Below are 72089 nucleotides of genomic sequence, written 5' to 3' on the forward strand. Positions count from 1 at the left end.
GCGTTGCACTCTGAGGCTCTTCCTTGTCGTCGTGGATGAATCCTCCAAGGTGCAGTTGCGGAATTTAAAACTCCTCTCCTTCTAAAAGGAAGAAAACAAAGTAGGCCAGCCATAATAGAAAGTGATGGCCAATGGCATCTCTGTTGAGCTTGCGTACTTGCTTCTTGTCAAGCTCTAGGAAGTGTCCAGATTTCATTACCATTGCTTCAAATCTTCCGAGCCGCTTTTTGGAAGGGCCTTTCGTTGTGGTTGATGCACTCTAGGAGGTTGGAGGGCACCCACAATCTATCATCATTGGCCACAAAGACAGAGTGCGGCTTGATGTGGGTGTCCATGTATATGATAATGTGTCTACAAATAATTCTTCATGGAGGCGGAGTGTGGAGATCCAATCAATCTCGTGAGTGAACATTACATGCAAGTGTGTGGCCTCTGGAAACTCGCTCTCACCGAGGAAGTCCATGAAGTGATCGTAGGCAGCCATGTGTTCTAAAGCTCGAGTGTGGAGGTGCCTTGTGCTCTTGAGAATGAGTACAAAAATGAAACATCAAGCCTTCAAAGTACTATTTATACAAGATAGCGGCCATTTCACATTGGACCAAAAAACATGAAAAAATGTTGATTTTTTAAAAGATAAAACCACCTCTTCAAGAAACCCCTCTTCAAGAAACCAGACAACATATTTTAAACACTGAAGTATCTCAGAAAATATTGTTTTTTACAAAACTCCGATGGAGGGATATTACAAAATTGCTCCAATGGATACTCATAGCTTAGATTCTTTGAACCAAGGTGACATCATCCAACCGAGTACACATGTTGCACTAGGGCTACCAATCCATCACGCCTTGTTTCCTTGAATCCTAGTTGACGCCCCTTCCAATGGTGCTCAACCATATCTCGACGTCAAAATTGATGCGGTCCAGTGGCACTGTACTGCAAATACACCCAATCTCCCTTTTGAAATTGTTTTTCAACCCAAGCACCGTGTTCATCCCTCGTATTGTGCATGAGCAGAGCCCCAACCTCATCCGTTGGTCTTCTTCTTGACAAAGATGCACTACCCTCCATGGTGTGTTCTACTAGAAAGGTTTTAGGGGAGAGCTACATATACATATATATATACATATACATATACATACATATATATATATATATATATATATATATATATATATATATATATATATATATATATATATAGAGAGAGAGAGAGAGAGAGAGAGAGAGAGAGAGAGAGAAAGAGAAGGTTGCACAATAGAGAGAGAATGAGCTATGTAGATTTGAGGTTTGGGGTGAAGAGGATGATGTTGGAGGGAAGAATAATGTGTAGGGAGAGAAATCTGAGGTGAAAAAAGAAGTTTTTTTATATAATATGGTTTGGGTTAGGTTTTTGAGAGGGGAAAATGCACTTTTGAATTTTTTGAAAAAATCTATTTTTAAGGGTTTTTTGACCCACGAGATTGATGGGGCTGAAATTTGTGGATCCTATACTTTTTAGAAGCTACCCCCTTGCTTTATGGCACCCTCCTACTTTTTTCACTCCACCTCCCTAATTTATGAAGGCTAGTCCCTACTTTTTGAACCCCACAAATGTAGTCATGTGGGAGACAAGCCTAGTTGCCCCCTACTTTTGGAGGAGACCAAATGTGCACACTCCTCTCTTCCTATTGGTCCATTGCTAATGAAGGTCATTAGTAAATGGCCCAAAAGATGTCCAAACGTTTCCTAATGTACTACATTCTCTCACAGAGTCTTCACCCGTGAACTCCTCTTGGAACATCAGAACGTGGCTTCGTTGGGTTCTTGCATAGCTGCTTTGTAGGGTTTGGTGGTTCAACCTCCACAATAGTAGGCATCACCACCTATGTCGCATGGCTTGGCCACACCTCCTCAGTAGCCTCTAGTAGATGATTCTGGAACCAACAAGAAACCATCCAAGCATTGACGGCCCTCCTATTGGCTTCACCCTTGCATACCACCCTCGTAACATCTACTGCCTAGACTTCCGCTACGGTTACTTCATCCTTGGTGACCACTCTTTTTGTGACCATATCTGAAGACTCCTCTAGGCATTGGGTTGGTGGGAGGAGTACAAGAACTATCTCAACCTTGTCTTCATAGTAGTGACACATGCAGTTAAGTAGGTTCTTGCATCATACCATCCCCAGCTACCTGTTGCTCTTGGTGTCTTTTTATCTGCATTATCCTCTCGGTTCAACGATGGACCACCACAATCTAGAGCCCTCCCACCTATCCCTGCCAGCGCAGCATGGACCACTATAACACAAGGATGCACCTATCCCTGCCAGCGCAGCATGGACCACTATAACACAAGGACCCACCAGACCTTCCCTAGAGCTGATGTTTAGATAGGGACCCCTATGGAGGATTAGGCCATTGGCCAACTTCCAAGGCACAACCAGCACCTCAGGTCAGATGTTTAGCTACTTCGTTGTTCATTAGGTTGAGACCAATGTTCTAGTTTTTTCAGGTTGCTTACGGTCCGAGTTTCTTGTAGAGGACTAGATATCTCAGGCTAAAACAAAAAACATAATGTACTTTCTCAATGCTTCATATAGACTTCTATAGCTCTTCTTGAAGAGGACAACAAGTCGATTGTTTTGAGTACTAGAACACTGACAACAACAGACACCATATGTAATAGTTATGACCAAAAATGTATAAGGTTATCTTGGTGAAAATAGAAAAACTGTATCACACCAATGAGAGGTTTCAACCCACAAAGTGATATTGATTCAATTCCAAGATGCAACAAGATTACAGATTGGGATCACAAATGTGATGAAAGAGCTTATGGGTGTCCGAGGTATAGGATCCCTTGCCCACAAGCTGGCAAGTATCTAGACATAGGTAGGAGAGGTCGTGCTAGGCCTCAAGGTGCTCCCATATAGATGCAACATATTCAAGGAACCCAAGCTCACCTCAAGAGTACCATGTGAGGCCGGCTAGAAATCCCAAGCCTCATATACACCCCCCTTTTGGAGAGCTTGAAGCCTCTTTCAAGCAGTTAATCCTAAACCATATCATCCCCAATGGGCGGAATGTTATAGAACTGCAGAACAAGGTGGCATGCCAGCTAAAGCATGATCTCTTCTGGCACCCATTACAATCCATCATAGGGTGGTACTTCCATTTAAGATAGAATTCTGGCAGGCTGCATTTGAAATGCGATTTCAAAGTGAGTTCTGGCAGCTCAAAAGGTGTAGCCACAGGCGTAGCATCATCCCCCAAGCATAGGCACATGATGACCAAAACGTGCATGTGGATAAAACCTCTTAAGAAAATTTATATGGAAAGAATTGTGAATATGCACATTTGCTAGGAGTTCTATTTTGTAAGTCACTCCATTGAAAGATTTGAGGATCCGATATGGACCATAGAACCGGTGGTTGAACTTAGGCATAAGATTTGTGGGCAAGGCAATGTTTTGTGTACTTACAAGCACTAAATCACCCTCATGGAATTCATCATGATGCCGCTTAGTATTGGCATATTTTACATATCTAATTTTGCTCTGATACCAAGTGTCTCGGGCTAGTGATCTTAAGGCGCGTTCCGGGTTCGAGTTCCTCACATGGGACTAGCAATCTCAGGCTAAAACTGATATCATAATGTACTTTCTCAATGCTACATATGGACTTCTATATCTCTTCTTGAAGATGACGACAAGCCGGTTGTTTTGAGTACTAGAACACTAAAAATGGACACCGTATGCAATAGTTATGACCAAAAACGTATCAGGCTATCTTGCCGAAAACAAAAAAATTGTATCACACCAATGAGAGGTTTCAACCCACAAAATGATATTGATTCAATTCCAAGATATGACGACAAGATTACAAATTGGGATCACAAATGTGATGAGAGAAAACTTATGGGTACGTTTTGGGTCCAAGTTCCCTGCGCACGGGACTAGAAATCTCAGGCTAAAACTAAAAATAGAATGTACTTTTTCAATGCTACATATAGAGGTCTATAGATCTTCTTGAAGAGGACGTCGAGCCAATCGTTTTGAGTACTAGATCACTGAAAACGGACACCATATGCAATAGTTATGACCAAAAACATATCAGGCTGTCTTGCCGAAAACAAAAAAAACTATATCACACCAATGAGAGGTTTCACCCCACAAAATGATATTGATTCAATTCCAAGATGCGACAAGCTTATAAATTGGTATCACAAATGTGATGAGAGAAATCTTATGGGTGTCCCAGGCACGGGATCCCTTTCCCACAATCCGGCATGTATCGAGACCTAGGTAGGAGAGGTCAGGCTAGGCCACATTACTCCACCTCAAGGTGCTCCCATATAGATGCAATATATTCGGGGCACCCAAGCTCACCTCAAGAGCACCATGTGAGGCTAGATAGAAATCCCAAGCCTCACACTTAGAGGTTTCATTCATTTTGAACTCAATCAATTTTAGTCTTTCATTGTAATAATTGGATCGCTCCATTTTGTGCTTGGGAGTGACCTCACACATTTCACTTATCAGTGATTTTGTATTGCACAACCTTCTTCTCCATATTTCTTGCTTGTGTTGTTTACATATCTGGTGAGCTTCGCCATGTGTTTCTCCCTCTCATCTCTTCAGTTATGGACTTCCTCACTGGCCTTGGAGTTCTTGTGTTTCCTGTGCAAGTGGCCCTTGTTGGATTGGTTACATGTCTTCCTTGCAGTTCTAGAGTTCCTTGTTTGCAAGGTGGATACTTAGCCTTTTCATTCTTGTGCGGTTTTGAGTAGTATGGGTGTTGCCTTTTGGTTGGATTTTCTAGAGGTCTACTTGCAGTTCGAGAGTTTCCTACAAGGTGGGCCCTTTTCCTTGCAATTCTATTGTGATTTTGTGTAGTTCTGGTGTTGCACGCAACACCTCATTGGGATCTTCCATTGGTTTCTCGCAGTTTTGGAGTTGCCTACGAGATGGATTGTGTGTGGTAGATCTCATGGTCTCTTTCTCACTTCCATTCCAAATTGTTGGAGCTTGAACACTCTTTTCTTTATTTTATCAGGGTAGTGAAATCGGGAAGCTTAGGTTATGATTATAATAATGAGTACGAGGACCCGTCTGTTGGATGGGGCAGAAAGGGGTTGTGACAAAGAAGATGCTGCAAAAAGTTTCATTCTTTAAGATCCCTACCATGGTAAGAAGCCTGATTTAACAATGCCCTTTGATAAAAAAATATTATAACTTTACAATACTTTGCGTACATATAGAATGAAATAGTGCCAATCATGCACATAATCGTTTTCAAGGCCCTTAAGCAACTTCCATCCAAATTTAACATTCCAATGCATCACACTTAGCATATATGTATTTGGGAGTAGTGAGTTGTCTAGCAACCTTTGTTCAACAATCATATTCCGAATTTCTTCTATGTTGCTCTTATGCTACATAAATTTTCCCAAGAGCCATAGACCTTCTAGAGGGAAGCGTAGGCTAGTTGCATTTAGACAGAGGCCTTCACTTTGGTTATGGGTTCATATCAATTTAGAGTCTCCTCTTGCTACCTATGTTTGCATATCTTGCAATGAGAGTAGAGTCCTAGAGTACTTTCCAAACAGAATACTCAAGAAAACTTTTGTTTCCTTTATAAACACACCGCTTATGGCATGCACTTTGCAAATTCTACTAAATCCACATTCCATCAAAATGCACATAGTTGCATATGAAAAGAGGCCCTTGCTCCCCACATCAGTTCATACTAGTCAACAACTTCCTCTCATTGCATGTGTTTCAATGCGAGCATCCAAGAGTTTATTTCTTAAAAAGGAAGCTCGTTAAGCACTTGCTGTGCTTTTATTAGTAGAGAACATTTTTCATACATATTGACCAAAGCATTCCCAAGCACAACATCTTTTCCCATAAAAAGCATTGGACACAAATGTAGGTTGATTACATCTTGAGAGAGGCCTTCACTTTGCATTTCAAGAGGGGCCTTCTCCTTGCATCTCGAGAGAGGCCTCACTTCTCATATGGGGCCTTAACACCTAAGAAGTTCCTTACACTAGCCATGCTATAATGAGAGCTTTCCAAGAGACTATGTCTCAAATTGAAAGCTTGTGACTTGTTGTGCTTTTGTGAGAACATCGCATTTCACAAACATGTCAACAAGAGCGTTGCTAAGCACATCTTTTCTTGGCCACATGCCTTCAATATGCAACATAGGTGATTGCATCCAAAGGTAGGCCTTCCTTTGCATTCATTCCTTTGCCCCTCTTAAGCATGTTGAGGGCATATCTAGTTGAAATAAGAGCATTCCAATAGACTATGATGTGAGGAGGGTGTGCAGAAGGGGTTGCACGAGCTCCTCAAAAGGAGATAGACAAGAATGAGTTCACCCAACCGCCGATAATATCAGTCCTACGGCTCCAAATAGTTGGGCTTGCTATTATTAGCTTTTTCCAACGAGTGAGTTCATCACTAGAAAGAGAAGAACTTGGTGTGAAAATTACTATGTCACCTACTGGTCAGGTAGAGGGATCCTAACTAACAACAAAATATTAGTATAAGATGGATCATGCTCACAATGACCTTTAAGTGAATCTAATAAATCACTTGTCAGTTGAGTAAAACTATGGGTATTAACCATGGGCATGTGACGGGCTATTTGTTACCACCTTGAAGCAACCTTTTCAATACCTCAACTGAAAATCAAACTCTTGGTGTGCATCTCTGCCTATCTGCCCTTGTGACCCTTAAGGTTAGTTTGAGTGGTTAACCATTTGATACTCTCGTGATAGAAAACTATCTCAAACTATGACATAAAGTTCTTTCTCATATGTGGAATAGTTCTGCTTGGTCTTATCTAACTTCTTGCTGTGTCGAAATCCATAGGTCTACCACCTGGCAAGAGCACGGCACCAATTGCGTAGTCTCTGGCATCGATCTCAACCACAAAGGGTTGATTAGGATCAGCAATAGCTAAGAAATAAGTTGTAGTTATGGCAACTTCAAGCTTGTCGAAACTACATTGTTGGGCTTCCTCTCAAGCAAAATGTCGACCCTTTGTCTTTCACTAATAGGAAGAGCTATCTTGGCGTAATCACAAATGTACTTGCGATAAAAGTCTGCTATCCCAAGAAAATTTGTAATATTTTAGGATAGTAGGTGGAGGCCACTTGAGTACCCTCTTCAAAAATGATATGCTCCAAATAATAAAATTCTCTTTAGCATAGAGTGAGTGCTTACATAACAAATTAAACAATAATATCAAGTGTTTGATAGCAGTCTTGGAAATATCCTACTTGCGGATACGCACGTGGTGATACCCTGCAATTGATCAGAAAGTTCATCATTTCTTGTAAGCACATATTTAATCTTGATCGTGCTTGCATTCAATCCATAATAATCTACACACAACTGCATAGATCAATCCTTATTTTTCACAAATAATATTGGCGATGCCCAAGGTGAATTGCTTGGACTAATGAAACCCTTCTTGAGGTAGTCAGCTAATTGACTTTCAACCTCTTGGCCTTCCTTAGTGCTAAGCTAATATGGTGGTTTACAAACCGGTTTGCTATCATGCATGACATCTATATTGTGTGTGCAACCTCTCACTCAGGAGATAACCCATCAGGTAACTCTTGAGGAAACACATCTTCAAATTCAGTCAACAATTGTTGTAGCGAATTATGACCTTTTGTACTTAACTTATGGATTCCTCTTCAACTTGAAGAGAGTTAACAGAGAGAGAAGACTGAGAAGCATTAACACAACTCACATCATCACAAGAGACATCAACAGGACACATATAACAAAAAAAGATATGTTCTATTGATTAGTATTTATAGGATTATCTAATTTAGGAAAACAAATAAGGGGAGTAGGAGGAATATTATGTTGACCCTGCAAATGAACTTTCTTGCCATCAACAAAAAATTCTAAGGTATTTTCAAGATAATTGCGAGATGAAGAGAAGGACCGAGAGAGTGCAACCACTTTCTTCCCAAATGACATCTTCTCTTGTAATATGCATAACCTAGAAGTCGAGATGCATCATGCCCATAGATGGTGAGAGGCACGCCTTAAATATGGTGTCGCACATCTTTATCATGGCCGTTCACCAGAGAGACCATATACTAATGATCACTTGGAGTCTCAGGTCGCTTCAACCGCTTAACCAATTTGTAATTCAGAAAACCATTGTCAACCATAACATGGACCTTCCGTCCATTAGTTTAGCTGTGCATGCACACTATGGTCCAAAAGATGGAACCCACATGGTTAGCGTGACACAACACTCATGTGTGACATCAAAGTGGCATGCCTTTACCTCCTTAGCTTTGCTCAAGCTCTTGAGGTGTCAAGTGACCTCGAGAAGGCTTGGGCTTCTTGGCTTGATCGCCATGTAACTTAAAAGACTTTCTCTTATGGTTCTTATTACCATTTGTAAGGCTATGTGTTAGCTATGTCAGGCCAAGAGGACTTTTTACTGTGCTTCTTCTCATCCTCTTGGCCTTTTTCCTGTGCTTCTTCTCATCCGTGTCATCTAAGATCTGGACACTTTAGATAGCCCCTTCCAAGGTCTTAAGGTTTTGAGCATTTAAGGTAAAGCTTTTTAACAAAGCTCTCAACTAAGCTTCTAACAAACGTGCAACTGGACAGTCAAAGCAGCCCAGCAATGGGGTCATTCAGGTGTTCATTCATGGCGGCTCAGACAAAGGTAATTGAGAGACCATATACTAATGATCACTTGGAGTCTCAGGTCGCTTCAACCCCTTAACCAATTTGTAATTCAGAAAACCATTGTCAACCATAACATGGACCTTCCGTCCATAAGTTTAGCTGTGCATGTACACTAAGCCATATGGTCCAAAAGATGGAACCCACATGGTTAACGTGATACAACACTCATGAACACTCATGTGTGACATCAAAGTGGCATGCCTTTACCTCCTTAGCTTTGCTCAAGCTCTTGAGGTGTCAAGTGACCTCGAGAATCTAACTTAAAAGACTTTCTCTTATGGTTCTTATTACCATTTGTAAGGCTATGTGTTAGCTATGTCAGGCCAAGAGGACTTTTTACTGTGCTTCTTCTCATCCTCTTGGCCTTTTTCAAATGCTTCTTCTCATCCGTGTCATCTAAGATCTGGACACTTTAGATAGCCCCTTCCAAGGTCTTAAGGTTTTGAGCATTTAAGGTAAAGCTTTTTAACAAAGCTCTCAACTAAGCTTCTAACAAACGTGCAACTGGACAGTCAAAGCAGCCCAGCAATGGGGTCATTCAGGTGTTCGTTCATGGCCGCTCAGACAAAGGTAATTGGGGCTGCCTAGTGATGGGAATCACACTTGGGGTGCAGGCAACTGTATGCAGGAGAAACAGCCCCGTTTGCGCCAACCCTACTGCTGACTCACACACGTAAGGGGTTCGTCCTGCGTAGCTCTGTGGTTGCAAAAGATGGCACCCGGTGCTGATTTGTGAAGCTGCACCCGCTTTCCATGCACAATGAAGAAGAAGAAGGTCCTCGGCTCTGATACCGTTATGAGGAGAGCGTGTACAAGAGGTTACACAAGCTCCTTAGAAGGAGATAGAGGAGCAACTGCCAATAATATATAGGTCCTAGTGCTCCAAATAACAGGGCTTGCTATCACTATCCAAGTCCCAACATAAGAGGTGTTCACACGCCATCAGACTCCCCTAAATTCGCCCATGCCCGTAGTGTGAGTGTTTCTTGTCTCGTCCTTGTTCTACCCTTGTGACATATGCCTTGACCACAATCACTTGTACTTTTGTAGGTGGGCCTCATTTAGGATTTATGCCAACCAAAGCACTCTGAAGCACAAAATTTCCGAAGAGCCATAGGGCTTCAAGAAGCGAGCATAAATTGTGTCCAAGAGAGAGGCTCTCCCTTCTTGGAATTAGAGTACTCTATGAAACTATATTCCAAACAAAAAAGCTCATTGACCACCTATTTTGCCTGTGTTAGCACAACATGTTTTGTTTACATGTCGGTAAGTGCCAAGCATAGCACTTTTCCCAATGGAATTACAAATAGTCTCATCATGACTATGTTTGTCCCTAACAACTTGTTGTGCAATATTGCCACATGCCTTCAAGAAGAAGTAAGCGTAGGCCCTCACTTTGCATTAGTATATAAGAGACCAAATCTTCTCCATGCTAATTGTGCTAGGCCTATAAAGCATCCTCAGAAACTACATTTCAAACAGGAAGCTCACCTTGTGCTTTACTAAGCACATCAACTTAGGCTTGCTAACCTAAATGTTGCAAATCTCTTTCTCCTCTCTCTCTAAAACATACATGTGCTCAAATTTGCTCTCTCTCTCTCTCTCTCTCTCTCTCTCTCTCTCTCTCTCTCTCTCTCTCTCAAAAACATCTATCTCCACATAATATAGCATTGTGCGTGTAGGACTACTCTCTTCTCTGTAGTACTAATAAAGGCCACTATCTTTCTTTTTGTGTAGACTATCTCTTGAGGTTCACTTTCCTAATTCTCAAAATGTTGCCAAGATAAGATGAGAGAGAGAGAGAGAGAGAGAGAGAGAGACAGAGGAAGCTGATATGTACCATAATGAGAAAAAGAGAGACTTGAGAGAGAGAGAGAGAGAGAGAGAGAGAGAGAGAGAGAGAGGTGAGAGCAAGATTTTTTGTATGTGGGTAGTGAGAGAGAGCTATGAACGCAACAATTTTTCCTTCATGAACAAAGAAAGAGCCGCTAGAGGGCATGCAAGAAGATTCCTTATCTAATTGCATTTTGATTAGTGACACTGCATTCAACATAGGTACATGTCAACTAGATTTTTTTGCTCTTCCATGTTGGGCATGTTTTGCAATTATAGCAATCTAAATAGGATTAGTGACACTGCATTCAACATAGGTACATGTCAACTAGATTTTTTTGCTCTTCCATGTTGGGCATGTTTTGCAATTACCAGCCATCCAAGTGGTACCAGTGGGCATCCCTATATAATAGACCTCTTAATCTCAAAATGAGAGGTGTTCCTTTTTTGTGAATAATACCAATCATCTCGTTCCAAGTACCAAAAGAAAAAAACAAAGCTAGGTAAAAATTTCATACGTTTTGGCCCTTAAATTAGGCAAAAACCTATCTTTTACAAAATGATCCAATATGAGCCAACAAGGAAACTCTATCCACCAATCACCTCGCATGAAAATACTAACTCCACCAATGAGCTTTCATCATACTATTGGCACCTGTCATGCAATTGGGGGTTTTACCCTATCAGTCAAAAAAAATCTTTCTTTGACAAAAGTTTAATTGTCTACTATCATACATATTTTCATGCATTCTCATATTTAACACATTAGGATTAAGAGTTGTGCCTTATTAGGGTTTGTAGAGGAAAGAAAGTTAGCATTTATCGAGTAGTCCCAATTAGGTATTAGCACGATTAAAAAAAGCATGACCAGTTTCTTACTTTAGGTGTATATTATGATTATATTCCATGCATGGAATGATTTATGTTTATGCATGCTATGTGATACTTGAAATTGTTTTTAGTTACGTTGGTTATGTAGTGTCACTGTATATGATGATGTGGTTTTTGCTTATGTGATGCCTTCAAGATTTTTCTTTTTGTTAGTCATGCCTAGGGAGTTGGATGAACATTATATAGGTCAATCTAGAGTGAATGATTTGTTCAATCCAATGATTGGGGTTCTAGGGTGGGAATTTTTTGGGGGTTTATGACTTTTTTTGTTGTAATTTTTATCTCTGGTAGAAATAAGTCATGATGGGCCCATATTTGTCTCGATTATTTTGGAGTGGCCTCCAAAGTTGATTGTACAACTGTTTATTAATGCAACCGCCACCATTTGGCACTTAATTATAGACCTTGTTATTTTTGAGTGACCTCTAATGTTGATTGTATAGCTATCTGTTCACGCAACCACCACCACCATTTGGAACTTGATTATAGTGCAAAGTTTGCATCTAATGTAGGCATTTGTGCTTTATTCCAAAGGTAAGGATGGCCACTGGATAGATTTTTTATTGCTTGTACTTTAATACCCCTTTCATTAATCATAAAAGGGGCTATCATCTATGCCCTGCATGTAGAGAGAGAGAGAGAGAGAGAGAGAGAGAGAGAGAGAGAGAGAGAGAGAGAGAGACCAACAAAGCATCTAGAGCCTCTTAGGCCCGTGTCACACATGGACACCTGGAAAACAGAGAGAGAGAGAGAGAGAGAGAGAGAGAGAGAGAGAGAGAGAGAGAGAGAGAGAGAAGCAAAAAACCTTATTGGACAAGAGTGAAATTTGAGGTAGAGGGTGATCAATGTGTGTGTGTGTGTGTGTGAGAGAGAGAGAGAGAGAGAGAGAGAGAGAGAGAGAGTCAAAAAGAGACTAACTTGTATTGAAGCTTTAGTGTTAATGTATGGTCTCTCCCTTTATCCCATTCTTAACCTTTTCAATTCAGGGAAGGGATCATTTGTTTTTGGCTCCCACATGGATGGCTTGGCAGCTCTCTTAAAGATATCTTCTCTTAAAGAGGCACTTAAGGGTGTTGCTTCTTGAACTTGCAAGACCTTTCACAATTAGGGAGGATTAAGGGGCTCTACAGAGCCCCCCACTATGCCTGTGATGTGTGAACAGGTTAGCAATACAGATGTCAAGCCTGTGTGAACTTATCATGCATATAATCAGGGTACAAACGTACTAGTATGGCCATAGTTGAGGGGTGAAGGTGCAAGTATACCTGCAAACAAATGTGACACTTTGTTAGCTCTACAAGGACACATCAATGCAAAAACACATAGTGCTCTTGAATAACTAGTTTACTATGCACTCCTTGCAAGTTGCTGCACCTTCTTTCTGTTCCATCCTCGGTTTCAAACCTCATCTTAAAGTGCATCCCAACAGAATGTCCATGGGCAAATGCTTTCCCCAACTTTTGTTGCGAGATAACAAACTCTGATGGGCTTGTCCTGGCCAAATATTCATCCAACATTAAAACAACAAAACTTTGCATTGATGGGTTGACCTTACAACTAAAAAATCTCACATGAATATACATACCATGGATTATAATACACATTGAACATGCTTTTGGTCAAAACCGCATGTGCTGCAGCAAGGACACCCATGTGCATACTATGACTAGGAAGCACTGACATGGGTGCATTGCAGAGAGGTCAAAGCCCTTGCCAGATTCCTACCTATAACTCCCCATTCTCCCTCCTGCAAGATTAATGCCACATACTTCTTATTAGAATAATGTTCCATTTTGAAGGTCCCTGCACAGCACACCCTTTATAAACTGTGCATGCGATGTAAGTGTGACCTTAGAAAGAGGACGGAATCCCCAGTAACTAGCCTTTTTGTGTTGACAAACACACTCCATCCAGTTGTGAGCAAGTGTCTAGGAGGTTGCCCTGAGTAGATTCATCTATATGAAAGTCAAATTTTCACTAAAATGCAGAATGTTTACACACATCGACGTCAACAATTCAAACTGCCTTTGCACGGCAGCAAGACCAGGGGACCTGCATAAGCATGCCAGAGCTCTGAATATATCAGTTCATTCTTGTATGTATGCATAGATGATGATAACGCAAATGCCATTGTCCCAAGAAGGATGAAGGTGCTGATTAAAGCTGCACAATAGTAACAGTACAGAGGATGCCTGCATAATCAAAAGTACTTAATTGATCTCATGTTAACATAGAATGAACAAATAGATTAAGTTTGTACCTTGCTCTCAAGAACCAAGTAAGTAATATTATTGAGGTTATTGAGGTTCCCAATTAAGTAATATTATTCCAGTCCAAGAGCGGTATTGTTGTTCAAGAACCACTATATACAAGGATGATCCTATGTTGAGATGTATGGATGTTTTGAAGCATAATACCATTCTGGAGGTACATGCTAAAGTGTCTCTCCTCATCTTCTTGCAGCCCATATACACAAGCTGTAATCACACCCTTCTCAACAATGTGTCAGCACATAGCTTGACAACTTTGTTAGTAAGGTGGGCTTCATAACCAACTGGGGAATGCCTCCTCGACAAGGGGAGAAATGCATGACATGTATGGCAACTGTGTGTCTGTAGAGGGTCAATCATCAAAGTCTTGCTATAGCGATGTGGGCAAAAGATTCAAACCCTCTTCGGGAACCGCACCTGACTTCTATCATGCTGATGCCTACGTTTGAGCACTCCTGTGAACCGCTGTGATGGGGCTCCCTTTCCTCAATAGGAGTGGTAGTCATCTTTTTTCGTTTCCCATAACCAATTCGAGTGAGTGTCACATGAGCCTGAATCTGGCGGAACAGAGCCTTTTAAAGGTAGATCTATCTTCTTTGGAGCTAACAAGGCAACAACACTCTCCTTTGATATCTTCAGCTATTCCAAAATCAGCCCCTTTTGTGTGGAGTCGCAAGTAGGGAGACTCTCTTGGAGATCCTGCCAGAGCAGCCCTTTGAAGTCCTAAAGACACATATGTATTTGTTCATCATTACCATCTGGCCCTTTGAGCTACCCCTCCTCTGCTTAGCCCCATGCCCTCATCATTTCCACCAACATCAAGATCATGCCCTACAATGTTTAGTCTTGTATTATGATAAAATCCAACAACTTGAGTATTGTGTTGCATCTGCCTCATAGCACACACACTATCAATTGTGGGCAATACATCATTTAGATGTGGAAAGTGATGCTGCAATATCAGCCGAATCCCATACACATGCTTGCACTCGGGTGTCTAATCTGGACAATCGCAATAGCTGGACTGCATGCTTACACGATACCATGTTGCAAGTGAAGACATGCTTTGGATTTTGAAAAGCAACGTGGACTCCTCAATCACTTCGAGTGTTGACGGTTCATCTTGGTACCTTTTAAAGAGCCTCTCACTTGCATGTAATCGTGCGGTGTGACTCTTGCTTGAACCTTGGACACTAAATCTTCTAGAGGCGGCTGCAAAGAAAGAAGAGACAATTCAAAGAAGAAAATCACCATGCTTAAAATGGTGTGAGGAAAGAGGGTAGTTACCTATCTCTTGTTTTTGCATGAAGAACTCCAATAAGGTCCCTCCCATGTGTGTGCGAGAGTCGCCTACAAGAGCATGCAATAGGACCACTACTGATCTGTTTTGATTTTTGCATCCAAGAGAGTGTACTTAATGTACTGTCATAACCTCTCTACTACTAGATTTGTTGTATCAACATTTCCATGTGGAAAAAGACGTCCAAACCTAGGCCAATGCTTCCGCCACACACATGTTTTCCCACACCATCCATTAGAGACATAGCGGCATACATTCACATGTGATGAGTATTCCTGCATGAATGCATGAAATCTCTCCAAAGCTATGCTCTCTTAATTACTACCAACATCAGCCATGCACATCATCAACCAAATCAGAAGACCGACACCATTTTGATTGGGCAAAACAGCTGCATAGAGAGGTAGACCAAAAACATTTGTCTTAAATGTGTTGTCCATAGCCCAAGAATTATGCCGTGAAAAACGCATTGCCATCTCTAGCATCCAATTGTCTTGAATGATAAGGACAAAAGGCCTTTTTTCCTCGTCTCCCGCTAGTGGATTATATGGCTGAACATAAAGGACCTACAACAAGTCCAAGCCACATAAGAGCATACTTCTAACATAGATAGTGTTGGTCAAATTTGCAGCGCATATGCTACCTTGTTTTGCTCCATTAAATGGAGGGCCTCACTATACATTGTTGCCCAATCATCAAGTGAACTTTTCCCTGCAAACAACATGTATAACCAATAATAAGCACAATACCCCGAGGCCCTGCGACTCCCAAATGCGTCATAATTATCAAGCATGTTACCTTGAGCATGCATTTGGTAGGCGAGCGTCTGAACCTCCTTCGGGATCATGAAGAAGCGAAAGACCACACGATCTAGGGGGGAGGATCTTTATAGATGGAAGCTCTCTTTTGTTCTGGACATCTTGGCTACATGGCGATATATTCCAATGTCAAACAAGTCATTCATGCAACATGCTATGACAGAAGGGTGGACAGGCAAATAATAAATGTCACCCCGAGAGCTTGGAACATGTCCTTCATGGACACCGTGTATAAAGATGTTGACATTGTCTGTGTCATTAGCATACTCCAAGACAACCTTGAAAGGGCAACCACACCGCTTAGACTTTCTTAATCTTTGCTTATTATCATCACCACTTCGATGGGTCTTTTGCCCTCGTCGATGGCATATGTACTCCTTCACCCACTTGGAAGACCCAATGTGCCCAGTAGATCAAAGCAACACAAGCCTTACCTTGTCCTTGATCATGATGTCAGTCAAGTCTTCTTGAACACGAGACATTTTTGTGACTATAATTATGGGTGAGGTTTTTGTTTGTTTCCCACTTGCGCGTACCAAAACAACTTCTTGTTGATGTCTATCATGCAATTGGCATCCACAAGCAATGATCCAGTCTTTGATATAGCAGATTGGCATTCCATGGCTTTGAAAATATGTGCACCATTGGGTCTTGATTGAACTAATGGTGTCCTTCTCTCCTAGGTGTTTTCCATCATCCAGATGGAAATGGGTTGCCCTCACAATGTGCTTCCAATCTTCAATTGCTGCAATCTTTAAGTTGGGAGGTGATTTCAAGCAAATGCATTGACGGCTATCATTTTTAAGAGTAAGAGAGAAGGCCTCTTTCATCCGCTTCCACCTCTTCAAATTCAGCACACCTTGTACATCATGGGCCTTTAATGTACTAAGGGTCACCAGAATTTCCCCTCATGTGCTTCCATCAACTTGTAGCTCTCCTTGTCAAAAGAGAAAAAGGTGCTAGAGATGTAGCAATGTGGGTCAAGCACATCCCTTACACTATGATAATCACATGCCAAGGGATGTACTACTTTCTCATCTTGAATGAACTCATCGATGTCCATGTCATCGCTTGATGTGTCACCACTCGTCGATGTACTATCTGAAAAAACCTCCAAGTTGAATTCTTTTGCATGAGATGTGGCATTCCAATGAACCTACAAAGCAAAGCCACATTACTATCCCATCATGATAGTTGCATGGTCTCAAAGCTTTCTCAGTGCATACCTCATTGCTCTCTCTCTCTCTCTCTCTCTCTCTCTCTCTCTCTCTCTCTCTCTCACACACACACACACACACACACACACACACACACACGCGCGCGCGCGCGCGCACAACACAACACAATGCATTACTTTGCTTCGTGGGAATTCTTGAGTGTGAGTGTGTGTGTGTGTGTGTGTGTGTGTGTGTGTGAGAGAGAGAGAGAGAGAGAGAGAGAGAGAGAGAGAGAGAGAGGATGTGTGTGTGTGTGTGAGAGAGAGAGAGAGAGAGAGAGGATGTGTCACAAGAGTACAAGACCCGTGGAAGACAGGTTTGGCCAACTAGCTCACTTGAAATACTATATGTTGCAGACCTCTTTTAGCGTACTTTTACTTAATGCTTGGATTGACAAGTTTTTGTTTGTAGGAGATAAAGACGAGAGAGAGAGAGAGAGAGAGAGAGAGAGAGAGAGAGAGAGAGAGAGAGAGGACACCTTGTGCTAGAACTTTACAAGCATATGTGTCTTGTCTTAGATCCAAGCAATAGATTGTAGTAGAAATGAATGAATATCAAGTCATTGAAGGGCAAAAGTAAATGCTTTGAGGCGTAACTTGCAAGTCTGGAAGAAACTCAAGTTTTTGGAGAGTTCTATTCACATACATTGAGCTTAATGAGTCTTTTGATAGTATGTGTTACACTACACATACTACTTACAAGTTAATCAGAAGGGCCATCATTAAGAAATTCACACTCCTCCCAACACAATGGCCCCACTAGATTATTTTATTAACTATTTTCATGGGAGGGTCATCATTTGAAGTTTTGCACTCCAAACTCTGTTGGCTTGCCTTCTTAGTACCTCTTCTTTTTATGAGGTTGTTAGTCTCTCAATTGATTTTTATGTGGTTGATTAGGTTTGGTCTACACAAAATACAATCAAAGATGTAGTCTCTCTCTCTATTCCATTAATTTACACTCGAAACTATATGTATTTACTAAATGTGTTGACACAATCACAAAAAAACTTCATATATTGATTGAATTTGTTAGCATAAATACACACAAAATTATCTCTACTTCTCTTGCTCTCTCTCTCTCTCTCTCTCTCTCTCTCTCTCTCTCTCTCTCTCTCTCTCTCTCTCTCTCTCTCACACACACACACACACACACACACACACACACACACACACACACACGCGCGCGCGCGCGCGCGCGCGCGCGCACACACACACACATGCATGCACGCACACCTCTTTACATAATGTAAATATCACCCACATATGCACATTCTCGCACAAAAATTATATTGCTATTCGATTCTCTCTTTATTTTCCTTGAATTTTTTCAAATAAAACTATAAAGCATATAACTATAATTTTGTGATAGTTTTTTTAAATAGAATTCACTTAGTTCTTTTATTGATCTTTTTTATTTTTCAACGTAAAACTATCTCTTTTATTTGGCAGAGAACTATGAGATTTTACCTTGTTATATATATAGCTTGTGAAGGTCTTTTCAACTTTTGACTCATTTTTGGGTAGGCCCTTTTGAAAATGAAGTTTTGTTCAATAGCGTGTGAAGGTCTGCTCAACTTTTGACTAATGTTTTGGGTAGGCGTTTTTGAAAATGGAGTTTTCATGTTCAATAGACTAACCAAGCAAAGAGATATGATTCATGCTGTTTGGGAAAAATTATATTCTTAACCATCCACCATTCCTATTGATACATCTCCCAACTGAAAATTTGGAAATATCTACAAGACTATTATTCCATTTTTATGTAGTTTTATGCCGAGATTTTTCCTTTCCCCTCCAACCTCAACCGGTAGTTTTACATTTCTAACCGGCGTATTTCCCAAGCACTCGATGTGAAGCATCACCTTTGCTTTTCTTTATTGTAAGGGTGTGGGATTTGAACCATGTAGCCCCTCAACACTAAGTTACATGGGGGTGGCGATCAATGGTTGGGAGCTCACGACTATTGAATTTCCCGGTTGGCCAAGTTTGCAATTTGTAAGTTAGGGTGTGGGATTTGAACCATGTAGCCCCTCAACACTAAGTTACATGGGGGTGGCGACCAATGGTTGGAAGCTCACGACTATTGAATTTCCCGGTTGGCCAAGTTTGCAATTTGTAAGTTAGGGTCCTCGGTGATCCTATCGGGAAAATGAGGGGCAGAGGTCAAGCTGAGTTTACAAATTGTGAACTCGGGCTCCTTGGGATCAACGATAGGTGTGGGGGGCTATGTGATAGAGGTCGTCCAATTGGGCTAGCGAGCAGCTGCCCTCTTCTTCTACTCTTCTTTTCCTAGAGAAAACCATCGAGAGACTGAATTGTTGAGCGCCCTTTTTAGGGCGACCAATCCTTGATGATGAAGCCATATCTTTCTGAGAATACCTAACACACAAAATAAATTTGAGGACATAAGTACACCAAAGGAAACGTTGCAATCCATCTTAACTATGAACTAAATACGGATCTCAATAAAGAAGCTATTCGCAAAGGAAATTTGATATATCCCACTTAGTGGCGAGTTCTTATGGCCCTTTATTTTTGTTAATAGAAGATGCTTTTGTTCTTCAAGAAGGACCTACCTCATCAAGGCAAAAAGAAACCTATTACAAACAAGGAAAAAAGGAAAGTTGATATATCCCACTTAGTGGCGAGTTCTTATGGCCCTTTAACTTTTTGAGAAATTTATCAGGTCAAGCCTCTTTACAATGATTAGGTCTTCACTAGCTACTTTACAATAACTGCTGGGAATAGCCTTGGGTACCTTACAAGGATCCCAGCATGGCCATTTTTTCCCCTAAAAAGAATCCTTCTGTGGACAGATCTAATACAGTTTCCCACCTACTTCCATTCCAGAGTTGACCCTTTCTATCATTCATAAAATCAACAACAAGCAGACGGCCTGAGATCGAGTTTGTGTTTCCCAAAATCTACTTCATTGATATCTCGGGAAATCACAGACACATAGCACCTTCCTTGGTTTCCTCCTTTCCCATATGTGCACACAATCGAAGTCCATTTGCTGGAGGGACTCGTTGGGGAGATCTGGGATTTGCGATGTTGAAGTGCGAGGTGGTGAGCTGGCTGGCCATGTTATACAGTTAGGGGGGTCTGTTCTTTGAAAGTTCGTCTAGCTTTCCCGCGCACCCCCTTTTATAATAGCCTTCCTTGCTGCCCTAGTGTCACATGCTCTCTCTCTCTCTCTCTCTCTCTCTCTCTCTCTCTCTCTCTCTCCACTCTAGCTAGCAACATCTCTCTCTCTCTCACTGCACTCTAGCTGGTGCCATCCATCACCATCTCTTCACAAGCCTTCCCCTCTCTACCAACGTTCCCCTTCCAGCCATTGCTCCTTTGCCTGCTCGTAGCCCTCACATTTGCTCGTAGCCTTGCCCTCACCTGCTACTGCAGATGGACTCCCTGCTGTGCCAGACCCTGGTCCCCTCCCCAGCCACACGACCCTCTTACCACACGGTGTCAGGTGGTGGTCCTATGGTCTACCCCGCCCTTGAGCGCTGCCCCACCCTTCACCTTCAGTCGACTATAGCAGGAGCCTCGCCCTCACCTGCTCTGCTCTGCTGGATTGCCGCCTGCTCTGCCAGACCCTGGTTGCCATTGCACTGAGCAGCAGTAGCAGCAGCACACTGCATAATTTGACGTAGGACCAACGAAATCCATAGGCCGACCATGGCCAATGCATCATTCAGATGCGTAATGCCAAGGCCACACCCTAGGCCCTACCTCCCAGTCAATGATCATGCTGACCTGAAAGCCGGCCGCCGCAGGCAGCCTCAGGCAAACCATAACGTTTAATGTTTACAGTCCGAACTTCTATATATATCATCCCTTGCATGCTCTCAACGTGCTCGTTCATACCTTGCACGGACGATCACTAGTATTCATTGACTCCGAAGTTTGAACTTGCTGCCTCCTCACAAGCCGAGGCTGGTCCCCTCCCCAGCCACGACCCTCTTACCACGGTGCCAAGTGGTCCTACTGGCCCTTCACCTTCAGCCGACTAGCACGGGCAATAGCAACCAGTGCCATCAACACAACAAACGGCAAGCAGAAACCAGCACCACATGAGCAAGAAGTGTGTAGAACGTCACCAGTCACATGGCAACAAAAAAAAGCGTACAACAGCCACCAAAGGATCGTGTAACAACCGTGAAAAAAAAAGAAAACAATGCATAGCATACGGCTATTTTCCACCATTGCACAGTCGCCTACACACGACTAAGCCCCACATAATAAAGCCAAGCATAACTGCTTGCGTCGGTGCCTAAGAGAACATACTGTCGACTTGCGTCGTTGCCTAAGAGAACATACAACCGACTGTAACGACGTCTGTAAGATTCCTCCCCCAACCCCTTTTTGATGTCTAGTATCTTCCCCTGTAATCAATCCCTCTTCAGAAATATAAAGACCTTGTTTCTAACTGTTTTAGCCTAGAGAGAGAAAATTATTCTAGAGAGAGAATATTCAGATTATGAATATTTTTGGATAGAAAAATAACTCATCTTATTAAAATAAGTTCCCCTGAAATAGAAATTCAAAAAGAATTTTCCAATGTGCAATTGGAATTAATTGGAAATAGGTATAAAGAACCTTAGTCTAAGGGTCTAGATTTTCAGAAATTTTTGGATTATGGTCCAATTAAGGTTCCTATGGGCCAATAGCATCAATCCATGTGTAGGGAGGAGATAAATCCAAATTATAAAAGAAGATACCCAAAAATGAGTAAATGCTCACATAAGATGAAGAGTTGAAAATGTATAAGGTTTATTAGTAAAAAACTATGAGCAATATTAAAAATATGAGATATTTTGGGTATCCAAAAATGAGCAAATGCTCACATAAGATGAAGAGTTGAAAATGTACAAGGTTTATTAGTAAAAAACTATGAACAATAAAATTTTGACACATATGTAAGGAAGGAGAGTTCTTTAAAGAAGATGCATATTTCACATAAGATGAAGAGTTGAAAATGTACAAGGTTTATTAGTAAAAAACTATGAGCAATAAAATTTTGACACATATGTAAGGAAGGGGAGTTCTTTAAAGAAGGTGCATATTTCACATAAGATGAAGAGTTGAAAATGTACAAGGTTTATTAGTAAAAAAACTATGAGCAATAGAATTTTGACACATATGTAAGGAAGGGGAGTTCTTTAAAGGAGGTGCATATTTCACATGCTTGAATGAGTTTTAAACTCAAACATAATGTGATATTTTTATCTCTCATATCTCTTGAACCAAACCAAATCAAAATGGAACCAAATCGAATCAAAAAGTAACCAAACTAGGTCCAAATCTAGTCCAAATTCAACCAAACTGACTTGGAAAATTCTAGAATCAGTTTGTTTGGTTAGGAGCTCAATTTTTCCTATAAATAGAAGCCTTCCCTTGTTGAAAAAGGGAGAGTGTCTTATGCATTGTTACTCTACTCTACCTAAGCCAAGAACTGTGAATTCTTTAATAATTCACTAGTTTTTGATACTTCTCTCTTTCTTCAATCCCCATTGGTGGCTCCATCAACATACTAAACCAATTGATTGGTTGGGGGCCTCTACCGTGAACAAAGAATCAAGCAAATTATAAGATAAGTATAGTGAATTTTGACCTTTTCTATAATTTCTCAATGATTCTCTCTTCTCAACCCCTCTCAAGCTTGAGAAGCTTAATTGGTATGGTTTTTGAAATGCTATTGAAGTTAATTAATTAATGATAGTAAAGAATTACATAAAATTCTATTTATATTTAATTCTAATGGTTTTTCTCTCTCTCACTTAAGAAATGGCCATACTCATGACCCTTTTCAATCCAAATGAAGCTTTTTCGTAAGGCTTTTCCTTAATCCAAGATTAAGCTATGCTTGAGGCCAAATTAATGGCTTTTTTCTATGCTTTTAGTTTATGTATATTGATGATTCAATCCATTATGGATTGATGATCCAATTAGAGACCATTCTAATTATTTCCTTAATGATAAGCTTTATCCCTTAGAAAAAATTGAGATTTATCAGTCATAGTAGCGGAGCTATGGCAAAATTTTTATAGAAATTACGCATAAAATAATTTCATTCAAAGCATAAAAAGACGACTTCCTACCATATTCTAGGAACTATCATCCTAGATTAATTAAAAGAATTTTATTATGCATGGAGATGTGGATGTTTGCATGTAGATGTAGATGTATGGAGGTGAATGTGAATGTGGATGTGGATGTGGAGGTGGATGTATGCATGTAGATGTAGATGTATAGATGTGGATGTGAATGTGGAGGTGGATGTATGCATGTAGATGTAGATGTGAATGGAGATGTGGATGTATGCATGTAGATGTAGATGTATAGATGTGGATGTGAATGTGGAGGTGGATGTATGCATGTAGATGTAGATGTATGGAGGTGAATGTGAATGTGGATGTGGATGTATGCATGAAGATGTGGATGTATGTATGTAGATGTAGATGTATAGATGTGGATGTGGATGTGGAGGTGGATGTATGCATGTAGATGTAGATGTGGATGTGGATGTGGATGTGGAGGTGGATGTATGCATGTAGATGTAGATGTATAGATGTGGATTGGAATGTGGAGGTGGATGTATGCATGTAGATGTAGATGTATGGAGGTGAATGTGAATGTGGATGTGGATGTATGCATAGAGATGTGGATGTATGCATGTAGATGTGAATGTATGCATATAGATGTGGATGTATGGATGTGAATGTGCATGTAGATGTGGATGTATGGATGTGGATGCATGAATGTGCATGTAGATGTGGATGTGAAAATAGATGTATGGATGTAGATGTGGATGTATGGATGTGAATGTGGATGTGGATGTGGATATATGTATGGATGTGAATATATGATATGTGATGAGAAGGAATCTGAAGTGATGAGATGGAAAATGATGTGATGGGATGAGTATACATATAAATGGAATATGGAATAAGTAATGTGGATTGATGAGGGATAATGTGGAAAAATGAAAGTTAAAATAGAAACTGTATTGTAGACTGTTTGTAAATGCTGTTTGTAAATGACTATTTTATGTCAAGAATGCTGGGGGAGCATTTTGACCATCTTGTGATTAAGGTCGTGGAGACCTAACTGATAAAGTTGCAACTGCTGACGGAGAGTCAATGAAGGACGTCTCGCGTAGCAAGGTCGGCCGAGGTCTTGACCAGCCTCGGTGCGATTAAAATGGTGAGCTTCCGGTACGGTGGGGGATGAGGGGCCAAGGAAGCGGCCTATGAGTGAAGCGCTAGGTCACCTGCGAAGGATCCTAGAGGGTGCTGACCATACGGTGCTCGGGCTCTGGGTCGCCTAGGATACCCACGCGTGCGTCGAGGAAGATATTGGAACAAGAGTAGGAGTTGTTTTCTAAAATCGGGCATGGATCTGGTTGATTGACCTTGCTGGTCTTCAATGGATAAGTCCATGGCTCTTTATATGGATCTGTTGGTTGATCTTGCTGATCTTCAACGAGAGTCCATCTTGATAAGAGATTATATTGCCGAGTATTATGGGCTAGGGATTAGGAAACGGCCCCTGTGTGGACAGGTGGTGAGCGTCCTAGTTGCCAATGATGCCATAGATACTCTGATGAAGGAATGATGGAAAAATTAAGAATCAACCGGATAAATTGGAAGATTGTGATCAGTGGTACTATGGTTTTATTAAAGGATTGTTTTAAACTGGTTGAATCTGTGAAAAGGCAATTTCATATTGGGTGTGTGAGTGGTGTGACTAGTTTTATTTTTGCATGAACATCCGGCTAGGGGGCCTTGGAACTCTTTTCCTTGGTACCCGGGACAAAACCTAACCAAATTCTTAATTGGATCCCATCACTACAGTGGTTGGGCGGTTGGCTAACCCATGGGACTGGATGGGGTTAGGCTGGACTGATGGATCCGCAAATCGAGACTCAAACTTTTGTTTTTACGATAGATAAAATAAATCTCCGACAGTAACTGTTCTATGGATAGGAATCAACGGCTGTGCCTCTTGAATGGGGAAAAAAGCGTTGATCCCAATGATCCAAGTGCAAGTTTCTTCCTTGATCTGACCAAGTATCTTATAGATGTAATTGGATCAGCTCGATCAGAAATGATCTTGACTACGTTAGAGTAAAAAGTTATCCTGGTGGAATCACCCGTGCTTTCCGGTAAAGGAAGTTTTTCCGCGTTCAGTTTTGGAACAACCGACGGATTAGTCTCTTATCCGGATATCCGTGGGTGAGGCCCCGAATGTGGGACCCCTGTCCCGCGCGAGAAGTGCTACTTCCGCTGCTAGTATCCCGAATCTGTTGCTCGGTGGGAACTGGGATCTTACAACGTCAACATACAACCGACTCACAATTTAGAAAGCAAGAAATTAGCTTACTTGTGTGGTAGTCGTTGGAACTCTGAAAACGTCGACGACTAGCTTGCTTGAGGCTTGGACGCTAACCACCAAATCCCTCCTTCGCGCTGTCTATGCACCTTCAATAGCAGCTATGGTTGCAGTCTGCAGAATGGGTAAACAGTGAGCACCAAGCAGCGAGCGGAGGAGAAACAACCCACAATTTTTTATTTTGGGTGTGAAGGAGAAACAACGGTGAATCGTGATGTGGATAATACTAAATAGATATGGTTTAAGTTTTAACATTAATAGCTACAGCCAGCTAGTATTTATTAATTTTGATTTAAAAAATAGATAATTTAACAAAATATATATTAATTTTTTTAAATAAAAGTAGCCCTTTATGTGCAAAGTTTAAAAATTTCTACCCTTCATTGTGAAAGGCAAATTTTTTTGGAAGCACTTCTCCACCAACAATATCTCAAAGATCCTTGTACTTCTATAACAAGTCAAATTGTTCGTGGAAGGGCTCTACAACCCTCGTCTCTAAATCCCACGGTGCCTTCAAGAGGCACCTCAAGTGGGATCGGCGGTTGAGATGAGCGCGCAGATCTCGGCCGTTGGATCAAAAGCGCACAAAAAGTAAACTAGGGATAAAAAGTAAACTAGGGATGAGGGTGGCAGCTGGGAAAAGGACGCGGATCATAGATTCGGGAGGTCGTGGTAATCATTTGCATTGGGTTTAGAGATTTTTGAATCTTAATCATTTTTCAACATTTTTTTCTTAAGAAATCTATTGGTTGCATGTAGTGGTCAATTAATAAGGTTTGAGCATCTTCCCAAGGTAAACTAGGAAAAAAAGTAAACTAGGACACGTAAGAAATATGCAAGATTTATATTGTCATTCAAAAATGCCCGCTTCCACCTTGTCATATGTTGCTTCCACCACCTCTTTTACTCAAACAAGCTTGCTATTGACTAAACATTGAAGGTAATTTGCTCTCTCTCTCCCTTGTCTCTAAATCACACAGTCTATTTGATATGTGGTAGGAAAATCAAAAAACAAGGTCTGCGCAATAAACTAGAAAAACTAGGGAAAGTAGGACTGTGTAGTAAACTAGGACTATGAGCAAACTATGACGGTCAAAGGGATAGATGAATAGCATTATATTAAGAAATTTTTTTCCCTTTTTAAAACATGATAACTTTCTAAATATGTCCATGTGTGTGTAGGATGAGCTTGTGGATTGAAGATCCTGGGATTGAAGATGGCCCAAGTGAGCAAACTACGATCGAAGAATACTTGGTGCCTGATACAAGTAGCCAAGAATCTAGTGAGAGTCAAGAAGAGGATGGTTTCTTTGCACAAAGAGTTGAAAGCAAAGAAATTGAAGAAAGTGCCAAAGAGTGACTTAATCCATTGCTTTATCTATCGCCTATATATTTCTCCTTTGATAGGAGAAGTTATGATGTGATGGTCAGTGTTATTCAAGGGGATTTGTCGATGACCATTGAGAGTCTTAAGACTTTCAATTCTAGAGGAGTCCTTGATCTGACGAAATGGAGGCGAATGAAGGAAAACCTTTGCTTGGATCAAAATCAAGATGGCTCCCTTGTGCTTTGCTTAAAGTCATTTCCAAATTTAAGGATATCATGCATAGAGGAATGGGAAAATATTGTCATAATATATTGGAGTGTGGATATCATGCATAGAGGAATGGGAAAATATTGTCATAGAGGGATAAAGGAAACCCTTGAAACCATTAAAGAAACATGGTGTGTTGACATTCGTCAACATGGAATCCCTATTTCTTATGTAAAGGACTTCATTAATTCTTGTGCTTGGAGAAACATGGTAAAAGGAGTTGATAGAGATTCTATTCCACATTGGCTTCGCAAGAACCCAAAAAGAGAACCCACGACCATTTTGAATATTGATAGCTCTAATGTGGAGAGGCATTTGATAGAGATAATGATAGAGCACAAAGTGAGGCTTGTGAAAGTTCGCTCAACAAAAAACCAAGGGCCATCAAAGAGGGTTGTTGATTACTTTTGCCATAGAGGTGGAGAACCTAGCCAAAAGGGGACACTAAGGAGATTGAGGACCTCAAAGAAGTGTCATTTTTAAGGTATAAGTGGAGTATTTGAATACAAAAGGCAAAGCAATTATTTCATTATATGCTTCTCATAAGGGACATGTTCCTGGCACTCGAAATGATCTATATCATTTGCCAGTCCATCCTATTGTCATTGAGCGTTGTATAGAGGATTTGTTTGACATTGGTAGCTCTCGCCATGTAGCAAGGATGTCACTCTTAAAAGAGAGATTGCATATGGAGAAATCTTCAGACCTAGATCGCACGATCTTTAGGTTTTTCATGATTCCAAAAGAGGTCTCCATGTTGTCATACCAAGTACGCAATCAAGATAGCATTCTAATACTCATTGACATTCTTGGTTTCTTTTCTATGTGAATAGATATTCTTGACATTCATGTTATTGGACAAAGCTACAGAAGATGATTGGACATTGATGTATATGGAATGCTTGAAACTAAAGACACAAAACAAGGTAAGTTTGGTGGTTTTGCTTGACATCATTGGAGTTCCTTTATTTCTTATGGTATACATTCTTAATTGCATGTTTTGTGGATATAGGTGCTATATTGTCAGCCCTACAATCCTCAAGCAAAGGAAGACAAAAACAAACCATTCATTCTTATTATTCAAGATACGTGGATGTTATAGCGAGGGAATACAAATAATTGTCATGCTAGGGTTCTTATTGCTATGCTTAATGCCTCATTTCCATGCAAGTATTTTAGTAATATGTGTTCATGCATGCATGACACACTTAAAGCTTTTGCCTAGTTTACTACACAGACCTAGTTTATCCCTAGTTTACTACACAGACCTAGTTTGAAAATCAACCTTAGTTTATCGATGGTGCTTATTGCATGCATGCTTTATAGCCATGCTTGGGTTCACTTATTGCCATGATTAATGTCTTGTTGCCATGCATGTATTTTAGTAATATGTAATCATGCATACATGACACACTTAAAGCTTCAACCTAGTTTAACCCTTGTGCACTAGATATGCATAGTTTATCCAAACCCTAGCTTATACATTGTTTACTAACGTATCTTTGGTTCATTTAACTTCAATGTTTAACTTCAATGAAAGCAAGTCACGATATAGTAGTTCTTGTAGTCTTTCTTTTTGCTAAAAGTATGTGGTACCAATTTGTGTATGTCACTTCTTTATATTAATGGTTCTTTGGTACTCACTGCTATTAGATGGCACTTGCAAACCCTCGAGAGGATATTATTCTTCCTTCTGGGAAACTTGCTCAGCAATGTCGAGTCTCAGATACGTGTCCTAGATGGAACACAAACTATTGTAAGAGAGTTCACATGATTCGCCACTTGAAGGCTAACCATGGCTTAGAGGTGGATATCCCACTTCAAAAGATAGGACGCCCCTTGGGTGGTGGAATGCAAGGCGCTTCAAAGAGTGTTGCAAAGCAATCACAGATAAGGTTTCTAGATGCACAACGTAAATTTCAAATTAACATGAAAAACAATGAAAGGAAACAAAGACTTTTGGCCGAAGATGCTTGGGAAAAGAAAGCTCCATCCAACTTGTCCAAGAGAGCCTATAACATGCAAAAGGAAGCATTTATCGAGGGGTTTGTTGCCAAGGGCATGGAACAATACATGGCGAACAAGGAGAAATGCATTCAAGGGATTGAACGGCACATTAAAGAGGGATATTCTAAACATGTGAGATTTTCTCTTGTCCTATTAACCTTAATTGTGAAATATATATATATGATGAATATTCTTAAGCTCTCATTTTGCATCTTGTAGCGACACAAAAAAGAAAGTGATGATTGTGACATTGATGATGGTGAAGTGGCTTCTCAAGGGATGGAAAACCTTGATGAGGACATATTTATGGAAAGCGACAAGGATGAAAATCGAAAAGAGTCTCTTCCTTTGGTATGCAAGAAATGAATTTATGATATTTTTAGCTTGTTTGTTGTTTGTTTTCTTTACTTTCATAACATGCCACTCAACCCATTTTTCTCTCTCTTGAAGGAAATCATTAATGAGGCGAACCATGAGCATGTGGCTCCATCTCAAGTGAAGAAGAGGCAAAAGTGTGTTGTTTTTTCTCCTTTGAAGGTAAGAGATGGATGTACTAGTTGGTCAAAGGGCTTCTGATGTAATAGTTGGTGAGAGGGCTTCTTTGTAAACATGGTACTAACCTTAAATTGTATTTGCCATGAAACTTTGTAATCTTCCAATTCAAAAGACTCGATCAAAGAAAAATGTTCAAATCCATGATAGTGAAGGCTCCTCACATGGAAACAAAAATATCGATGTGAGGAAGTGTCGATGAGAAATGTGGAATTAGAGGGAAAAGCCTCCCTTACAATGGTATGAAAATACTACTCTTCAACCTTTGTACTACTTTATTTCTTGTTTTCCTTACACTAATATACATAAATATGCATTGTTTCTTGTTTCCTCACTTTAGGAGAAAATTGTCAACAAGGAGGCTCATGTAGTGCTCTCTAAAAAAAGTAAGAAATGGAAGAAGGTAAGGGGTGGAAGATGTCTCTTTGTACACAATTTAAGAGTAGGCTTTATTTTACATACCTTGGCTCCTTATGTCAAGTCGTGTTTGTTTAAACTTGAAGGGGATGGCTTGCAATGTAAATGCATCTCATGTTGATATTAGCTCTTCGAGTGAGGGTAAGCCTTCAAATGTAATAATAACAATATCCACTAGTGAGATTAAGACACACAATGTCTTGGGCATGGTAAAAGATCTAAGTGTGGTCTATGAAAGGTATACTTTATTTAACTTTATGGCTTGAATATTGAATTATCTTAACATATGCATGGTTTTAATCTTAACATGTTTGATTTTTGGTTATGTAGACTTCAACACGGAGAAGCTATTCACTTACACTCTACACGTTGGGGATTCATTGCCGAGGTGGATGTGCAACTAGCCGAGTCAATCATGCATGTGGAAGCGTCTACTCGTGTGCTTAACCTATTTGCTATGTCGGTAATTTTTTTAATTCTGAAATATAGCTTTTGGATTTGCAGCTCAAAGATGCTTAAAGCATGTTGATTTTGTAGGTGGATGGAAAAAACCCTACCTGTAGATGCTCTGGAGAAGGTTTCATTCGTGGATAGTTTGTGGTATGAATATGTGGCTTCACGACGTCCAAAGAGCAATAATTCATTGCAAAATTTCTTTGGACATATTGATATGAGCAAGCATGTGTTCTTGTTTCTACCTCTAGTACATAGGTAAAGTCAATAGTTTACTCATATTGATGCATGTGTTCTTGTTTTTGTCATTAGTAGACAAAGCACTTACAACTTCATGTTTTTCAGGCACCATTGGACTCTTTTTGTGGTCTATAATTACCACATCATGAAGGTGAGAGGCTTGTCATCGAGAAAAAATATTCTCCTGCACCTAGACTCACTGCATGTAGGAAATTCGGGCGAGTATGTTTCCATTGTGCAACGGTAAGACAAGAGGTTTACTTTGAAGTTCATGAATCCATAATGCTTGGGTAAATGCTAACTAACATTTTACATCTATATATTATTAGAGTTCTTGAGTCAATTTCTTCAAGTTGCACACATGGACCATTACAAGAGTCTCTTGCATGCCCATCCACTGGGTTTGAGTTGAAGTGTATAGAGGTATGTGAAAATTAATTTTGGCTTTCAATATTGTGTCCTTTATATAGTATGATATATGGCATTTTTTGGATTGGATCAATTGAGACATATGTCAATAAACATTGTAGGTGCCAAAACAACCAAATGCAATTGATTGCGGATTTTATGTTGCGGATTTTATGTAATGGCATTTATCAAGAAACTAATTGATGGGAGCCTTATAGACACACCTCCAAAGCATTGGGTATGCACATGCTTATTAAAAAGCTTCCATACGAAATCTCTTGCTATGTATGTGCTTAATGTAATTTTGGTGTTCTAAACTCTAACATTGCTTTTTTTTCTTGTGTAGCTATCAAAGAAGTGGTTCGACCATGGATATGTCATGAAGTTGAAGGATGAGTTCAGTTCTTGGCTCAGCCATGTATTGGACGAGCATCTGCCCTTAGCATCGTGACCTTCTTAGTTTGCTATGTTAGTTTTTTGGGCACTAGATTTGCGAACTTAGTCAATGGAAGGCTTATGCCATTTTATGATATATGACATTGTATCTCCACAATAGTGAAGATAAGTCTTATTTTGGGATTTTATAGTTGGTACAAAATTACATTTCGAGATAAGTTGTACACTTCTTGAAAGGCTACACTTCCATGGAATGCTAAATCTTTTGGTTGTAAAGATTTTGTATTAGATGAGTTCAATACATGTGTCAATGCAATAGTTATTTTTGGTTTACTCCTTGGTTATTACTTTATGCAAAACTGTGCTTTTTATCGATGTGAGGCTACTTGCAAACCTCATTGGCTTTATGAGTCTTCAATATCATCCATTGGCACATTCAAAGGCAAAGTCCATTGTCGCTTACGCTATAAATATTACGTGAGACTTTCATTTGTACTTCCGCTTGTCCTAGTTTTTGCACAGTCCTAGTTTACTGTACAGTCCTAGTTTTTACACAGTCCTAGTTTACTATACAATCCTAGTTTATGTGAAAACGCTTACCAATGAGAGATCATACACATATCCAATGCTACAGAAATACTGAAAAACAGGACAGTACTTGCTGCCACCATTTCATAACATTAGTTTCATCATATATATCACACCAAAGCATTTCAATATATCAAGTGTATAATATCTTAAGTCTAACGCATGATGCATATATCTTTTTGAGTCAAAGAAAAGCGTCTCTCTTCATCCTTACAATCACCATATAAACAAGACATGATCTTACATTGCAAGCTTGTACTTCCATTTGTACTTCCGCTTGTCCTAGTTTTTGCACAGTCCTAGTTTACTGCACAGTCCTAGTTTATGTGGAAAGGCTTACCAATGAGAGAGATCATACATACATCCAATGCTACACAAATACTAAAAAACAGGACTTCATTATGTACTTTCGCTTGTCCTAGTTTTTGTAGTCCTAGTTTACTGCATAGTCCTAGTTTATGTGAAAACGCTTACCAATGAGAGATCATACACACATCCAAATGCTAACCAATGAGAGATCATACACACTTACCAATGAGAGAGATCATACCTACATCCAATGCTACCACAAGTACTGAAAAACAGGACAGTACTTGCCACCATTTCACAACATTAGTTTCCTCATATATATCAGACCAAAGCATTTCAACCAATCTATTCCACATGATTGATATCAAGTGTACAGTATCTTAAGAAAAGCGTCTCTCCTCATCCTTACAATCACCATATAAAAAAGACATGATCTTACATTGCAAGCTTGTACTTCCATTTGTACTTCTGCTTGTCCTAGTTTTTGCACAATCCTAGTTTACTGCACAGTCCTAGTTTATGTGGAAAGGCTTACCAATGAGAGAGATCATACATACATCCAATGCTACACAAATACTGAAAAACAAGACAGTACTTGCCACCATTTCACAACATTAGTTTCCTCATATAGCTTTCACCAAAACATTTCAACCATTCCATTCCACATGATATATATCAAGTGTACAATAGCATAAGTCTAACGCGCGATGCGTATATCTTTTCGAGGACTTGTCCACTTGGAAGAGTCAAAGAAAAGTGTCTCTCCTCATCCTTACAATCACCATACAAACAAGACTTGATCTTACATTGCAAGCTTTGTAATCCATCGCATAATAGCACATCCTTGTTTATGAGGATGCCTTCAACACCGATGGGAGCATGTCTTTCAATTAAAGGCAATAAACCATGGTAAGTGTGACAAGAGAGGGTAGAAAGGGGGTCTACCATCAATGTTTTTGTGCAGCAATGTGGGCACCAAATACGTGGTCTTTTATCAAAGTGAATACGATGTCTACCACGTTGATGTTTTCTTCTCAATACACCGGTTACATGAGCTCGTTTGTTGGGGGGACACAATTCAGCTTCCTCAAATGAAGTTGGAATGGTATTGAAAGGCTCTCTTGGCCTTCCATGGCCAAGCCTAGTTGTCGTCACATGTGCTTGAATTTGACGAACACTCCCTCTTGTAGGCATGTCAATCTCCTTTGGCTTGATAAGATTTGTACGGTACTCCTTTGAGGTTTGTAGCTGTGTCAAGCATAATTCTTTTTCTGTAGAGTCCTTTGTGTCCAATTCTTCCTCTACTTGAATTAAAATTCTTCTAAATTCTTCAATGCAGAGATGAATGTCTTCACTTGTGTTGGCCTCTTTCATGTCCATCTGATTACAAGGGCGCAGAAGTCTCACAAATCTCGTGATCCATAGAAACCATTCCCAAGGTGCGTGCATTGTCAATAATGGGAAGAAAGTTGTATAACTCAGGAAAGTGATGCCTCATTATCAATCTTATGCCAGATAAGTGCTTGCAGTCACTTGTCCAATTGGGGCAATCACAATAATTAGATTGCATACTCACATGATACCATTGGCTTGAAGAAGAGGTGCTTTGAATCTTGAACGACAAGGCCATTTCATTGATAACTTTCAACAATAAGGGGTCACTTTCAAATCGTTATAATATTCTCTTCCTTGCATACAACCTTGAAGTGTGCATCTTTGACGATCCACGAGTACTAAAGCGCCCAGAATTGGCTAGATCAAGAAGTATAAATGTCAAGAAGAGGATTTAAGATACTTTAAATGAATACAACAAAAATGTTAAAAGAACTAGTGATATTACCTATTTCTTGCTTTTGCTTGAAGAACTCAAGCATAGTTCCACCCATGCGCCTGCTGGCCAGTCTTGGAATCGCCCACAAGAGCATGTATAAGTTCAAGCATGGACCAATTGATTTGTGCATCCAAGAGAGTGTATTTTATGTACTGCCATAGGTGCTCCACCAAGTTAGTAGTGTCAACATTCCCATAAGAAAACAATTGGCCAAATTTTGGCCATCGCCTTCGCCATACACAAGTAGACCCACACCAACCATTTGTTACATATCGAATGATATTGTCATGTGCATTGTAACATTGTAAGAAATGTTGATACTTCTGTTCAAATTCCATTTCTGTAACCGAGTGCATGAGATTTGACATTGATGTGTAGATCTTATCTTGTATTTCTTTGGGAATCTACATTTTTCACATTTTTGTTAGAGGTTAAATTATAACAAAAAACTCATATTAAATCAAATATCCTAAGCTACTCTCCATTACGCAGTCGTTACTGCACAGTCCTAGTTTACTGCACAGTCCTAGTTTTCATGCACAGCCCTAGTTTACTATCCAGTCCTAGTTTACTGCATACCCACGGTCCATAGCCTTGAAATATTGCAATCTCTTACTTGTGGTAACAAATTCTTAACCCAAGCTTTCTTAGCATGGAACCAACACAGGATGACATGGCATGCAACTTGTTGGCGAGTTCCTTGCTCTTGTTGAACCCAACAATGGGGATCTTCGTCAACCACCTTACGCAATGGCTCTAGTTCTTGTGGACACTTGTCAATGACTAGAGCTGTAGGACGAATATCTCTCATTATTGAAAAAACCATTTCCATAGTAATCTCCAAGGCAATGCTCTCTTGATGAGAGCCTAGGTCATTAGTGCACTTCATACACCACACTGGAATGCCAACTCCAAGTTGGTTTGGTAGTACAGCTGCATATAATGGTAGGCCAAATTTATTTGTCTTGAAAGTACTATCAATAGCCCATGAGTTATTGTTTGTTTCCGACAACATTTTATTTTTCTCTCAATTATGTCTCCAAACAAAAAAAAGGTGGCATTTAAATGAGCGGACAATCTGAGTGTGATGCTGATGACGATTAGATGCTTGTGGTTAATTAGAATTAGTGCGGATTAAGCCACTCAGATTAAACGTAATTAGGAGACGAGGGTGGACCGAGATATGAAGAACGTCTAGAGAGGGGGGATTAGTACCTCACTATGTTTTCGCAGAAGCGTTTGAAGGATTGTCGTTGACGGAGGATGTGCAGATCACCGCCGGTGGGCGGTCCAGCCTCGTCTCTAAATCCCGGTGGGCAAGAACAGGTGGAGACGAGCCTCTAAAATCTATCGTTCCGCCAAATCCCTCAGCACAGCTAGGTTTGAGCGCTGTGATCCGACGGTCGAGATCTGCACGCTCCTCTCAGTCGTCGATCCTTAGTCTACTTTTTGTGCGCTTCCGATCCAACGGTCGAGATCTGCGCGCTCATCTCAGCCGATCCCACTTGAGGTGCCTCTTAAAGGCACCGTGGGATTTAGAGACGAGGCTCTGCAACCTTCAAAAATAAACACTACTTCGAAAAATGCACCGTGCCTTTTATAGCTGAGCCAGTCCCCTCGCGTGCCACAATGTCGTGTTGACTCAAGCCCGCGGTCCAGGTGGAAATGGCGACCTCGTCATCTCCACGCACAGAAATCTTGGCCTCCTCTCTGCTCATCTCCCAGCGCTTGCAGCTTGCTCTTGCTCCCAATTCGCTTCTCCTTTTGCACCGTAGTCAATGGCGATGCCTGGTAAGCTCTTATTCTTTAGTCCTGCAAAACTTGTCTGGGTTGCTGGAGCATGCTTGCTCCTCTTTGGGGCCATCAGAGGAGGAGGGCATGTGCCACAAGCTTGCTCAACCCTTGCATGAATTTATTCTGGCTGTGCAAGAAGTAGAGACATGTATGCAGGAGTCCCTCCCAAGCAGCTCCAGTTCCACGCATTCATGGTTGGTGGAGAAGGCACTTAAGCAAGGTATGAGCACGGATGTCGTGGACGTCCATCTTCATCGCCTGCTGTGGACATTTTCGGTTGTGTGTGAGCAAATCTCAAGGTCTGCTCCATTTGATCGCATGGAATTCTTTATATCACAACTAACAAGAGAGCTCTGTGCAATATGGGCATGTGTGGATGCACATGATGACTTCTGCATAGCTCAAAGCCTCTTGAACAAAATCAAGGGTGAGGAGGAAGGAGAAGCCTGCCAGCTTGCCGATTTTGTTCTGCAAAAGCTATCTTGTGTTGAGAGTTTGAGCCGCATAACACATGGTGATGCTTTGCCCCCCTTTTTATGGGTGGATCCAGAGGGCTTGCAGAGAAATCCAGAGATCCTTGGTCTGGGTGGTTATGGCAAAGTACACGAGGCTCTCTGGTTAGGGGGTCGTTTTGCTGTAAAAGACTTCTTTTATATAGACGACAATAAGATGTTTGGGAGGGAGGCAGCCATTCAAGCCCAACTGCGTCACCCCAATGTGATACCGCTTGTCTGTTGCACAAAGAGCCCCTCTTTGTGCAAGTGTAGTCTTGTGATGGAGCTCATGAAACAAGACCTTCGGGTCCTCATGATGCAGAGAATGGGGGCTGGAATGGATCCACCCTTTCCTCTCTTACTTGCAGTGGACCTCATGTTGCAGATTGCCAAAGGGATGGAGTACTTGCATAGTGAGAGCCTTCGCATCATACACAGGGACCTCAAGTCCTCCAACATATTGGTGAGCTTCTCAAGTAGGGATGGGGTCGGTAACTCGTATGCAAATGATGTGAGCCCTCTTGTGCATCTCAAAGTTGCTGACTTTGGAATGTCCAAAGCTAAGTATGCGAGCTCAAGATACACCACAAGACAAACAGGTACAACGCCATGGAGAGCTCCAGAGGTATTTGAGGCCAACCCTGAGGATGAGGTGGAGGGTGGTCACCCTAATGCAAGATACACAAACAAGGCAGATGTTTATAGCTTTGCCTTGGTCTGCTATGAGATCTTGACCGGAAAGTCCCCCTTTGAGGAGGGCACTCAAATCCGAAGGAGGGTGCTGGCAGGGAAAAGGCCAACGCTGCCTTCTTTTTGTCCCCCAGCTTTATCAAGTTTCATCAAAACATGCTGGCATGCAGAACCAGATCAGAGGCCAACCTTCACCCAGATCTGCAGAATGCTTCGCTACTTCAAAGCTTGCATTCTTCTTCAGGATCATCACAATCACAATCACAATCCAACACATCATAATTGGTTGTTGCACCCTGTCTCCTCTGCCATGTATGCTCGCATCGATGATATGCTACAAAGTCTAGTGCAGCAGTTTGGTGCTGATCCTCGACCGCAGCCTGTAATGATCATTCCTTTGGAGATGTATTGCTGCAGACTAGTATTTCAAAAAAGAGATGACAACGAAGCCAACAGCAGCCCATATGTGCAAAGCTCTTGTCATGCCCTCACTGGAATTACGAAGCCTGGATCAGATCTCATTGGAAAACCAGAGGAGTGGTGTTGCGCTTGCAGAATCAAGGCGGATTTCCAAGGGCTACGTCACTGGTATCTTTGGGTGGCTAAAGAGACTCTTCAGTTGGTATCTTTGGGTGGCAGCCAATTCAGGTGACAAACTTCCTTGCTTTGAAACTTATGCACATTGGGTATTTTGGACCACTGCTTTGGCTTCCTTGCATGCCTATAGTTTTTCTCACCTACTGCGTTCTAACTTGGCAAGCAGAGTTTCGAGATTCACTCGGTCTGGTGGGGGACTTCACTTATGCGGAGTTGCGTGCGGCAACCAACAACTTCTCCTCTTCCTCTGTGATTGGACGTGGTGGGTCAGGGCAAGTCTACCTTGGAAAGCTGGTTGATGGACGAAGAATAGCAGTGAAACAAGCTTATTCTCGTCAAGGGTCTAGTCTGTACGGCGATCGGTTTCTGACCCAAGAACTCAGGATTGCAAGCCAGCTTCAGCATCGGAATATAGTACCTCTTTTTGGATGGTGTCAACATCAGGGAGACTTGCTTCTTGTGTATGAGTACATGCCGAATGGTGACCTGGGAAAGCACATCTTTCAACAGGGTGGGAGTGTTGTCGAGTGGGAGCTAAGGTACAAGGTTGTGTCTCAGCTGGCAGCAGCACTCAAATATCTTCATCAAGACTCTGGGTACATGCAGATTGTGCACCGAGATGTTAAGACATCTAATATCTTGCTCGATTCTGAGTGGAATGCGCGCTTGGGAGATTGTGGCATTGCATTGTTGCTAGAAGAGGGTGATTCCTCTTCTCACTACTCATTGGCAGGCATGATGGGTTTTTTAGCGCCTGATCTTGTGATGGGAGGCAATGTGTCCCCTGCAACAGATATTTATGCCTTTGGGGTCACGGTCTTAGAAATTGTTACTGGAAGAAGAGCAAAGCAGTATTCTGAGCATTTAAGTGTTTGGCTGATTGATGAGTGGGTGTGGGATTTGTACCAGCAAGGAGACGTGATGCAAGCTTCGGATATCCGGCTTGGAGGAAGTTTTGATGAAGTGGGGATGGAACGATTGCTGCTGCTGGGTCTAGCGTGCACGAATGCGGACCCACAAGCGCGCCCCGGCATTGACGAGGTGCTAAGGATACTCTCTGCAGTGTCTCAGCCGCCGCCTCCACAAGCCCGCCCTAATTATCACCCAATCCATAGAAATGGCCCATTCTCATCAATAGATTCTACGGTTATCCATGCAGTCTCATTCGACCTCTGTGTCTGGGATGGACTCACCTTCATTGCTCAGTTCTCCTATCATCAATGGAAGATGATGCAACATTGGGGTCTCTTCCGATTCAAAGAGGCGCATTACAAAGGTAGCACCCAGTCCCTAAAGGTGTTTGAATGTTATCTACAATGCCTTATGCTGCTTATGAACACAAGTTGTCTTAGCTGCTATGGTTCTTGTGATGTTGTAGCTTGGGAAATGGGGACTTGGGATGTTCAGAGTGGCTTGGGAGATATAGACTACCTTGTACTTTATTAGCATATCATTTTTAATAATCTCATTTGGATTGTAAGTAATCGTAAACTTCTTAGAAAGTTCTGCAAAGAGACTCGCAAGATTGTAACATTAAGCATTTATAGCATGGAAGGTCTAGTATGAAGATTTTATGCTCTTCACCTAGATCTAGAACGTCAGAAGATTATAGTTAAGCGTTCCATATGCTCTAATTTATGTTCTAATTTGTTTAGTGTTATATCTTAAATGTTTAATAAGCCTAATTCTCATGATGATCCACAATTTTAATATCAAGGGTTTGCACGATGTCTCTAAAAATGCCAGTCTTTAAAGTTCTGTTCTTATCCATGCACTTGAGCAAATGCCACACCCTTCTCTATGGTGGCAATATCAAAGGTGGTTATTGGAGTGTTAACTATTACTAAGAGGGATCTGTCTTTTGTTCTTCTTATTATTTGGTACCTTTTGAGCTCACACCTAGGTAAGGAGTGAGTAGACCCTAGCACCATGCCATATGGCAAGCCCCAATGGTCCTCCTTTGTGATTCTAATGTGGATGTACCATCCCAAACAATGTATTTCTCATGTCGTGCTACTTCAATTTGTATCTCATCTTGGACACGGGGATGTCAGTGATGCCTCTTTGTTGCCTTGTTGAGTGGCATGTAATCCACATAGACCCGCTACTTCCCATTTTTCTTAGTCCAAAATCGCCTCTTTTTTGTAAGGTGCCACCTCATCTGCATAATTAATCGCATGTTATATATATTTCTTGACATTGGACATTTTTGTTGCTCTTGTGTTTGTTTCAAATGATCTTAATATGGTGTGAATAAAGGACCTCTCTTATATCTAATTAATTGGGTGAGGGAGTGGATACTTGAATTCTTCCAGTTGGGATGTTGATAAACCCTTTTAGTTGAAATAATTGTTTTAGGATAATAAAAGGAGTAATTTTATGATGATCATCCTAAAATAATATTTTATGATGATCACCTTGAAAAATTAGGCACTTCAACCATTACATTCAATGGTTTTGATTATTGTGCATCCTTCTTATGTCAACAAAGAACATTGCACAATTTTTGTAAATGATTCAACTTTTAACCAACTACGAGACAATTGAAGCAAGTCCGTTGCCAAGAGTGCTGCACGGTTCACATGCCTACGCCACCTATAGGAAATTGTAAACCTTTGCCAAGGCATTTCAAAATAATGAAGCCACAATAGGACAACTTGTCTAAGCAATGACAAGACACACTCTTTTCCTTCAAGTGCATTGCTGTGATTACTAAGAAATAATGGCATTTCGTCTAGTTCATGGTGGTCTCTAGGGTGACTTCTACATCCTACCATGGTGAATGGCAAAGTCTCTAGTTCATGGTGGTCTCCTAGGTGACTTCCACATCCTACCATGGTTACCAGCTTTAGTTGTTAGCATTTGCTTGCAATCTAGAAGTGGTCCATTGCAAAATTTGAAACACACCTAACAAAAGGCCAACATTCTATCTACAATATTTGAGCAAAATTGCCAAAGTTTTCCAAGGAATTACTCCAAAGCATAGTAACATCAAACGTTTCGTTGTTTCGTCGTTTCAAAGGTTTCATTTCGTTTTGCTTCGTCTATTTTGGACAAAACGCAAAGGTTTTGAAATGACATTTCTTATATACATATACCAAATTTATAACATAGCCAATAGAAAGATCTTCGAAGATACATTTTTTAAGTAAAATATATTTCAAGAAATCAACTTGAATATAAAAGAGATGTAGTAGGCTCAAAACACTTTCTTAAGCTAAAATTTAATTCAAGCCATTATTAGAAGCATGAAATCAAAGAACCTAGATTCATCATTCAAGTAAGAGTCATTTGTTCACTCCTTTCTTTTAGTATTTTAGACTAATTTCAATTCTCATTATGGTCTTATTGATTTGGTTTCATTTATGTTTATTTGGGTATTTGTTGTAATTTGATATCAAGGTTATGCAATCTACTTAAAGCATATATGGGATGCATGTGATGATGATGCCACAAAATATTGGATGATGAAACCATTGTTATGTTGAGGTGCTTACTTTGATGTTGTTATGGTAGCATGCATACAAGATCATGGGAGAGTGGGTACGGCCCGTGGGCCCCATGCCCACTTGGTTTGATTTGCTGCTACTGATTGTGATCCAACCATTTGCAAATTAGATCCCTTCAAGGGTAGGGTTCTATGGAGGGGTGGCAAAGTGGCCTTGGATGGGGGTGTTTAAGGTGTTTAGTCTCACGTCTTACAATGTAGGACAACCCGTGCTGCCTGTAGGATGATTTAGATGGGCTAGGAGGCTCCGATGATCTAGGATTGGCATCTATCCAAGCTTATTCTCTTGCAAAATCTTATTGGTGGGACTGAGAACTACGCATTGTTCTTGTTATGGATACTTGTGGTGTACTTATTAGATACTTGGTTTGTTGTGGATTGCATTTTTACTTGTCTGTGCCTAAGATGATCAAAAGATTGCTCCCATATGTGGTATAGAGGGCATCTATGAATGCAATGTGAGGGCCTTTGGAGAGACTTATTTTTTTTCCTCTCTTCTTTTTGGTTGGTCTGGAGATATGGGCATCCATGGCAACTATGGTTCCTTGTATTCCTTGGTTGAGCTATATATGCTAGATAGGTAGCTTTTTAGTGGTAAAATATATTTAGTCTTCCTCTTGAATGGGTAGGTGTCTGTTCGAGTAATCCATTGGGGTACCTAGCTCATATGCCTCCCTCATGGAAGTGGAGGATTTTCATGCTTTTATTTATGTTTTGTTCAAGTGGTGCAAGTAGGAAATTTTTAATGGTTTAGTGAGTATTTCCCATGCACAATATGTGTTTGGGCTTTCAGCAAAGGAAAGGAGTGCATCACATACTCATGTCCTGATATTCATGAATGTAAGAATATTTTATGATGATCACCTTGAAAAGTTTGGCACTTTCAACCACATTCAATGGTTTTGATTATTGTGCATCCTTCTTATGTTAACAAAGAAAATTGCAAAGTTTTAGTAAATGATTCAACTTTTAACCAACTATGGGACTATTGAAGCAAGTATGTTGCCAAGAGTGTTTCATAATTGCGGCATGGTTCACATGGCCACACCACCTATAGGAAATTGTAAACCTTAGCCACGGTGTTTCAAAATAATGAAGTCAGCAAGACAACTTGTCTAAGAAATGACAAGAAGCACTCTTTTCCTTCAAGTGCATTGCTTGTGATTACTAAGAAATAATGGCAGAACCTCTAGTTCATGGTGGTCTCACGACCTTGCTGAGAGAATGCTCTAGTGTTGTATGTTGGCATGACCTTGGAGTGATGGAAGTTTAGGTCTCTCTCTTGTGACTAATGCTAGGCCTTGTTTTAATCCAAAGAACATTGAGTTTTACTGAGAGGATTTGCAAATTTTCTTGTGACCCTTAAATGGACATTGAGATGTTCACTCCTCTCTTTTAATATTTTAGACTAATTTCTATTCTCATTAAGGTCTTGTTGATGTGGTTTCATTTATGATTATTTAGCTATATGTTGTAATTTGATATCAAAGTTATGCAATCTACTTAGAGCATATATGGATGCATGTTGATGCCACAAACTATCGGATGATGAAACCATTTTCTTTTTGGTTGGTCTGGAGTTATGGGCATCCATGGCAGCTATGGTTCCTTTGTATTCCTTGGCTGACCTATATATGCTAGAAATGTAGCTTTTTAGTGGTAAAATATATTTAGTTTTCCTCTTGAATGGGCAAGTGTCTGTTAGAGCAATCGATTGCGGTACCTAGTTCATATGCCTCCCTCATGGAAGTGGAGGATCCCTTCCTTTTTTCCATTTTATATTTTCATGCTTTTATTTATGTTTTGTTCTAGTGATGCAAGTCAGAATTTTTTAATGGTTTAGTGAATATTTCCCATGCACAATATGTGTTTGGGGTTTGAGCAAAGGGAAGGAGTGCATCACATACTTAGGTCCTGATATTCACAAATGTAAGAATATTTTATAATGATCACTCTGAAAGTTAGGCACTTTTAACCATTACATTCAATGGTTTCGGTTATTGTGCATCCTTCTTGTGTCGATAAAGAGAATTGTAAAATTTTTGTAAATGATTTAATTTCTAACCAACTATGGGACAATTGAAGCAAGTCCATTTGCCAAGATGTTTCCTAATTGCTGCATGGTTCACATGACCAGGCCACCTATAGGAAATTGTAAACCTTAGCCACAACAAGACAACTTGTCTAAGCAATGAAAAGAAGCACTCATTTCCTTCAAGTGCATTGCCTGTGATTACTAAGAAATAATGGCAAAACCTCTAGTTCATGATGGTCTCCAAGGTGACTTCTACATCCTACCATGGTGAATGGAAAACCTCTAGTTCATGATGGTCTCCAAGGTGACTTCTACATCCTACCATGGTGAATGGAAAAACCTCTAGTTCATGGCGGTCTCCAGGGTGACTTCCACATCCTACCATGGTTACCATAAGCTTTATTTGTTAGCATTTTCTTGCAATGTAGAAGTGGCCCATTGCAAAATTTGAAAGACACTTGACAAAAGGCCAACATTCTATCTACAATATTTGAGTAAAGTTGCCAAAGTTTTTTTTCCAAGTAATTACTCTAAACAACACCACAACTTCCCCCATCACAATTCCTAGATTGTAGTGGTAAAGTGTTAAGGGTATAGTGCACTGTAAAGGGGAACACACAAGAACAAAAACTATCAAAGAATCCTTTGTGCCATACCATTGTAGAAGGTCATACAATAATGTTACCAGCTATTAAAAATCAAGCAAGAAAGAAGGAGATAATTATGTATTCTTTATGAATTAAAGGTGTCACAAATGACAAAAGAACAAACTAAAGAAAATAATCCAAAACACTTCCCCCATAAACACATTAAAGCACGACCTAGACTTTGTTCTACATAGCATGCAGTTGCATTGAGTAACTGATTGTATATATACACAAGGTGTATTTTGTATGATGCTGCATACTTACACTTAACTATGAAAGAAATGCACAATAATACAATTAAATACTTTAAAAAACCATCAATAAAGTAATACAAGAGACTACATCCTCACTTGACACTTAACTATTTTAGTACAAAAAAACAAGCAAAAGAATAGAATCCAAACACTTTCCCCATCACAAACACATTAAAAGCTGGCCTATGTTGTGTTCTAAATAGCATGCAACTACAATGAGTAACAATTACATAGGAAATCTAGAAGCTATCACCGCTAACAATTCCACCTTTTTTACATTGAGTCGAGCCCTCCTAGAATAGAAACATATAATGATACAATTGAATACTTGCAAGACCATTGGAGCATGTGATAAAATAGCAGTAGAGACTCTACATGCTCACTTGACACTTGACTACAGTCACGTGTACATTGTCCTCAAGTGCCATGTAGACATACTACTAAGCTGAGGACATGCCTACATTCCTAGATTAGGGTTAGTCTAAGCCTAGGGGAGTATGCAACTCTTGTTTTAACTACATCTTCCTTGTTGCCTTTGTGTTAGTCTGGAACATCTGAACCAGATTCTGCCATGCAATTGCTGGAGTGTTTGCATCTTGTATGTGTCCTATCATAGTGTATGTGACACTAATTAAAAGCCAGTACATAACTTTTCTTGCACCCTGATTCCAATCCTTGAATGCCTTTATATCTGCACGCAAGAGTGGCATTCTCCTTAGATAACTGTGGAGGCTCCTCATTGTCTCCTTCTACATAATCCCAAAATCCTTTACCCATTAGGAAATTGGTCATTCTAAACTTCCAGGCATGGAAGTTATTCTTATCCAGCTTCTCACTAACAATCTGATTAATTCCGTCAAACATGTTTTCCTGCAGTAATCAAATAACCTGCAAACAAACAACTTCTGTATGCAACCTGTAATACAACAGTATCTCCTGTAAACTGGTGCAAACAACAGCGGTACTTCATCACAGCCTTTGTATCACCAAATGTGACTAGAGTACATGTACATACACCCAGTATCAACAATATGTGTGCAAACCCTGTCTGCACTTCCAAAATACACTGCTACATTACAATAACCATATTTTGAGCAAAAACAGTTCTCTACTAAAACTTCCAAAAAACTGCCCGAAAATACCTTGCAGTGACGAAACGGGACTCGTAACGCACCCGAAACGTGAATCTGCCCCAAAAAACTCTGTTCAATAGGATGATATACCTACCTTGTAACTCCACTCCCACGAAGACAGCTCCTCAATCGGAGATGCTACTGAGGGGGTGTTGTACCTAAACCAAGAAGGGGAAAGAGATGATGGTGCTCTTACCCGTGTAGTACCTCTTCCTTCCTTTCTTGTTCTTGCCTCCTTAGCTCTCACATGAACTAGGCTCTGATACCATAAAGAGAATGCGGAGGAGAGGGAGAGCTTCAAACCCTAGCAAGCAAACACACACACAAGGGAGAGCAAAACACAAGAGAGAGATGGATAGATGAATTTCTTCTTCTTCTCTACTCAACCAACATAACATAAAGATAAGAGTACACAATATATGGGTTAGTACTCAACTACTACAACATACAAGGGTCGGTCCATAATGTGAACCCGACTAAATGAGCTGGCACTATAACTATGCCAGTCTCTAACTAGTAATCCAAAATAGTTGTCACACAACCTGTCATCCCACTGGACGCATATCACCCATAATCTCACCAACCATGCCAGTGGTGTAGGTCAATCGAGCCGTAGGCATCCAGAAAATATGCACCATGAGCATACAAGATGTGCTGCAGATACCAAACAAAACCACCATTCAGGAAAAGTGCATTAGAAGAAGAAATCTGTTTTACCAAAACTTTAAAAGCATTATATTACCATGTAATGCACAATATTCAATTCACCCCATGTGTGGACCACTGCTTTAATGAAGCTTTACAACTTTGCTTGAAATTGTTTGCGGTTTTCCTTTGTTGTGTTGCTTTGCTCATCAACCATACTACCTTATTGAAAGTTACCCACACTTGCTCATGCAAAACAACAATGTTTGCATCCAAGCAGTCCAAAGTAGTACAAGCACAAAGGTCTTTCCAAAACACCTATCTCTTTGTAGGAACATTTTCACCTTCCTCGACATGTTGCCTGTTTGCATTTCTCTGAACCTTGTCCCGTTTGTTAAAAGGCTTCTGGAGAAACCTTCTTGCCTTTCCTCCACTCATTGAAACCTTTTAAGCAACCATATGTGAAACTCCAGAGGTCTTTTGGTTAACTCATATCTGCATGTTACCACCATGGCAACCAATAATGTCATTTAAAATCCTCTCCACTCTAGCAATCGCCTTATCCTCTCGAGTTTTACTAGGCATAGTGAACACATAGTCTATGCGACACTTTAAGAGGTGGTCAAAGATACGTATGAAAGCACGCAAAGTACAAAAGTGAACATTCCTAAGAGAGAAAGGAATTATGGGGTTCCAGCTATTATCCCTTAAGTCCCTATTTGGAGGCGCCAACATAGGTGATGAAAGGACACCACCGTCCCACTCTCCCTCCTAATTTCAAGTTTCCTCACATTCCTCTTCACCATTGGCCGTCCCCCTACGTTTCTTCTTAGGTTTTTATTTCAATCCATGAATTCACCAAGGACATGGGTGAGTTGTATTTGCACCTTGAGTGCAACCTAGCATACACTTCATTGTCTTCAGATCCTCGCCAAGATGCCAATCAACATCAAAGCTCCCTAAACCATCAACATCCAGCTTCTCACCCCCTATTTGTGACTTTATCACATCACTGATCCCAAGGCAACCTCTCAAAGATCCATGTTAGCACCTCGTGTGTCTCCTCAAATGCTCCTAACCACCATATATCTTTCTCTGATGATGGTTTAGTGTGTAAAATATTGTCATTCCCTTGATCTTGAAAATTAATTGTGCTCTCTCCCTCATCATCGGGCCATTCTGTGCAAAACAGTGGTAGTAGCAGATGTGGAGACTTAAAGGCTTCCACCATAGCATGGTTCATGAGTGTGACACTCATTCTCTCTAGCCTTCTTCCCTTCACAATCTGGCACTTGTCCAACTTTAGCATGAAGGAGACCTTGGAACCTATAAAACACAGAAATCAAACAAAATGTTAAGTCGTTCCCCATAAATGAACACAGAACTAATGCGTGCAATGTTATGAAACCTACTTACATCCAGAAGGCAATCCATAGAATAGTATTATTGCCTTTTGTAGCTTTCGCATTTCAACAAAAATAACTCATTGAATTCGAATGAAACATTACCATCCGCAGTCTTCTTCTTTCCCCATGCTGCAATGCAAAGTGTATCGTTGATGTGGTAGTAATCCCTAATCTTGCATTTTACATCTTCATTGCTCACTCCCTTTGCTAGATGAACCCTCTTTGTCAGTGGGAAAAGGTTGTGCATGATACCTTTCTTATGAAGGGTGTCTCTTAGCAATTGATGAAGAGCTTTGTAGCCCTTTGTGCTAATTCCTACCTCATCACGTGCATTAACAACATCAACACTGTTGATACTTTGGGAAACCTCTTGTATGATTTCATTAGAAATAGCCCTACGTATCTTCTTGCAACAACAGGGATCCCTAATCATTTTAGGCACATTCTCCCTTGTTGTGAAAGAGCGCAAGAGCTCATTACAATCCCGGATTTGATCAGAACCTGTGGCATTTTAAAGGGATACTCTAAAAACCAACAAAATTACATTGACATTACACAAGTGCACACATGATTTACAATCCCCCTTGTTGTGAAAGAGCGCAAGAGCTCATTACAATCCCCGATTTGATCAGAACCTGTGGCATTTTAAAGGAATACTCTAAAAACCAACAAAATTACATTGACATTACACAAGTGCACACATGATTTACATTGGCATTTTGAATTGGAAGTGCTAGAGAATAAGAAAGAGGAGACATACCGCACTGCTTGAATTCTCCGCTTATAAGCCCCCCCCCCCCCCCTAATGGTAAGTGTTTCGATGTGGTTGAGTGGCCTTTTATGGTCCCTAGCTCCAATAGGAGTGCTTTTCATGTGGGAGATGGTCTGTGTAAGCTTTTCGCCCTCTATTGATTTACATCCTCAAGCTCCTTGATTTTTGCGCTGCTTGAGCCTGAAGTAGGCCTTAGTGTACACTAGCAAGGTTAACTGGGAGCATATGCAACTATGATGATAAGTAGAAGACTCTACCAGCGTCAGTTGTTGCTAATCTCTTGCAATAGCCAAGCATCCCATTCTCACCATCTCCCACATATTGAATAAATGATGGTAAGTCTTTGAATGTGGCCGGGTAATGCGCTCTTGGGTCAGTTGGGTATAGATGCCCATCAACCCATAGATCCACATTAGTGTGACCCCCTTGTCTACGTACATTCCTCTCCTGTTCTGTGAGATGAACCTTGCCGGAAGTTGCATACTCTTCCAACACCCGCACATGGAAATCCACCTTACGTTGATACAATGCTCATGAAATGGCACATTAGTGTTAGTGATTTCACACAATGCCATGCTTAGAGGGAGTTGATAGTGGAAAAGAAGAGGGAGGCACTAAGCTCACAATAGAGAGAGGAGTTGAGATTAGAGGGAGTGAGTGCATGCCATAACCTTCCAAGTATTTGAGATTAGAGAGAGGGAGGATGCAGTCTCACAGGAGAGAGAGAGAGAGAGAGAGAGAGAGAGAGAGAGAGAGAGAGAGAGAGAGAGTTTGCAGGGCCAATAGCTCATAGTAGAGAGAGAAAGGGAGAGTTGAGAGTAGATGGAGTGAAAGCTCACAATGGAGAGATATATTCCAAGGAGTTGAGATTATAGAGAGGGAGGATGCAATCATGAGAGAGAGAGAGAGAGAGAGAGAGAGAGAGAGAGAGAGAGAGAGAGAGAGAGAATGTTTGCAGGCCATTAGCTCACAGCAGAGAGAGAAAGAGAGAGTTGAGAATAGATGAGAGGATTGTAGAGAGAGGGATAGAGTGAGGCTATGCAAACCAAGCTCACAGTAGAGAAATGAGTAGAGAGAGAGAGAGAGAGAGTTGGGTCAATTTTGGGGGGGAAAAAGAGGTTGAATTTGACATATATATATGGGTTTGGGATAACTTTCAAAGCAAAAAGCTCAAAAAATGAGGAAAACAAAATTCACTATTTTTCTCCCTCCCTTAGTTATGAGATTGATGATGTGGGTAAGATTCCTCCCTCTGGCTTTTGAGGTGTGCAGGTGTAAGAACCTCCCCTTCTGATCTTATAATTATTCCCCTCTCTGAAATAAAAGAAAGATCCTGCTTTACCCTGTTTTGGCCTAGAGAGAGAAAATATCTAGAGGGAGGTAATTCAAAATTGAGATATTTTTGGATAGAAAAATCCTCCTAGTGTCTAAAATGGTTTCCCATGAAACAAAAATTCAAAAAGAACTTTTCAATGTGCAATTAGAATTAATTAAAAATAGATAGGGTCCAGATTTTCAAAAAAAATTGAATTATTCTCCAATTAAGGTTCATATGGACCAATAGGATTAATCCAAATGTAGGGAGGAGATAAATTGAAGAATAAAAGAAAATCCCCCAAAAATGAGTAAATGCTCACATAAGATGAAGAGTTGACTACTAGGACAAGGTTTATTAGTTAAAAAGAAGAGATATTTAGAGGAAATGATGCATTTTTGACACCTCAGTGTGGGGATCTCCCCTCATGAAGGAGGCGCCTATTTCTCATGTGTGGAGGAGTTTTAAACTCATAAATAATGAGATATTTTCATCTCTCCTCTCTCCTATTTCAACTAGATCCAAAAAGTAAGCTAAACTGACCCAAAAATGGTCAAAATTTGACCAACTGATTTGGAAAATTCTAGAATCAGTTTGCTTGGTTAGAGGCTCATTTTTTCCTATAAAGAGAAGCCTCCCCCTTTGTAAAAGGTTAATAGTGTTTATGCACTGTTACTCTACTCCTACCCAAAGCCAATTACATTGAATTCACTGTTACTCTACTCCTACCCAATTACATTGAATTCACTGTTACTCTACTCCTACCCAATTACATTGAATTCACTTGATAATTCAATTATTTTTGACTAAATCCTCTCGAAAGAAATTGGTGGCCACTCTTGATCCAAACAAGAGTAGAACCCTCAATCCCTCAAGCCAAAGGAAAGCTTACAAAACTCCATGTAAGCTAAAATTTCTACTTTTTAATTTCAAATCTATGGTTTTCTGATTTCCTTGTTTTTTTTAATAGTTGATTAAAGTGAATCCTGATGTTATGCCTTGATGAAAAGGCTACCCCCTTCTCTTCCTTAAGAATTCAGCCTTTCTTTATCTTAAAATGAGTAACAAATAAATTGATTAAACTTTTCTTATTGTTTACTCACTAGAAAGTGAAAATTGAGTAGATTAGAAATAAAGTTTATTTTTATGTTATTCTAAAAGAGTAATTCCCACCGTTTGTGCATTCTAAAAGAAATATTTTCATTTACTCCATGTACATATTCACCTATGAATATGCATGGATATCATTGATATTAATTATTGATATTAATTTCTATGCATAGAAAGATGCATATTGGAAATCTTTTTATTATAAAAGTGTTGTTTTCATTGAATTTAAATTCTATGCATAGAAAGATGCATATTAGAATTTTTTTAATATAAAAGTGTTATTTTCATTGAATTTAATTTATATGCATAGAAAGATGCATAATGGAAATTTTTATTATAAAAGTATTGTTTTCATTAAAATTGATTTTATGCATAGAAAGATGCATAAAGGATTTATTTTTCTTTAAAAAGTGTTATTCTCATTAAAATTGATTTTATGCATAGAAAGATGCATAAAGGATTTACTTTTCTTTCAAAAGTGTTATTTTCATTAAAATTGATTGTATGCATAGAAAGATACATAAAGGATTTATTTTTATTTCAAAAGTGTTATTTTCATTAAAATTGATTCTATGCATAGAAAGATGCATAAAAGATCTATTTTTGTTTCAAAAGTGTTATTCTCATTAAAATTGATTTTATGCATAGACAGATGCATAAAGGATTTATTTTTCCTTCGAAAGTGTTATTTTGATTAAAATTAATTTTATGCATAGAAAGATGCATAAAAGATTTATTTTTCCTTCGAAAGTGTTATTCTCATTAAAATTGATTTTATGCATAGAAAGATGCATAAAGGATTTATTTTTCCTTCGAAAGTGTTATTCTCATTAAAATTGATTTTATGCATAGAAAGATGCATAAAGGATTTATTTTTCTTTCAAAAGTGTTATTCTCATTAAAATTGATTTTATGCCTAGAAAGATGCATAAAGGATTTATTTTTATTTCAAAAGTGTTATTTTCCTTAAAATTGAATTTATGCATAAATAGATAAAAAAAGGATTTTTATAAAAGTGTTATTCCCACTGAAGTTAATTTTTATGCATAAATAGATGAGTAAAGAATCTTTATATCAAAAATTACTATTCTCTTAAATTCTATGTTTAAATTCTATGAATAGATGTAATGAGATGTGATGAGAATCAAATAAGTGTGAATGAATGGATGGGTGGTTGTGATGTGAATAGAGGTGATGAGATGTGAGGTGAATAGATGTGATGAGATGTGATGTGAATCAGATAGATGTGAATGGATGGATGGATGTGATGTGAATAGAGGTGATGAGTTGTGAGGTGAATAGATGTGATGAGATGTGATGTGAATGGATGGATGGATGTGATGTGAATAGAGGTGATGAGATGTGAGGCGAATAGATGTGATGTGAATCAGATAGACATGAATGGATGGATGTGATGTGAATAGAGGTGATGAGATGTGAGGCGAATAGATGTGATGTGAATCAGATAGATATGAATGGATGGATGTGATGTGAATAGAGGTGATGAGATGTAAGGTGAATAGATGTGATGAGATGTGATGTGAATCAGATAGATGTGAATGGATGGATGGATGTGATGTGAATAGAGGTGATGAGATGTGAGGTGAATAGATGTGATATGAATCAAATAGATGTGAATGGATGGATGGATGTGATGTGAATAGAGGTGATGAGATGTGAGGTGAATAGATGTGATGAGATGTGATGTGAATCAGATAGATGTGAATGGATGGATGGATGTGATGTGAATAGAGGTGATGAGATGTGAGGTGAATAGATGTGATGAGGTTACAACACTTGGATGGAGAGTCAATGGAGGACATCTCGCGTAGCAAGGTCGGCTGAGGTCTTGACCGATTAAAATGGTGAGCTTCCGATACGGTGGATGAGGGACCAAGGAAACGGCCTATGAGTGAAGTGCTAGGTCACCTGTGAAGGATCCTAGAGTGTGCTGCCCATACGGTGCTTGGGCTCTGGGTCGCACCCGCTATCCACGCGTGCGTCGAGGAAGATATTGGAACAAGGAGTAAGAGTTGTTTTCTGAATTCGGGCATGGATCTAGTTGATTGACCTTGCTGGTCCTCAATGGATGAGTCCATGGCTCTTTTATATGGATCCGTCACTTTCCACATTGTAGAGGGGCATGGGGAAGAGTGGGTGGAGGAAGGAATGTGGATGGTTGGGTGGTGGGTTAAGATGTATGTGAGTAGAGGGCCACAATAAGTGGTTTATGGTGTTTTCCTTGATGCGGGGGTAGGAGGGGTATATGAGTGATTTCTTATAGGATTTGATGAGGAAATTGCTCATTGTATGCCAATGAGCCAAGGTCTATATCAGATAAGGGTGTCCACACATCTCACATACCCCTAGGGAATGCATACATGGCTTAGGGGGTGTGGGCGGTGGGGAAAAACAAGGTAAAAGATGTGTAGAAGTAGTAGGAACAACCACTCAGGGCTTCTATCGTTGTCCACCACAAGTTTCCACTTGACACGCTCTGTTGTGCTTGGAGGGTGTGGAAGAGATTTTTGAGACTTGTGGGCTTGGCAAGAAGGGTAGCAGATAATTCCTCAGTGTGTGGAAGGAAGCAAAAGATGCTGGTGAGGATGGCATGGTTGATCATGTGCTCGAAAGTAGTTTCATTTTGTATGATGAGCATGAGGAGATTGATGTCAAACATAGGCCTGGAGGCCCATGGCTTCCAGTTTTGCAAGTGAAAACATAGTCTGCACCTTTAGTATTGAAGACAAAGATTGAGATAGCCCTAGGAATTGATTTCAACCTAATACCCTATGGGAGGGTTGTGTTGAAGTGGAAGCCTGCCCGCTTGGGAGACGAGGCACTGGTGTCGGGTTGCGGGGTGGTTGTTGGGAGAGTAGGTTTGGGAAGCAGGTGCGTTATAGTGGGGGATGATAGGTGGGATTCCGCTCCTAGTCCTCGGCATCATCGCAAGCATCGTCCTCCTCTTTGGAGGAGTAATCCACTTCGTATTTCCTTGTGGTCTCCTCCTCTTCCATCTCCAACCTGCTGGTGTGTCTCCGGTGACTACAAGGGCCACACGTTGTTGGAGAGACCCAATCTGCTCATCAAAGCTCTCCTCCCATGAAGGATCCCTACCCCCTCCATGCAACAAATTATGGGGTGCTAGTAGCGAAAGTAGCACCTCTTGTGCAGGAGGGTAGAGTCTCCCACTCGGGGCCTCGCCCACCACGGATATCTGGACAAGAGACTAATCCCTTGGTTCTTGTAAAACCGAATTTGGAAAAACTTTCCTCACCCAGCAGACATAGGCGATTCCACCGAGACAAATCTATTCTAACGTAGTCAAGAACCTTAACTAACCAAATTGATCTGACCAAAGCCATAAGTCACATGGTCAGATCAAGGAAGAGACTTGTACTTGGATCATAGAGACCAACGCTTTTTTTCTCATCAAGAGGCACAGCCGTTGATTCGTTTCCATAGAACAAGGACTATCCGGGATTTACTTCAACTATTGTAACTTAACATAATTGAGTCTTATTTTAGGGATCCATCAGTCCAGCCTATCCCATAGGTTAGCCAACCTTCCAACCACTGTAGTGATAGGATCCATTTAATAATTTGGTTATGTTTTGCCCTGGGTAGTACCAGGGAAAAGAGTTCCCAGGCCCCCTAGCCGGCGCTTCAAGAAAACTTCAAGATAGTCACACCACTTACACACCCAATATGAAATTGCCAGTTTCACAAATTCAGTTGTCTTTAAAACAATCTTTTAATGAAACCATAGTATCACTGATCATAATCCTCCAAAATATCTAGCTTGAATTCTAAATTCCAATCATTCCTTCATTGGTGTACCTATGGCATCATTGGCAACCAGAACGCTCACCACCTGTTCACTAAAGGGACCTTTTCAATAGTTCCTAGCTCATAGTACTCAAAATATAATCACATAAGAAAATCCAGATGGACTCTCCATTGAAGATCAGTAAGATCAACCAACAGATCCATATAAAAGAGCCATGGACTCATCCGTTGAGGACCAGCAAGGCCAATCAACCAGATCCATGCCCGAGTTCAGAAAACAACTCTAACTCCTTGTTCCATTTTCTTCCCCGACGCATGCGTGGGTATCTTCGGTGACCCAGAGCCCGAGCACCGTATGGTCAACGCCCTCTAGGCTCATTCGCAGGTCACCTAGCGCTTCACTCATAGGCTGCTTCCTTGGTCCCTCATCCACCGTACTAGAAGCCCACCATTTAAATCAAACCGAGGCTGGTCAAGACCTTGGCCGACCTTGCTACGCGAGACGTCATCCATTGACTCTCTGTCAGCTATTGCAACTTTATCACTTAGGTCTCCACGACCTCATTCACAAGATGGTCAAAATGCTTCCCGAGTATTCTTGACATAAAACAGTTATTTAAAAATAGGTTTCATAAATACTGTTTCTCACGAACTCGTCTTTCCACATTGTTCCAAATCATGTCTCGTTATTCCACATTCTTCTATTTCACATTGTTTATTCCACATCCAGTCATATGTATTACCATTGTCTTCATCCATTCTCATCCAATCACATCATATTACATCTCATCACATCTATCCACATCTATCCTCATCACATCACGTCACAACATATCCACATCACATCTCATCCATTCATATCACATCATATCCATCTACATTCATTCAGATCCACATCACATCCACATATCATCACATCACGTTCACATGTATTTACACATCACTTCACACCCATTCACATCTACCCAAGTCCACATCACATCACATCTCATCTATCCACATCATATCTCATCCATTCACATCTAACTAGATCCACATCACATTACATCCATTCACATCTCATTACATCACATTCACATCTCATCACCTCCATCACACCCATTCACATCCCACATTTATTCACATCTTGTCACATCCATCCTCATCTTATCACATCTTATTCACATCCATCCACATCACATCCACATCTATACATATCACACCACATTCATTCCATCCACATTACATCACATCCACATCTATCCATATCACCCCACATCCATTCATAGCTCATCACATTCATCCACATCCATTCATTCATTCACATTCACATCTATCCACATCCATCCATTCATTCACATGCACATCTATCTCATCACATCTCATTCTCATCCATTTACATCACATCACATCCTTTCACATATCATCACATCTCATTCACATCTCATTCACATCTCATCACATCTCATCACATTCACATCCACATCCACATCCATTTACATCACATCACATCTCATCCACATCCATTTACATCACATCACATCTCTGATCCACATCTCATCACATCCACTCACATCTCATCACATCACATTCACATCTTATCACATCACATTCACATCTCATCACATCGCATCCATTTACATCCCATCACATTCATTTACATTCATTCAGATCCACACCACATCTTATCACATCCACTTTTAGTATCATTTTCTACTTTCGATACTGATAGGACTTTTCTAAGTTTTTACCAATTGTTTGGCCTAGTTAAAAGTACTTTTTCTTGATCCCATTGAATCTACGTAGTATCAGAGTGTTGTCGAAGGTTTAAAAAGGAAAAATAAACCTTATCAGAATTGAATAGTAAAAACTCAGAAAGAGCATTTACATATTATATTTTCATTCCTTAAGCTTCATTAATAAGAACTAAATCTAAACTTCCGTTTACTCATTGGATCCTCGATCCTCCTAAGGATTGCATATTCTCTTTTTTGAATAAGAATTATCCAAGTTTTCTCGATTCATATTTTCATATTCTTTGTCAAATTTCTCAAGTAAAATATATTCAATACTCTTCTTTTAAGTAAAAGATTCATGGGGTTTACAAAAATCAATTCTACCCATATTTCCCAATAAAATTAATAATACTCAAAATTCCACGTTTGATAAATACTCATAATTTGAATTATGCCAAAAATTCCTCTTTTACCATTTAATTACTTGGATCTCAAATATCATGGGAATTCCTCTTTTTGCATAAAAATAAATTTACCAAAAATTTCTCTTTTACCATTTAATTACTTGGATCTCAAATATCATGGGAATTCCTCTTTTTATATAAAAATAATTTTACCAAAAATTACTCTTTTCTCATAATCAATTAATTATGCATAACTACAAAAAAAATTATCTCACATGAATATGATGAAAATCAATCTTTTTGCATAGGATGTCTAATACTAGAATATGGTAGGAAGTCCTCCTTTAGCATTATGCATAAAAATAAGATATGTATTATTTTCTAAAAATTTTGCCATAGCTTCGCTGCTGCTATTACTGTTAATTCTCAATTTTTTTCAAAAAGAATAAAAGCTTGTAATAAAAATATGATAGTAGTTCCTCTGTTATGCTTAAAATCAAACTATGAATTTAAATCATAATTTTAACCATAAAATTAAACATAACTATGATTACCCCACTAGATTAAGCTAATTTCAACATTCCTCTTTTTCCAAATTGTTAGGATAATCCAATTCTCATTTAGAATGAACTAGAGTAGTTTTTAACTACTCATAAATAATCTAAAAGAATTTACCATTATTTTAATAGCACAAAATCATGAAAGTATCATTTTCTTAATCTCTCTAGCTTATCGAGACTAGAGTTTAGCTTTGAATTAAGAGACTATAATTGAGAAGCATCCTTTTTCAAGGGATTTAGTAAGATCGCTATTGTTTTAGAGAGAGAGATTTACTTAAAGAAAGCATTAGAAATAAGCATAAACATTAACTTTCTCTTAATTAAACATTAAGACTTTTAGGGAAAGCTTGATTTGAATTAAAACAATCATTTAGAAAGATTCTCAAGCTTGAGAGGGGTTGAGAAGAAGAAAGTTATTGGGAAAATAAAAAAAACCATAAAATTTAATTTTACCTCCAAGTTTGGCTTGATTCTCTAATTGCAGTGAAGCCCCCGACCAATCAATTGGTCCACCAAGAGGAGAAGAGTAACTCCAAGAGTTGTTGTAGAGAGAGAGAGCTCCAAGTTCCCAAGAGAGAGAGAGAAAAATTTAAGGCATAATAGAAAATATGATTATTTTAATATAATACTGGCATGGTATAGCTCCCATATCCAATTACAAATGACTAAGGGTCTATTTATAGGTGAGGGAGGCCACTAACCAAGTCCAACTGGCTTCTAAATTTTCCAGGTCTAGTTTGACTCAATTTGGACAAGATTTGGACCAATTTGGCTCCCTTTTTGATTTGGTTTGATCCAAGAGAGAGGAGAGAAAAAAATATCACAATTTTTTTGAATTAAAAACCCTTCCACACATGTGAAGAAGGCACCTACCTCAAGAGTCCCCTTTTCCTTACCAAGGTGTCAAAAATGCATCCTTATTCTAAAATTTCTGATTTTTTTAGTAATATCTCATAATTTTTAACTAATAAATCTTGTACTCAGTCAACTCTTCATCTTATGTGAGCATTTACTCATTTTTGGATATTGTCTTTTATTCTTTTGGATTTATCTCATCCCAACACTTGGATTAATCCAATTGGCCCATTGGAACCTTAATTGAAAATGTAGATCCTTAGGCTAAGGTCCCTTATACCATTTTCAATTAATTCGTAATGCACATTGGAAAGTTCATTTTGAACTTTTGTTTGAGGGGAATCCATTTTAGACACTAGGAGGATTTTTATATCCAAAAATATCTCGATTTTGGATTATCTCTTTAGACATTTTCTCTCTCTAGGCCAAAATAGGTTAAAACAAGATCTTTCTTCTATTTTAGAGAGGGAAATAATTACAAGAACAGAAGGGGAGGTTCTGACACCTTTACACCTCAAAAGATAGAGGGAGGAATCTTACATCCTACCCCACTTAAAAAACGCGAGATGTCCTCATCTCGTAGGTGGAGTATAATCTCTTTCATCTTCTTTCTCTTCAATCACTTTCAGCGTTATTGCCTTGGAAGTGGATGGCTGATTTGGAAACATCTCTCTTTGACTTCCCCTATTCTGAGGCAGAGGTCTTGCATTACTTTGGATTGAAACTGAGGGTTGGTTAGAGGGTCTACCTCTGGGATTTCCCTGATTTGATGGAAAGGAACCTGATTACTCTTCTGGAAGGAAGGAGCTGGAGTCTGAAATCTTGGTCCCTGACTTCCTTGCCCCGAAAACCTTGATCCAAAAGGAGTTGGGCAATCCATACTGCGATGTCCAAATCCTTGACAGTTATAGCATTTCACTTCTTTGTTCACAAGGGTGGAACTTCTGAAGTTGAAATCTAGGGGATTGCGTTCCAAGAAAAAGACCTTTCTTCCATTCTGGAACTTCCCATATCCTGAGTTTGACCTTGTTGTCTCTTAGGCAGTGGAAAGTTGGAATCACCTTCTGGAGCTAGAAATCTTTTGAAAGATGATGGTGCTGGCTTCGGCGGGACCTTGACATCAAAGGCCTTGGCGAAATCCTTTGCCATCCACACTGCTTCGGCCATGGAAACTGGCTTGGCATTCTTCACTAGGATATTCAATCGAATCTGGAAAAAATTCCCTCACCTAGCAGACATAGGCGATTCCATCGGGAAAAATCTATTCTAACGTAGTCAAGAACCTTAACTAACCAAACTGGTCCGACTGAACCCGTAAGTCACATGGTCAGATCAAGGAAGAGACTTGTACTTGGATCATAGAGACCAACACTTTTTTCCTCATCAAGAGGCACAACCGTTGATTCGTTTCCATAGAATAAAGGACTATCCAGGGTTTACTTCAACTATCGTAACTTAACAGAAATGAGTCTTATTTTAGGGATCCATCAGTCCAGCCTAACCCCATCCAATCCCATGGGTTAGCCAACCGCCAAGTGATAGGATCCATTTAGGAATTTGGTTATGTTTTGCCCCGGGTACCAGGGAAAAGAGTTCCCAGGCCCCCTAGCTGCTGGCGCTTCAAGCAAACTTCAAGATAGTCACACCACTTACACACCCAATATGAAATTGCTTGTTTCACAGATTCAACTGTCTTTAAAACAATATTTTAATGAAACCATAGTATCACTGATCATAATCCTCCAAAATATCTAGCTTGAATTCTAATTTCCAATCATTTCTTCATCGGTGTACCTATGGCATCATTGGCAACCAGAACGCTCACCACTTGCTCACTCAGGGGCCTTTTCAATAGTTCCTAGCTCATAGCACCCAGAAATATAATCACATAAGAAAATCCAGATGGACTCTCCATTGAAAATCAGCAAGATCAACCAACAGATCCATATAAAAGAGCCATGGACTCATCCGTTGAGGACCAGCAAGGCCAATCAACCAGATCCATGCCCGAGTTCAGAAAACAACTCTAACTCCTTGTTCCATTTTCTTCCCCGACGTATGCATGGGTATCTTTGGTGACCCAGAGACCGAGCACCGTATGGTCAGCACCCTCTAGGCTCCCTTTTTGCAGGTCACCTAGCGCTTCACTCATAGGCCGCTTCCTTGGTCCCTCATCCACTGTACCGGGGAAGCTCACCATTTAAATCAAACCAAGGCTGGTCAAGACCTGGGGTGACCTTGCTACACGAGACGTACTCCATTGACTCTCTGTCAAGTGTTGTAACTTTATCACTTAGGTCTCCACCACGACCTTATTCACAAGATGGTCAAAATGCTTCCCCAGCATTCTTGACATAAAACAGTCATTTAAAAACAGGTTTCATAAATACAATTTCTAACGAACTCTTGTCTTTCCACATTGTTCCACATCATTTCTCATTATTCCACATTCTTCTACATCAATTCACATTGCTTATTCCACATCCAGTCATATGTATTCCGATTGTCCTCATCTATTCTCATCCAATCACATCATATTACATCTCATCACATCTATCCTCATCACATCACGTCACAACATGTCCACATCACATCTCATCTATTCATATCACATCACATCCATCTACATTCATTCAGATCCACATCACATCCACATATCATCACATCACGTTCACATCTATTTACATCACTTCACATCCATTCACATCTACCCAAGTCCACATCACATACATCACATCTCATCTATCCACATCATATCTCATCCATTTATATCTAACTAGATCCACATCACATCACATCCATTCATATCTCATTACATCACATTCACATCTCATCACATCTCACCACATCCACTCACATCTCATCACATCCATCACACCCATTCACATCTCATCACATTCATCCACATCTTATCACTCTCATTCACATCCATCCACATCACACAGATCCATTCCATCCACATCCACATCACATCCACATCTATCCATATCACCCCACATCCATTCATAGCTCATCACAATCATCCACATCCATCCATTCATTCACATTCACATCTATCCACATCCATCCATTCATTCACATGCACATCTATCTCATCACATCTCGTTCTCATCCATTTACATCACATCACATCCTTTCTGTAAGGTCCCTCCCACGCCATGTATGTGTCTCTTTTAATATAGATTTGAATAAGGAAAGAGAGTGCACTTAGAGAAGAGTGAGACAATAAGGCTAGAAACATTAGGAAAGTGTTATAATAAAAATATTAGCTCCAAAAATCCTAAAAGAAATAAGAAGACAAGAATAGTTCTATTAAGAGATAAGTATCTCCAAAAATAGAAATTCGCATTTAGGTGATAGGAGGTCGTATTTAGAGTAATTGTACATATTTATGTCAAACAGTGTGGTAAGATTAATTAGAAAACAAATTTGACGCGTGAGTAGGGTGGAAAGTGGGAGGATGGAATGCCCCGATGGCACCATCCTACGAACGGGTGGACCCGATTAGTCGGGTAGCTTTCCAATAGATTAAGTGAAAGCCCTATGCTAGATAAATAGGTTCTCGTGGGAAATTCTATTCTAGAAGCTAGGCCAGCGGTGGCTGTGCCTTGCATGGATGAGGAAAAAAGTGTTCTCTAGGAATCAAGACTAGTATATGATCAATTACCCTATGGGTGATTTGATGTTTAGAAGATCACGCTCCTCCTGTGCGATAGGACTAGATCTTACTATGAATCGTATCCTTGAATCTCTTCATTGTCAAGGTGTGGATGAGTAGGAAATTTTCTCCAAGTTAAGACTTAGTGTTCCCCTATTTTGGAAGAGGGGAATCTTACAAGTGGTATCAGAGCCAGGTCAGTTCCTAGGATTTGTTTTTCAAAGGTTAAATGTCAAGGGATTAAAACAAGTGATTGTTTATCGTATGAGGACGAATCAATCATCTCTAATGGCCATAGAAGTGATTTGAATATCCTCACATGTTGAGAAAATCATCCTATGAAACTGTGCTTGTATCTTAGGGGTGTACACGCAAGATATTTGTATAATAAATTTGAGAAATAAGATTGGGGAGGAAACCTTTTGAGGAAAAACATAGGGTGATCAAATTAAGAAACTAGTGAGAGACTGAATGACTAGAAGGATAGACCTTTGTTTAGAGAAATTTTCAGGATATATCTCATTAACTTTCATATTATAAATTATTAAGATTATAACTCCATTAAGGTTTGAATAGTTGACGTGTGAATGCCATCCATTGGATGCTTTACACTAGGACGATCATCCAAGATCTTGAACCTATCTCAGACAAACATGGGTCTAACTTTGGATGTGTAATTTCCAAAGGATCATGCTATTAGATTGTGTTAATCCCAAGATACTAGATGTGTAATTTTCAGAAAACTAATCATCTCAGACGTGTTAATCCTAATAATCTTTGGATATGTCAATCCCAAGGCACCAGATGTGTATTTCTCAAAAAAATGAAGATCTCAAATGTATTAATCCTGACTACCTTCAAATGTGGTGCTATGATAAGTATTTGATAGTTTTGAACTTTTAATGGATACAATGAACGAAGCAATTTCACCCTTGCTCGCGTCTAAAAATTGTAAGAAATGCCAAATTAGTTGGAAGCACTGTTGTCAATCTAACCACCACTGGAACCAGAATCAGTTATGGGATGCCATGAAAGTACACCTTTGTGAAAGGTTTTGTCCTCCAGGATTTTGAGAGGATAAATGAATGAATTTTTGGAGCTAACCCAAGAAGGGAATACCCTAGAAGAATACCACCAAAATCTTGCTAAACTTCTCCGATTAGCTCCAGGAGATGGATCAGGTAACTCTTCTCCATCGATTCATTTGGAAGCTTAATCTACCATTGAATAACCTCGTCAAGAATGCAAAACCATCCTCTATTTTAGAAGCCATAATTATAGCCAAAGACTATGATAAAGTTTTGGAAAGTGTCAAGAAGGACATGAGTCCTTCCATGTTAATCAAGAAGAGGTCCCCTAATTCAAGATGAAAGTCAAGCTCGTCAAAGGTCTTCAGAAAGCCAACCTCCAATTGGCCCCTGACCTATTGAGTCCTAGAGTTGCTCTTGCCTCTGATCCTAACATTCAATATGTTTTAAAACCTTCATCACTCTGCTCACAAAGTTTATGGTTCAATCACCTGTTCTCCAAAACATTCAATATGATTAAAAACCTTCATCACTCTGCTCACAAAGTCTATGGTTCAATCATCTGTTCTCCAAAATTAAGTCTTGTATCTAGCTCCTTCATCATTGAATTCACACCATGCTCCTCTTATTTCACTCACATGATCTAAAACAAGAATCTCTAGTTCAATTCCCCTTTACTCTAGCACCATGCATCACTCTTGCTATGGGCACCCCACCACCCACCATAGTTTTTTGGAAATCATGATGGGACCTTAATTAAGCAAGAGAGGAACTCATTTCCCACAGTAGGTAGAATTTCCTAGTATGAGCTTGCAAGGTAGGTGCCAATCTCAATTGGGGGCGCATTGCAGATATGGTAAGTGCGGCAAGCCTTAACCTTATGATTTGTATACTTGCTTTGCCTTGTCATGTTAGATCGTTGTTTTGGTATACCAAAAAAAGTGTCTTGTATGGTTTTTATAGGGACTAATGCCTGATCCTGAGTGAGGGCTCCGCATAGAGTGGCCTTGCCCATATCTTTCCCCTTATACATACACATTTTGGTTAGCTCACATCTTTGTTTGAGCTTATATAGATTGTATGCAAATTTTGGCTTATCTCGTCCGAGCTTGATATGTAAATTTCAATTTTGGCTTATCTCGTCAAAGCTTGATCTGTAAATTTCACATCTTGCAATATAATTTGGCCATTGTTTGTACTTGTGTGAATTGTGTACCTACTTTGTAATGGCGAAAACGTTATGGCACTCTCTCTAACTTTTTCAACAAATTCACTTCATTCTTCACATCAGGGTACAATTGCCTTTGGTACTCTATAAATTTGGCATAATGGTGCATCCAGCTACAAGAATACAGCTGGATGCACCATTATGCCAAAAAAAATTAATACCTGCACGCGTCGAAATAACCATGGAAAGTTTCCTGCATCTGTCGAAAATAGTGTCGAAAGTTTCCTGCATCCGTCAAAAATAGCATTGAAAGTTTCCTGCATCCATCGAAAATAGCGTGTAAATGATAGTCGAAATAAGTGTCCAAATGCCAGTCAAAATATCAGTCGGACTCGAAGTTGAAATAAGTGTCAAAATGCCAGTCGAAATATCAGTCGGAATCGGAGTCGAAATGTCAGTCGAAATAATCGTCGAAAAGAGCGTCGAAAAAGACGTGGTAAAATTACTTTTTTCGACTCTTGTTTCGAGATTTTAAGCCTAGTTCTAAGCATCGAAAAAAGCGTGGATAATGGCCCCGTCTCTTGTAGTGTCTGCACCACATATAGCTTTCTTGATGTGAAGTGGCATCAAATTTTTCTTGTGAGTAATAATCATATGTTTAGGATTTATTTATGTTTTTTCTTGATGTGAGTAATGATCATGGGTTTAGGATTTGTTTATGTTTTGTCTTGATGTGTTGCTGTTTATTTTCTCAGGAGCAAGGTTGTGAGCAACAAGGTTGTGTAAATCAAAGCAGTAAGTTGATGTTTATTTCTTGTTGTTTTAATCTTTTTTTGTTGCTTTCAATCTTCTTTGCATAATATTGATTTGAAGTGGCATAAAATACCATAGTAATGATCATAGGTTTAGGATTTTTTTATGTTTTCTCTTAATATGTTGCTGTTTATTTTCACAGGATCAACAAGGTTGTGAGCAATAAGTTGCTGTTTATTTCTTGTTTTGTTTTTATCTTTATTTGTTGATTATAATCTTCTCTGCACAGTAATGATTTCAAGTGGCATAAAATATAACAGTAATAATCATAGGTTTAGGGTTTGTCTATGTTTTGTCTTAATGTGAGTAATGATCATAGGTTTAGGGTTTGTTGATGTTTTGTCTTTATGTGTTTATGTTTATTTTCATAGGAGCAACAAGGTTGTGTAAATAAAAGTAATAAGTTGCTGTTTATTTCTTGTTGTTTTAATCTTTATTTGTTGCTTACAATATAACATATATATTTATTAATCATGCAGTCTAGCTTTATTAATTTAGATGTCTTCAAGGAGAAGGAATATCAGTAATATTCACATAGTGGAGGTGTTTAACAAGAGAGATGATGAAGGTAACTGGATCCCTTATCTCAGTACAGTAAGTTAAATTGGATTTTAATGCGACCAAGTGCTTGTGGCAGTTTCAAGGTCAAGCTGAAAGATGTCACAGACCCAACAAACAATGGAAAGGTAGAATCATAGAGTTCAGGAGGAGACACACAAATGGTATGAGTACAATAACAGAGGCTTTCATTCAACATGTTTATCTGCACAAATAGATTCCAGTATATCATGATAACTTCAGTGAAAGATATAAGCCTAACAATAAGTTTATATCTCTGTGCTTTGCGTTCTTGTGCTTTGAGTCCATGGTTATTAGATAGAGTTTTAATACAAGCATGTTTGTTGCTTACAACTTTGTATCCATCCTGCTTGACTGGCACAACGTAGAATGTTTAGTGGAACGCTAAATGTTTTACATGCAAAGATAGGTGCCTTGATCTATGACAACAAGAGTGCAAGTGAATTGGCATCTCAGAATGTCTAATTTTATGATTCAATGTATAATGTGGAGAGACATAGTTTGGAGTATATTCCACTACCACCATTATCTAGCCAGGAATGGTATAATCCTAGCTTAGACATGTCAGAAGTGTTATGAAAGGGGCTTGAGTTTGTACATAAGAAGAGGCTCATGGGCATGGTTATGGCCGGTCAAGTATGAGGCCCAATATTAATGAGTGTGAAATAGTAGGCTAGCATATAAGTGAATATTGTAACCATGGTCATAACATACTCTTATGAATGAAATCTTACTTCTTGGAGCTTCATGATGCTTCTATGGCTATTTGGTACTCCATCTTGAGTGCATGTGGTACTCCATCATGAGAGTGCATGTGGTACTCCATTATGAGTGCAATCTTCTCTTTCTCTTTTTCCCATCATTACAAGAAGCATGTAGGGTAAAGATAAAAACTGATGTTCATGCTGCCATGAAACCATCCCACAGGCTCTAGAGATGTGCATCTAAGTTGGTTTATACCATTTGGTTTGTTTGAATCCTGTGAAGTAGTTAAGAAAACTAAGATTATTTTATCAATGCAAGTACCCATCTGAGGATTGGATGACTCAGTTTTTGGGTGAGTCATGGCATCTCAAGAGAACTCACCACGATGATATCATTGACTGCAGAATTACTGTGTCAGATGTTACCTTTAGGTAAGATTCCACTTCTGTTGATTGTTAATGGTTTTTATTCATAAGTACTTCATTGTAAGACACTGATTGTTGATTAAAGATTGTTGAATGTTGATTTTATGTTTTTATGTTGGTTGTTGTTTGTTTTTTATGACATGTACTTCATTGTAAGACAAACTTTGTGCATTCGCTTCAAGTATAGGAGGTGGTGACTTCTACAAGGGGAGTGACTCAGCTTGGACCAAGACATGCGAGATGGCACACATTCAACACTCATTGATGTGGTTATTCTTTGGGAGGGTCATGACCCTTTTAGCGTTAATGTGGCCCCTTAGTTTTCTGAGGCAAGAAATCCAACTTATATTATCCAATAATCCCCCTTGTAATTTCTATTTTAAGTTGGATGGTAGGAAGGTTGGGAGTCGAAGTGAACATTGCAAAACATGTAACGAGTGTGTTGCTCCACAAATCCTTGAGATTATGGAGTCAATGTAATTCTTATTCTTCCAAGTGAATATAAGAAGTTGTTTCTCTAAAAGTGTTGTAAATTTAAATTTTCTTCATTTTCATAAAGTGTTGTGGTTTTTTAAGTCTATTGTGTTTCAAACCCTTTAATATGTAAGAAAATAATGATAAGTATAAGTAAGTACAAACGTAAATATAAATATAAGTATATATTTAAGTACAAATAATAATATAATTAATTATGCTAGAAATATAAATATGTTTTTATGATTTGTTATATTTTAATGAAGTGTCATTAATTTTTAAGTCTATAGATATAAGTTTAAAAATAAATATAACTTTAAGTATATATTTAAGTGTAAATAATAATATAAGTAACTATGTAAATAATATAATAAATATAATAATACTTCTATTTCATGTTACATTATAATATTATTATTATAATGTAACATGAAATAGAAGTATGATTTATTATTTATTATATTTTAATGAAGTGTCCTTTATTTACTAGAGAATAAACATAAGATATAAAAATAAATATAAGTTTATAGATATTTATAAGTATATAATAAACACAAGTATAAATTTATTATAAATATTATAAATTTAAGTGTAAGTATAAATATGAGTATAAGTTATAGATCAAACCCATTTATATTATCTATTCTCTAGCTCTCCCTTTGTGTGCTAGTTCTCCCCACTACCCATCATGGCCACCTCCCTTTCTTTCACCGTGTGGATTAGCAGCACTCGCTATGCTCACCTTGGGGACCAGATCTATCCTAGGTTTTGCAAGAGTTTAAACCTCGAGACTGTCATCTCCACCTTAGACCCAAGCTCCACCTTGCTAGCTGCATTTTGCGATGCAATGGACGACTTCACATACTCTATCCCAAATTCCACCTTGAGTTGGATTCCTTTGGAGTTTCGCTTCAGCATGAAGAAACACATATGCTTGTAAAGTTCTAGCACAAGGTGTCCTCTCTCTCTCTCTCTCTCTCTCTCTCTCTCTCTCTCTCTCTCTCTCTCTCTCTCTCTCTCTCTCTCTCTCTCTCTCTCTCGTCTTTATCTCCTACAAACAAAAACTTGTCAATCCAAGCATTAAGTAAAAGTATGCTAAAAGAGGTCTACAACATATAGTATTTCAAGTGAACTAGCTGGCCAAACCTGTCGTCCATGGGTCTTTTACTCTTGTGACACATCCTCTCTCTCTCTCTCTCTCTCTCTCTCTCTCTCTCTCTCTCTCTCACACACACACACACACACACACACACACACACACACTCAAGAATTCCCACGAAGCAAAGTAATGCATTGTATTGTGTGTGTGTGTGTGTGTGTGTGTGAGAGAGAGAGAGAGAGAGAGAGAGAGAGAGAGAGAACACGCCAACAAATACAGGATGGCCCATCGGCCCCTTGAGAGATGTTAATCGTAGATTAATCATCTTTAACTTGATTTTTAGATCAACCATGACAAAAGAGGCTCATGTGCATATACACATTGAATAATTATGCTTGTTGTACTTTCTTATATGTGTGCATGCATTTGCATGCGTGCGTGCGTGCGTGCATGTGTGTGTGTGTGTAAATGCAGCCCAAGTGCTTTTAGCAAACCCCCTAGTCTCTCTTTCAAATAGTACTCATGCACACATGCACTTAATTCGCCCACATTCTCACATGATTTCTCTATCTATGTATCTTTCCACATATTACACACTTATAGAACTATGTGGATGGTGCTACATTTCAACATACTTAACCTTTATTGACATACAATATTGTTGTCATCTAGCAAATGCACACAAATGAACCAATCTCTCTCTCTCTCTCTCTCTCTCTCTCTCTCTCTCTCTCTCACACACACACACACACACACACACACACACACACACACACACACACACACCCCCTTCATCTAAACTCTTAATGTTGCACCAATGATATTCAAAATAGTCCGTTTAACTCTCTCCTCTTTATCTCTCTCTTCGCTGGGAAAATTTTCTATGCATACCAAGACCCTTAGATGTTGTTGTGTCAAGCTAATGTTGAGAGAGAGAGAGAGAGAGAGAGAGAGCCACACACAGACACTCACTCTCTTCTCTCTCAAATACTTACACATGTCAATCTCCTCTTGCAGCATTAGTTATGCACAATTTTTGGCCTCCCTCCTCTCTCTCTCTCTCTCTCTCTCTCTCATCACTTGAAGATTATAAGAGTGACATGAAAGCGAGACCAGTCAACGTGTCTTGGCATTTTTAGAGGTGTTCTCTAACTCTACTTTAATTTTATTTAAAAAAATCTCCTAAGCACAAAAAATTCTGAAGGCAGTCAAGCAGGAACATAAGCTGCCAATTAGAAAAAAACCATGATTAAGAAATGTGAAAGAGTTTACAGAACAAATATTTTAGATGTTTTTTCAATGTCCACATGACCACATCCCTCACTCCTATTTCATTGTCATTAGTCCCTTGATATTTATATTCCCTCCAAAGATGGCATAACTTACTTGGCATTGGCAAGCACGACTGAATCATGTTACTCCTTAAATGAGCCTTGAAAGTTCCCCAAGCAAAAAAATATGGGAGGAACACTAAGCCTTTTGGAGGTAGGCCAATAAAATTGCTCCTAGTAGAGAGAAACTGAGTAGTTTTCCTGAGTAGTACCTAATCAAAAGGGTCTTACAATTGGTTGGAGAGAAATTGAGAAAGAAAGAAAGAGCTAAATTCAAAAAAAAATAAAAATTAAGAAATCAAGAAAGAAACTATTAAGGTTCCTAAGTTAAGGAGATTAGAAGAATATGCAAACTTTTGTAGTTTCAGATTCCTAAGTTAATGAAATTAAGAGAAGATGCCGTGTTTTTGTTGAGGATAAGAGAAATTGTGTACTCTCTCTCTCTCTCTCTCTCTCTCTCTCTTTCTTGAATTTTGAAATATGCGCAATACCATTCTCTCTGTGTGTGTGTACAGGTACATCACTATGAGTAAGAGCTACAGTCGGGTTACAGTGGGGGCTCATAGTCAAGTCCCAGTTGGCTTCTAGTTGAGCCTTAAGGTTTACAATTGACTAAGGTCTAAAATAATTCAATATGTCAAGAGTTGCTCAAGGCTCACAACCGTTAACTTGAACTAGGCCATGTGTAAGCCCAACTGAACCTAAAAGGGCAAGAACATGGAAAAGGGCTAAAAGGTGCACATGGCTGGACCCAGAAGCCCCACAATGGGAGCGGAGCACGACCCAAGGGGCATCTTGGCCTCAAAGGTTCTTGGAGAAGCCCTAGAATCCTCTACAAAGATTGGGGGCCCACTTTCAAAGAGATCATCACATAACACGAGCCAAGATCCACCTTAGCTTCCTAAGAGCCATATGAGCCTTCTCTTGGCCCTTGGGTCCTACTAGGTACTGAGAGCCATATGAACCTTCGCTTGGCCCTTGGATTCTGCTAGGTACTGTGAGCCTATGAACCCTCTGAGAGGCTCAACTTTCATAGAGAGGAAGAGAGAGACTGAGTTATAGCCTTGGCACTTGAGATCGCATTAGGCCTCAGTGCCCTCTTGCTGGGTGCCGTGACCCCTTTGTAAGCCCAATCCAGACATGTCAAGGCACGAGCTATGTAGGTATATGTATATGTATATGTATATGTATATATATATATATATACTGTGAGTAGATCTTCAACCTATCTCTTTACTATGCAACCCTCTCTCTCTCTCTCTCTCTATCTCCCCCTTTCTTCTCTCTACTGTGCTGAGATTTGCAACCTTCTATATCTCTATCATGTGCGCGCACACATTAGAATCTCCTCCAAAACCTCAGCACTCTCTCCTCTATGCAAAAGAAAAACTCAATGTTTTTCCTCTCAGTCGCTTGCTCTACTGGGCACCATGCAGTGCAAAAATAGCAACTAACAAATTGCCATTCTCAACTACCACTTCTCTTAGCCCTTCCTCGATTGGTGACCCTTTCTCTCTATGCCATGTGGACTACCACCTATGTATAGACATCGAATATACATACCAATGCATCATCCCATGCACATGATCAACCATGGGTTATTTTTAACATCATCATACATCCATCCACTTATTTCCCATCACCCCTACATCATGGACATGCTATGATTATTTATAGCCATCCTCTCTCAGACTTGCACTCCCAACAAACCTATGCTACCATGTGAACAGATTCCATATGGATGTCAGGTGCATACAACCATATATCATCATCATGAACATCACCAGCCATTGTAAGATTCCTCCCCCAACCCCTTTTTGATGTCTAGCATATTCCCCTGTAATCAATCCCTTTTCTGAAATATAAGAGATCTTGTTTGTGGCTGTTTTAACCTAGAGAGAGAAAATATTCTAGAGAGAGAATATTCAGATTTTGAATATTTTTGGATAGAAAAATATCTCACCTTATTAAAATGAATCCCCCTGAAACAGAAATTCGGAAAGAATTTTCCAATGTGCAATTGGAATTAATTGGAAATAGGTATAAAGAACCTTAGTCTAAGGGTCTAGATTTTCAGAAATTTTTAGATTATGGTCCAATTAAGGTTCCTATGGGCCAATAGCATCAATCCATGTGTAGGGAGGAGATAAATCCAATTTGTAAAAGAAGATACCCAAAAATGAGTAAATACTCACATAAGATGAAGAGTTGAAAATGTACAAGGTTTATTAGTAAAAAACTATGAGCAATATTAAAATGATTCCATTATGACACATATGTAAGGAAGGGGAGTTCTTTAAAGGAGGTGCATATTTCACATAAGATGAAGAGTTAAAAATGTACAAGGTTTATTAGTAAAAAACTATGAGCAATATTAAAATGATTCCATTATGACACATATGTAAGGAAGGGGAGTTCTTTAAAGGAGGTGCATATTTCACATAAGATGAAGAGTTGAAAATGTACAAGGTTTATTAGTAAAAAACTATGAGCAATATTAAAATGATTCCATTATGACACATATGTAAGGAAGGGGAGTTCTTTAAAGGAGGTGCATATTTCGAGTTGAAAATGTACAAGGTTTATTAGTAAAAAACTATGAGCAATATTAAAAATATGAGATAATTTGGGTATCCAAAAATGAGTAAATGCTCACATAAGATGAAGAGTTGAAAATGTACAAGGTTTATTAGTAAAAAAACTATGAGCAATATTAAAATGATTCCATTATGACACATATGTAAGGAAGGGGAGTTCTTTAAAGGAGGTGCATATTTCACATAAGATGAAGACTTGAAAATGTACAAGGTTTATTAGTAAAAAACTATGAGCAATATTAAAATGATTCCA

At 39.5% G+C, this 72089-nt stretch overlaps 2 protein-coding genes and 1 long non-coding RNA gene across 3 annotated transcripts; all 3 read left to right on the forward strand.

The window, feature by feature from the left end:
• The first annotated feature begins 30470 nt into the window (after window positions 1-30470).
• LOC147615437 (uncharacterized) lies at window positions 30471-31129 on the forward strand. Its single transcript, XR_015262721.1, has 3 exons — window positions 30471-30722; window positions 30810-30947; window positions 31034-31129. It is a non-coding gene; the product is annotated as an uncharacterized LOC147615437 (long non-coding RNA).
• A 4707-nt stretch (window positions 31130-35836) lies between these two features.
• LOC147615438 (serine/threonine-protein kinase STY17-like) lies at window positions 35837-39295 on the forward strand. The gene is made up of 3 exons (XM_086779554.1): window positions 35837-37862; window positions 37978-38500; window positions 38584-39295. The coding sequence occupies exons 1-2, from the start codon at window positions 35902-35904 to the stop codon at window positions 38108-38110; spliced, it is 2094 nt and encodes a 697-aa protein (XP_086635680.1). The 5' UTR covers window positions 35837-35901; the 3' UTR covers window positions 38111-38500; window positions 38584-39295.
• LOC147615439 (putative L-type lectin-domain containing receptor kinase S.7) lies at window positions 38283-39257 on the forward strand. Its single transcript, XM_086778994.1, has 2 exons — window positions 38283-39087; window positions 39190-39257. Exons 1-2 carry the CDS (start codon window positions 38283-38285, stop codon window positions 39255-39257), a joined length of 873 nt encoding a protein of 290 aa, XP_086635120.1.
• Window positions 39296-72089: the final 32794 nt, after the last annotated feature.

The sequence above is a fragment of the Cibotium barometz genome, chromosome 40 (assembly GCF_041138505.1).
Source record: "Cibotium barometz isolate CiBa-2024 chromosome 40, ASM4113850v1, whole genome shotgun sequence".
NCBI lineage: Eukaryota > Viridiplantae > Streptophyta > Polypodiopsida > Cyatheales > Cibotiaceae > Cibotium > Cibotium barometz.

What these genes read in the sequence shown, in the direction of transcription:
- LOC147615438 (XM_086779554.1), top strand. Translation starts at nt 35,902, where the DNA reads ATGGCGACCTCGTCATCTCCACGCACAGAAATCTTGGCCTCCTCTCTG. An exon ending in TTGGGTGGCAGCCAATTCAG is followed by an intron (nt 37,863 to 37,977) that starts GTGACAAACTTC and finishes CTTGGCAAGCAG; the next exon opens with AGTTTCGAGATTCACTCGGT.
- LOC147615439 (XM_086778994.1), top strand. Translation starts at nt 38,283, where the DNA reads ATGCCGAATGGTGACCTGGGAAAGCACATCTTTCAACAGGGTGGGAGT. An exon ending in CAAAGAGGCGCATTACAAAG is followed by an intron (nt 39,088 to 39,189) that starts GTAGCACCCAGT and finishes GTGATGTTGTAG; the next exon opens with CTTGGGAAATGGGGACTTGG.